This window comes from Trichomycterus rosablanca, chromosome 26 (assembly GCF_030014385.1).
Source record: "Trichomycterus rosablanca isolate fTriRos1 chromosome 26, fTriRos1.hap1, whole genome shotgun sequence".
NCBI lineage: Eukaryota > Metazoa > Chordata > Actinopteri > Siluriformes > Trichomycteridae > Trichomycterus > Trichomycterus rosablanca.
In genome coordinates, this window is record NC_086013.1 from 17,353,506 (window position 1) to 17,415,733 (window position 62,228).

Here is a 62,228-nt window from a genome sequence, read left to right on the forward strand (position 1 = left end):
ACAGCAACAGGATGCCCTCTAGGACCGGGAGCTCGGGTGGCGCATTGGTAAAACACTCTATCCCACCAGCGCTGAGTTCTCCAGCTCGCACGTCAAAATCTCAGCTCTGCTATTTTTGTTTAAATATCTGCGTGTAAAAACTGAGTTACCACCATGCCAGCTACTCGGTCCACTAGCATGTGATAGCCCACATTCCCGTGAAAACGAATGAGGAATAATTTCAATATAAAAGGAGCTAACAGACACCGCACAACTCCAGGGTGTCTCCATCTCCAAGACTCTGCTCAAAAAGGTGCTGAAGTGTGCCAAGGGGCACCGCAGCGATGGCTGAGTTCCTCAGAACGAAGATCAATGAACGAAATGGCCAACGAAGCCGGTATATAAAGGTTTCTACCAGCTGCAGTGAATTAATGCTAATGAGGTGCAGAGCCTGCCTGAATAAAGAGAACACCACTCTCTGCCATCTGCACCTTCATGCCCTCTGTAACCTACATGTATAACCCATAACACTGCCAATGCCAAGCTGCCACTGTTGGGCCCCTGAGCAGGGCGCTCAACCCTCAGTGGCTTGAATTATAGTCGGTCTCTACTGAGAAGCTGAATGCCGTAAATGTACCCAGCTCTCATCGTTTACCCTGCGCCATGCGGTCATGTCGATCCACCCGTGCCACCCTGAATAAAAACCTGCGTTAAGTGTGTGAGGGCACAAGAGCATGTTTACTGAAGAAGAAAAGCTGATGCCTTGAAGACCTCACCGGCGGGGTAAAGGTGGAAGCGCTCGTCGCATGAACGACTTCAAACTCGGCCTCTTTTAATGAAAGTTCAGAACCTCTGTCCTCATCAGGCTAATAAACTCCTGATTCAGTGCTGATAAGCGCTTTTTATTTTTCCCACCAGCATTTTGGCTGATTATTACTCGAGAACCTTCACGCTCTGTTCACGCTTTACACTCCGGTACTTCATGTCCTCAAAGTCACATCACAAACTGACGTTCTTTCTTTCTTTTTTCCATTAAATGGTTTGAAAAAATGTTAGATTTGTTTCAGTCATTAAGCACAGCATTAAAGTGCCAGCGATTAAATTTACTTTAGGAACTTGAACTCACAACCTTGTGAAATGACTTTGATTTGCGTGAGTGTTAAACTGGTTAGTTTTATCCGAGGGCCAGAAGACTCGTCACTCACTAGTTATCTTACACACCTTCACCTCACTGTACTTATAACCTCAGAAATAAGACTTATAAGATCCTGACTCACAACCTCGTGGAAGATGTGTCTCAGTCCCAGCGTTTTTGTACTTGCAACCTTAAACAAGGACTTAACATCTCCAGAATGTGAACTCACAACCTTGGACGACACTGTAACACATTTACATTTACGCCACTTAGCAGATGCTTTTTATCCAAAGCGACTTACAGTTATGACTGAATACAGTTTGAGCAGTTGAGGGTTAAGGGCCTTGCTCAGGGGCCCAACTGTGGGCAACTTTGTAGTGGTGAGTCTTGAACCTGCAACCTTCTAATGACTAGTTTAGTACCTTAACGACTGAGCTACCGCTGTCCCACAGCACCTACACACTGCAACACTGTCCTTAATAACAAAATACATGGAACAGTGGTCTTCTTTGCCAAGGTTAGACAGAAACCACAAACTGTCTCCTTACGCAGAGTGAAAATGTAACCAGACGGTCAGATTTAGCCTCCAGAACCAGCAACAACACGCCGGCCGTCACACACTCGCTCCTGGGTGGAACCACGCTGCACAGAGGATAAAACGTGTGCTTGGAATTGAACCAGAGACCCTGGAGCTGTGGGGCACATACACCCCCCGATCAATGATGCTGAAATGCCTGTGATGGAACCAAGTTTGGTTCAGGCAGCGTTCGAGCCTCTGAGATGTTTTGGAGACTCCGGATCATGTTGAGCACCTCACAAGACTTCTAACAGCTCGACGTGAAGTCCAGGCTCGTTTGAAACAGATTCCTGTGTGTGTGTGTGTGTCTGTGTGTGTGTTTTCATGTGTTTGTGTGTGTGTTCATGTGTGTTCATGTGTGTGTGTGTGTGTGTGTGTGTGTGTTTCTTCTTTCCAGAAATCACACCGATCTCCTAAATCTGACAAATCATCTCGAAACCGGCGGAGGAACATGTGATAGAACACACGTGCATTAAACCAGGAGGAGCCGTGCAACATGGACTGTGGACAACCCACACACACACACACACACACACACGTTCATCCACATCACCACACCTTCACACACACACACACACACACACACACACACACGTTCATCCACATCACCACACCTTCACACACACACACACACACTGCACTGCGACTGCTCTCAGGTAAGAGAATCTCAGGATCAGACTCAGTTTTGAGAAACTTTAATATCTTGTAAATATTTGTAGGTTTTTATTTGATGGATTTGGTGTAAAGCACACGAACACGGGCTGGGATTCATGTGAGCAGTAGGTACAGGATCATTGCTCTCTGATTGAGACTGAGATTAATTGACTCCACATAATTAACAGCAGACGGTTTGAGAGACTGCAGAGCCGAGTTTGTGGCCACAGGGAGGAAACGTCTCGTTCTCCATGATTGATTAATTTTGTTTTATTTATTATTTAATTCTGGAGTGACTGAGTGAGTGAGTGATTACTTTATTAAACAGGAATAAAGTAAAGGGAAATTTTAGAATTGCAGTTTATTCTAGTAATTAAGCTTCATAAGACATTCATAAGCACAAAGGTTAATATAAAACAAAGCTGGAGGATTTATTGCAGTTTTGTGTTAAAGTTATTAATTAATTTAATACCTGAAATTTGGTCTTAATGCTGTTTATTGAATTTAAATACAGCAAACATTAAACTTAACTCTAACCCTAAATTAATTCTAATCTTTACCTCTAACCCTAAACCCTCACTGTAACCCTGACACCTGATCCTAAACTCTAACATCTAACCTTAAACCTAAACCCTAAACCTAAACTCTAACCCTAAATTCTATCATCCTAAATTCTAACATCTAACCTTAAACCTAAACCCTAAACCTAAACTCTAACCCTAAATTCTATCATCCTAAACTCTAACATCTAACCTTAAACCTAAACTCTAACCCTAAATTCAAACCTAAACCCTTCAAACCTAACAAACTTCAGTTTTACATTATGGTTAGGGATAAATGAAAATGTAAAGTTTATGGTTAAGGGTGGCACGGTGGCTCTGTGCGTAGCAATGTTGGTTTGATTCTCAGATGAAGCGATCAGGGTTCTTTCTGTGTGAGTTTTGCATGTTCTCCATGTGTCTGTGTGGGTTTCCTCCAGGAGCTCCGGTTTCCTCCCACAAGTTCAAAGACGTGCATTGTGTGTGTGTGTGTGTGTGTGTGTGTGTGTGTGTGTATCTCCTCTGTGATGGACTGGTGACCTGTCCTGTCTATCACCCCTGACCAAGATGAACTGGAGTTTTGGGTTAGAATTAGGATTAGGGTTTAAGTTTAAAATTAGGATTACAGTTTAGGTTTAGGGTTTGAATTTATGGTTAGAATTACGGTTTGGACTATAGTTTAGGGTTAGAGTTTAGGATTAGGATTATTTATTATTGTACACTGCAGTTAGAACCTTTAGTACTTTAATTACTCTTAACTCTTTGATCTTTATAATTTAATGACTTATGTTTCTTGTGTTTGACCATAAAAGCTTATAAAATCCTTTAATCTGAGATGATCTGAAGGTTCAGGATTAAACCATAAATTAACTGTAAATGTATAACAAGTGGGTTTAGATCAAAATCAGAATCAGAATGAAGAAATCTTCTGATGTAAAAAGATCAGTTTGAGAAAGAATCAGTCACACTGAGTGGTTCCACGGCCACTGCAGCCCTGATCAGGATAAAGTGGGTGCTGATAAATTAAATTAAACATGAACACTGAATAATATTATTTATAATGTTTATTTGTTGAATGAATGAATGACTGATGGTGTTCTCCTCTCAGGATGCCGTGCTCCACCGTCCTCTCCTTCCTGAGGAGTCTGTCCCGGGTGAAGCCGCTGGAACCGGACGGCGAGACCTCGGATTTCCGCCGATGTTTGACCACGCTGGACCTGGTGGCGCTGGGCGTGGGGAGCACGCTGGGCGCCGGCGTGTACGTGCTGTCGGGCGAGGTGGCTCGCACCGTGTCCGGGCCCAGCATCATCGTCTCGTTCTTCATCGCCGCCATGGCGTCCGTGTTCGCCGGGCTGTGCTACGCCGAGTTCGGGGCCCGCGTGCCCAAGACGGGCTCGGCGTATCTGTACAGCTACGTGACGGTGGGCGAGGTGTGGGCCTTCATCACCGGGTGGAACCTGCTGCTGTCCTACGTCATAGGTAAGTACGATGGAAAGTGAAGCCGTGAGTGAATCAGGTTCCTGCTCGGTTCTTGCTCCCCTGACCAAAGCTCAGCCTGCAGGGTTCGAACCCTCCTGGTTGAATGATTAACGTTAGACAGCACTAATCACTTCCTAGTTCTGGTATCAGTGGACTAATTGACCCATCGAGCTGATATGAGGGTTATATGATGTTTTATGACCCGCTGTAAACGTGCAGGTACCTCCAGCGTGGGCCGAGCCTGGAGTGGCACGTTCGACGACCTCATCGGAAACGTCATCTCCAACTTCTTGCGTGAGAACGCGCCCATGGACCTACCTGGACTCGCCCCTTACCCAGACTTCTTTGCAGCTGCTCTTATTATGATCTTGGCAGGCAAGTAAAATCATAAATCACCATAAATCATTTTTAAATATTATATGTTGTATTTACTGCACGTGAAGCATCTACTGCGTGATCAAAAGTATGTGGTCGTCACTTTTTATGACATTCACGTCACATCTATTTTGGCCAGCAGCATACGACCACAGAAGAGCTCGGTGGCCTTCGATCCGCCGGTTCCAACAAGTCTGACAGATGATTCTTGTTACTGTAACTGTAAAACGTGAGAATCTAGGAGCAACAACAGCTCAGCCATGAAGCCAGACAAGCTTTATGATTGGGAGTTCCAAAATCTGGTTGCTGGTTCAAGCCCCATCACTGCTGTTGGGCCCCTGAGCAAAGCTCTTAACCCTAGTTGCTTAGACTTTATAGTGTAAGCCACTTTGAACCACTGTGCATGCCAAGCATCAGCTGCAGTGATGTAAAGCACAACATGGCTGGACTCCGGAGCAGTGAAAGCACGTTTTCAGTCCTTCTGTCTCACAGATGTATCAAGGTTTGGTGGGCACTGCTGACACGAATGCATCGTAGTATTCTGTGAGGTTAGCTGAAGGAGAAATGATCATCTCGAGTAGAGGAACATGGGTTGTAGAAAACCCATGTGCATCCAGATTTGCGGTAAACTTGGGTTTGAGAGCGACCTTTGCTCCATCCAGGAGTTGCCAGCTTGACCCATGCTCTGTTGGATCTCCAGAGTTTCCAGTGTTTCCAGAGTTGCCAGAGTTGCCAGAGTTGGATCTTTACAGAAGACTGGAGGCGTTTAGAACTGGGATTTACGAGTTGTGTTTGATTTGGACCGAGGGTAAAACTGACCCTCGTTATTTTCGGCTTTCTCAGGCGTCCTTGCGTTCGGGGTGAAGGAGTCGGCGTGGGTGAACAAGATCTTCACCGGCGTGAACATCCTCGTGCTGCTGTTTGTCATCATCTCTGGATTCATTAAAGGCGATATTAAGAACTGGCAGCTCACCGAGGAGGACATCGCCAACGCCACGGCGTCTGGGTAAGACTCGCCGAAAATAACCGAATTATTCTTTCTCTGATTCATTAACTTGAGCGGTGACCCTGCGATCGAGGGGTGAATGAAAACGGTGTTTTATAGTTTCTAAGAAGTGGCAGGAGGGCACAGAGAATTTGGCGAGGGTGCAGGAATGTGTTGGTTGTTGTCCTCAGGCACCATGTTACGTAACTGACACCCGAGCAGCAGTAATAAATATAACAATGATAAAATCATTCATAGTTTATTGTGTTTAAACCAAATTTACACCAAAATTATAGTTTTATTTTGAAAACATTTTCATTGTACTGTTTTCATTTTTTGTTTTGATTTGAACCCGAATATCTCCTGAACCTTCATTTAACTGACAAAAAAGATCCCATGTTCTTACTGATCAACTTTACTGTGTTTTATAAATATAAACAAAAAATTAATTTGATGACTGCATTCAACAGCTCAACAAACCCTAAACCCTAAACTCTAAACCTAAACCCTAACCCCTAAGCCAAAACCCTAAAACCCTATATCTATACCTAACCCTAAACCCTAAAACCCTATATCTATACCTAACCCTAAATCCTAACCCAAAAACCCTATATCTATATCCATAACCTAACCCTAAACCCAAAACCCTAAACGTTATACCCGATCTTAACCCTAACCCTAAATCTATACCTAACCCTAAACCCTAACCCAAAAACCCTATATCTACACCTAACCCTAACCCTAAACCCTAACCCAAAAACCCTATATCTATATCCATAACCTAACCCTAAACCCAAAACCCTAAACGTTATACCTGATCTTAACCCTAACCCTAAATCTATACCTAACCCTAACCCAAAAACCCTATATCTACACCTAACCCTAACCCTAAACCCTAACCCAAAAACCCTATATCTACACCTAATACTAACCCTAAACCCTAACCCAAAAACCCTATAGCTGTACCCAACCCTAAACCCTAACCCAAAAACCCTATATCTGTACCCAACCCTAAACCTCAACCCTAACCCCTAATCATAAGCTTTAACTCTAACCCTAAGCCTCAACCCCAAACCCTAAATCTTATACTTAACACTAACCCTAAACCTTATCCCTAAACACTAACTCCTAAACCTTAACCTTAACCCTAAACTTTTAACTCGAAACCCTAAACCTTTTACCCAACCATAACCCTAAAACCTTAACCCTAAAACTTTAACCCTAACCCTAAACTTTATACCCAACCCTAACCCTATCCTAAACCCCTAACCACTAACCTAAACTGAAGCACTGCTGAACTTTCTTTTCATAAACCCTTAACCACTAACTCTAAGCTCAAATCCTAACCCTAATTTCAAACCCTATTTTTACCCTCTGGTTTTAAAAGACTGAGAGAATTAATAAAGACGTGATGTCTGATTGTTTCTCACCTCAGAAACTCCACTGATGTGTTGAAGAACGGCGTGGGTGGGTTCTTCCCTTTCGGGTTTGAAGGAACTCTGGCTGGTGCAGCTACCTGCTTCTACGCCTTTGTGGGGTTTGACTGTATCGCCACGACAGGTCTGTTTCATTTTGAGTGTAAAAAATTAATTTAAATGTATTTTCTTACTAAACTGACGTATTTAGAACTAATTTTAGTAAAATGTTTACTGTTTTTAAGACTAGAGCTTCAGTTTATCTCATTCTGTGTCTCTTTACCTTCAAGGTGAGGAGGTGCAGAACCCTCAGAAGTCCATCCCCGTGGGTATCGTGGCATCACTTCTGATCTGTTTCCTGGCGTATTTCGGGGTGTCGGCCGCTCTGACCCTCATGATGCCATATTTTGCGCTGAGTGTTCAGAGCCCACTTCCTCTCGCCTTCTCCTACGTGGGCTGGGAACCGGCCAAGTACGTGGTGGCGGTCGGGTCCCTGTGCGCCCTCTCCACCAGGTAGGTGTCAGGCACTCCCTCCTTATTCAGTCAGATCATCACTCAGAATTAAGGCCCCTCAGTAGGAGCATTTTAAGGGATCTAAGTATTTAGACACGCCCTCTTCTCTGGAGTGTAGGATGGTGTAAAATGCGTTCATGTATATATAGAGAGCGCTAGGTTCTCACACAGACCCTGTATAGCCAGAAGTATGTGGACACCCCTCCTAATTATTAAGTTCAGGTGTTTCAGGCATGAATACAGTACTATCGTATAAAACCAGTGGTCAGGGTTACAGCAGGTCCAGATCCACCAGGAAACACTGGGCACAAGGCAGGAATACCCTAGACAGGGTGCCAATCCATCGCAGGGCTTTGGCCACCTTCTCCCCCCCAGACACAGCTACTCATGTCTGTGACACCCAGCCAGCTTCGTAATAGAACACTGCACCATATAAAAAAACTGACCTTGGCAACGGTTTGGGGAAGGCCTTTTTTTCCCTGTTACCGCTTGACCAGTTTGGTAGAGCCCTAATCTCAACCCCATTGACCTCATCACCTTCGGGATGAATTGGAATGTTGATTGTGAGCCAGGCCTATAGCTACAGTAGATGTACCCTCAAAAAGCAGATTCACACTATATAGCCAGAAGTATGTGGACGCCCCTCCTCGTGCAACATAGATGCTTGATCTCACGAATGCTCTTTCGACTGAATGAGCACAAACTCCCACAGTTACGCTCCAACATCCTGTACAGAGCATGATGCTGTTATGTAACGTTAATGGTTTTGGAATGGGAAGTCTAACAAGGTCATGTGAGGTGTCCACATACTTCTGACCTTTGTAAAAGCAACATTAGTTAACTAAAATAATTGATTGATGTTGTCAGTTTGCTGGGCGCGATGTTCCCGATGCCCCGTGTGCTGTTCGCCATGGCCAGGGACGGACTGCTCTTCAAACCCCTCAGCCGAATGAGCTCCAGACAGAGTCCCGTCATCGCCACGCTGTCGTCGGGCGCGGTGGCAGGTAACTCACACACCTGTAGCGCTTTACACCCGTCCTGTCGCGTTTAAGCTGTGATTAGTGTGTGTGTTGTTTTCAGCCATCATGGCGCTTGTGTTCGACCTGAAAGCTCTGGTGGACATGATGTCCATCGGCACGCTGTTCGCCTACACGCTGGTAGCCGTCTGCATCCTCATCCTCAGGTACCTCACGCTCACTGACTACACAAATAATCTACAACCTTTACTGGAAGGACTGGAAGACGTTCGTTTTGTAGTGGGGGGCTGGACGTGGCTCGGGACTAGAGAAGCTTTAACCTGCGGCTGCCTCCCGACTTTTTTAGAGTGTTTTTCTCCCTTCCCCCCAATTTAGTCATAGCCAGTTCCTCTTCCTCTGCTGGAGACCCCGATGGTGTACGAGGAGGGTATATTCTCTTGACACTCCTTTTCTTCTGACGCATGTGCGACCGCTTCTTATTCGCTCATACTTCAGTGGATCGGCACGCTGATCTCCACGTTCCTCCACTTCTATACAGACGCCTCGGGCTACTAACCAGGGTCCCTACACAGCATCGAAGACCCGCCCACTTTTTAGTCCCTTCTTTTCCCACCCAGCAGACTAGTGGCCAAATTTCGGCCAATTGTGCCCACTAGGGGCGCCCAGATGATCGGGAGCTGAGTTTCGCCCCAACGTTAAAAATCTCTGTTTTTTTTTATCCATTAAATATTAATTCGAAAGAATAAACACATCACAGGTTCTTCTTTTTACCTCATTTTACAAAACGTCCCATCTTTTTTGGAACAATTGGTTTGTAAAAATGTAATTCAGTTGTATATTAGGCTGGCATGCACTGAAATGAATAAATAAACACAGGAACACACCAGAACATCCATGATTTTTGGATTAACTGTATTCTTTGATTACTTTGTGTGTTTGCAGGTACCAGGCGGATTCGGACGGACTGGACAAGAAGGAGTGGAGTTTGATTCGGCCACCCACGTCCCCCACGGCCGCCAGCTCCAAAGTGGTCTCAGTGCTCACCATCGTCACCAGTGAGCTTCATCTATACACTGATAAAAAATACAACAATAAAAATAATACCGCTGTTAGGAGAATCATTCAGCTTCATATAGTTTGCAGAAAAAAACCCCAAAACAGTCCTGTTTATATGGGCACGGAGAAGTCTTCGGATCAAGTCAATCATGACTAATAAAGAATGACGAGATGATGAGACAGAGTTTAACGACTGACTTACTCACTATGCATTTCACAGCAAGAGGGCAGCGGTAGCTCATTAAAAAAAAAACTGGACTAGTGATCAGAAGGTCGCTGGTTCAAGCCCCACTACCACCAAGTTTCCACTGTTGGGGTTCTTTGGATGAAAAAGCGTCTACTGGGCACCCACCAGCGCTGGGATTCTAAACTCTCTCTGGAAAGCTGTAGCCTAGTGGTTAAGGTACTGGCCTAGTTATCAGAAGGTTGCTGGTTCAAGCCCCACCACTGCCAGGTTGCTGCTGTTGGGCCCTTGAGCAAGGCCCTTAACCCGTAATGTAAGTGGCTTTGGATAAAGGCGTCTGAAAATGTACATGAATCTCAGCTCTGCTAATGGTCAGCTGGGCGCCCCCTAGCGGACACAATCAGCGTAGACAGTTCAGCAGCCAAAATCAGCCACCAGTCTGCTGGGTGGGAAAGGACAGGACTAAACAGTGGGCGGGGTCTTCGAGGCTGTGTAAGGACCCTGGTTAGCAGCCTGAGGCGCCTGTACAAAAGTGGAGGAACGTGGAGATCAGATCCATCAAAGTACGGGTGAATAAGAAGGGGTCGGTGGAGTGCGCACGCGTCGTAGGGAGGGCGTGTCAGGAGAATATACCCTCCTCATACACCATCAGGGTCTCCAGCAGCGGAATAGGAACTGGCTACGACTAAACTGGGAGGAAAAGGGAGAAAATGCAGAAATAAAATAGTAAAGAAGGCAAAGCAAGACAAGGTAACAATAAAAATCATGAGTGTCGTATTCTGTGTGTTTGCTTTGTTAGTTTTGCTGACGGTGGGTCTGAGCGTGGTCCTGACGAAGGGCGTGGCCGCAGGTCTGGTGGGTGAATGGTGGATAATCCTTATAATCTGCGTGCTGGGGCTGGCTTTACTCATCACCATGATAATCATCTGGAGGCAACCGCAGAGCAGCACCAAAGCTGCCTTCATGGTGAGAGTCTGATCTGTTTAGTCGATGGTAATTCACCTCTACTGCTGCAGACCTGCACTCCTGACCGAGAAGGGTCATGACTAACATACACCCCTGCAGGCATGTGTGCAGTACCGCTTCTTTTCACCTGCCCCGGGGTTCATAAGGAGATCCGTATCATGCGCGGAGTCACACTGATCTCCATTATCAGCCAGCAGAGGGCGTAATTGCAGCAGGAATCCCTACAACCCTTCATCCTTCAGACGAGCCAAGTATCGTCTGTATGAGCACCCGGTTGGCCAGTAGCAGAGCTGCACCACCCAACCACCAACAACTAAAATTCCCAATCTCAGTGGGTCGTGTGGTGTGGTGGTTCAGTAAAGGCATTGAACTGCTTGATTGGCAAGCCTTGCCACCCTGCCACTGTTGGGCCTCTGAGCAAAGTCCTTGACCCTAAACTGCTTGGACTCCAAACTGCCATCCCTCAGACACTGGCAATCATATATGTACAGAGACACCCATCTGATCATTAGGACCACTGGGGTTTCAAACCCTGGATCCCAACGGTGGTGGGTTACTGTAATTTACCGCCATGCCACCTGAGCACCAGGGTCGCCATCATTCCCACAGAAAAGAACCGCTCACCATAATAAAAGTCTATAACGTGGCCCGGATACGAACCCAAAGTTCGGTCCTGTTAACTTTATGTTTATTTATTTGTTGGTTTTTAGGTTCCTCTGCTGCCGCTGCTTCCCATCCTGAGCACTTTCGTAAACGTTTATCTGATGGTTCAGCTGGGAGGAGATACGTGGATCAGATACGCCATCTGGATGGCCGTGGGTAAGATCAACACCTGAATGTTTACATCTCACTGTCTTTAAATGCATGATCTGATTCATTATAATTGTGAATACAAATGAAAAAACAGAAAAAACAGAAATTGGCATAATGGTGACGCTGGTACAGCAGCATGGCACGGCGACTTTACTTATGGATAATCCTGTAGGCTCCAGAGCCACTCCAACCTTGACCAGGATGACTAGTAATCAGGAATGATGAGTGATTCTGTGTTTGTGTTTCAGGTCTGCTGATTTATTTCGGTTATGGAGTTTGGCACAGTGTCCAGAGAAAACGAGAAAAATCTCAACCAAAAATCCTGCCCGTCCAAACCGAGGAGGTGAAGAGCGACGACGTGCTGTTCCCACAAACCAAATTATAAATGCATTTAAGAGAATGTTGCTTACTTTGTGCCGGGCAGCCGGACCCCCATCCCCTTTTTAAAAAATGTTATTTTATTTAAGAAAACAAGAAGGTGAAGAGCTGTGGAGGGGGTGCGAGGATCCATCAAGGAGGAATTATGGGTAATATTAAGGGCAGTTAATTAGGAGTTATTTATTCTATAGTATAAAAGTATAAATAACATCTTTACAGTCTGTCGAGTAAAATACCCTTAGTTACCAAAAGTATGTGGACACTTGATCATGAGCTTGTCGGCCATCCTAATCTAAAACCGTGAGAATAAATATTGAATCACTTTTAGCTTCCACCTTTGAGAATGAGAAGGCCTGGCTGGAATCAACATTCCAATTCATTCCAAAATTGTTTACCAGACTCAAGACACCACGTCTTTATTCTTTCTGCACAGAGGCATAGTCTTGCTGTAAGAGGAAAAGGCCTTCCCCAAACTGTTTCCACAGTCAAACATTTTTATAATCATGTTGGAAGATTAGTCCTGGCTCACGGTCATAAATCCCATAAAGAGGATGCTGTAGCCTAGCAGTTAAAGTTCTGGACTAGTAATCAGAAGGTCACTGGTTCAAGCCCCACCACTGCCAGGTTGCTGCTGTTGGGCCCTTGAGCAAGGCCCTTAACACTCTCTTGCTTAGATTGTATACTGTCACAATACTGTACGTCGCTTTGGATAAAGGTGTCTGCTAAATGCCGAAAATGTAAACCCAAAGGTGTTTAATAGGGTTGACCCTGTGCAGGTCACGGCGGTGCTACCGGCCTGGTCAGGCGCTCCACAGACACAATAAGCTGTGACTGGGGGAGAGAAGGCCGACTGGGTGAAGCCGTGACAGAAGCACATGCTGTCTGGTCTACACAACAACTACAAACATGACGGGTCGGAACGGGTGCTAGTCTGCGGTCCTCTTCGGCCAGTAGAGGTTGACCATACTGTGTAGGGGGAATTGGACATGTCTAAATGTATAACACATGAATTTGATCATTAGAAGAGGTGTTTACATACTTTTGACCATAAAGAGCATTTAATGTTACTCATATTATTTCATGCTGATTATTAAAGTAATATTGAATATAAGTATTACATTTATAATCTCATAATGTTCTTATTATTTTTTGTCGAAGTTTCTGTCTTAGTATTTTAAAAGTATTTTATTATTAGTTGTTAAAGGAAACATTTTTAATGTGAATCATCTATAAGAAAAGACGAGACGAGAGACTGTAAATATCATCAGTGATTTTAGCTCCTGTATCATTCCATGTAAAGTTTTTTTTTTTAAACTGAATAAAGAAAATAATGTAGAACATGTAGTGTAATAAATATATTATAATTTTATTGTAAATATTGTATTAAAATAATCTATGTATAATGTAATAGTGTTTCCTGTAATTTAGTATGTGTGATATACAGTATATTTTTATCTTCGACACGTGTGCAGTACTGACGGCTTCTTTTTACCTGCACCAGGCGGGTTTGTATGGAAATCTGTATCACGCACAGTCACGCACCAATCTCCATTATCCCCCGTCTCTGTGCAGCACCATTAATCAGCCAGCAGAGGGTGTAATTCCAGCAGCATGTTTTACCGCTGTGCCACCCTAGCGCCTGTGATATAATATTTTAGTTATATTAAATATTAAATGGATATTAAACATTTCATTCTGTTAACTAATGTCAAACTCTGCTCTAACAAAGAGCTTCCGTGTTCTTCTGCCGCTCATTTTAACGGCACAATCAAACGGTACGAGTCCAGACGTCCCACTTTCTGACACCACCGGTGGAGCTCAGTTGGTGCAGTGGTCTATTACGCTAGCCCAACACGGCTGAGATCCATTTTTGAATCAAATCCTTGTTATCGACCAGCCCTGATTGGTTATGTTTGGGGTGTACCTGTGCTAAATTCGGTCACCCTTCTTGGTTAGGGATCAAGTGTACCAAAAAGGAAACAGTGTCGCACTTGAGTAAGACAACACAAGCACAGTATTTATTATTATTATTTATTAGGATTCCAACATCATGTTTTACACACTTGGTTACATGGTTACACAAGATGGGGAGAACATGCAAAATCAGAACCCAGGACCTTCTTGCTGTGAGGCGACAGTGCTACAAAACGAGCCACCGTGCCGCCCAGCACTGTACTTCAAACCCCGACTGCACTCATTTTTTAGTAAGGAGGTGTCACGTTACATAAAGAGCTTAAACAGCATTATAGAAAATGAAAGACCACAATAGCAACAGTGGGACAAAATAAAAAATAAAAAAGTTGTTGCTTAAGTTACTGTGGCGTATTTTTCTGGTGGAAAACACGTCACAGCATCAACTACTGGAAACAGACAATAGCATAGTAGGTACAGGACAGTTAGGTTGGCATGTGATGTTAAACAAAAACAAAAAGCATTTATTAGTGACACGATGACTGTTCCGGAAAGAACAAGCTCCTCTTCTGGGCACAAATACTGTTTAATATTACCAATTCAGTCTATAGATTATATCAAGTATTAGTATTGGTTTCCTGTTAAAGTGGACAGTAAGTAAAAGTGACGATAAGTATCGTGATACCGGTGTGCAGTATTGCTCCACCCCTCCCCCTCAGAATCCTGCCCACTGTGAAAACAACATGGCGAATTGAGAATCTGCGCGCTTTACTGCATATCAACTCGCTTCATTCTGCATCGAACAGGAAGTTCTCACATATTTCGGTAACTGTGCTTAATTTTTGAATTCCCATTCTGACCCTTGTGTACAAATAATTATTTCGGAGCTCGGCTATAATATGCAGCTGTTGCATTAAGGGTTACTAGTTAGCCGTTTAGCTTAGCGTAGTCTGTCCTGCGTTAGCATAACGGCTAACAATAGATTATTGAATATTCCAGAATATTCTTTGATCACATAATTTTCCTAAATATATCATATCGGGTTAAATAAAACTCTCGGATGATATTTAGAATAGAAAACAGCGCATAATTTGATAAAGAGAAATGTTGCGTTGAAGTGTCAAGCATCAAAACTGCTCATGGCTGTGTCGCAAATGTGTTATTACTCTATGCACATGCGCCCTGCGTAGGTTTTCTGTAGCAGCTCTATGTATCCTACGTAGTGCACTACATTTCGTGTAGAGTGCGATTTGGAATCCTACACCTTGTACGCTTGTTTAGACTGGGCTGCGTTTCATATCGCATATTGGCTTACTATGAAGTGTATGAAGTTAGGGCACATTAAACGATGCTGTTACTGTTTACACACACACACTATGAAGTATGTTAGTATGAGATTTGGAACGTGGCTGTATTACAGGAGTGGGTGTTTGCGTTGGCCTTCAATAATCCCAAAACAATGTAAAATCATAGACCACAAAGAGTCTTGTTATAGTATATGAGGGTTTATAAAGATAATAAACGTATTTACATGATATATTTAGTCTTGTTATTAGCACCTAACACCCAACAGAAGAAACAATTCAGGTTAGATGTTAGTTCCACCTCAGAGTTGGAGAAGTGTGTTGAATATTGTGAATAATTCATCATAATTAATAACTCTTTGTTAGTGCGCATTTAAACACAACGTGTCCTGTATTGCTTATGTACAGTAAGCTCACAATGCTCTGTACAGTTACTTTATTGCCAAAAGTATGTAGACGCCATACCAAAAGCTTGTTGGACACCCCATTCCATAATTATGAGCACTGGTATGGATTTGCTCCCTTGTGTGGTTATAACGTCCACCTTTCTAACCGGTCAGGACCTTATGATGGACGTGAAGGCAGAATGCTCCTACAGACGCAGGCAGAAGCAAATATAAAGTGTTCACCTTTAATAAATCAAGAAACAAACGAATGAAAACTAGTCCAACAAGACTTCACTTCTAATTATTCTCTTTGTATTGTTTTGATTAGTAGGACTGCTCTGAGAGGATCCTCTTTCTAATCGAGCTTCTGACGTGAAGATGGCCTCTTCTGAAGCAGCTAAAGACACGGCCGAAGCGGCGCCCATGAGCGCACAGAGCCTGTACTCGGCTCTGGGTCTGAGCCCCGAGGACGTCGAGGCGCTGGCCAAAATCCCAGAGAACGAGATCACGGTGGAGACGCTGCCGTATCTCATCATGGATCTCAAAGCCAAACGAGCCGCCAAGGAGGTACCCAAAGACGACGAGGAGCCTCAGCTGACCGAACCGGACCCGGGACTCTCTGAAAAAAGCCAAGACAAATCAGACATCCCTCCAACGTCCAGTTCAACACAGCAGACCCCGAGCCCTAAGCAAGAGCAGGACGTAAAGGAAGACGACAACAGTAAGGCCAAGCAGCCGAGCGCCGGAGATAAAAAGGATGAAAGATCAAGAAAGTCGTCCAAGGAGAGACAGAGTGGAGAGAAAGCGGCTTCAGACGACGAACTCGATGATAAACCCACAGTTTTTCCTCACATCTGCTCCATCTGCAAGATCGAAAGCAACGGCATAAAGGTAGGAGACCAAAGTGACCAAATCATTTTCTGTACAAATCCAGACCGGCTTCATACCCACACCGACTGACCGGCTTCACACTAACACCGACTGACCGGCTTTACACTCACACTGACTGACTGACCGGCTTCATACCAACACCGACTGACCGGCTTTACACTCACACTGACTGACTGACCGGCTTCATACCCACACCGACTGACCGGCTTCACACTAACACCGACTGACCGCCTTCACACTAACACTGACTGACTGACCGGCTTCATACCCACACCGACTGACCGGCTTCACACTAACACCGACTGACCGCCTTCACACTAACACTGACTGACTGACCGGCTTCATACCAACACCGACTGACCGGCTTCACACTGACTGACTGACCGGCTTCATACCCACACCGACTGACCGGCTTCACACTAACACCGACTGACCGGCTTCACACTAACACCGACTGGCCGGCTTTACACTCACAATGACTGACTGACCAGCTTCATAACCACACCGACTGACTGGCTTCACACTCACACCGACTGACTGACCAGCTTCATACCCACACCGACTGACCGGCTTCACACACACACACCGACTGACCGGCTTTACACACACACACACCGGCTGACCTGCTTTACACTCACAGTGACCGACTGACCGGCTTTACACTGGCACTGACTGAGCGGCTTCATACCCACACCGACTGACCGGCTTTACACTGGCACTGACTAAGCGGCTTCATACCTACACCGACTGACCGGCCTTGCACTGGCACTGACTGACCGGCTTCACACTAACACTGACTGACCGGCTTCACACTAACACCGACTGACCGACCTCACACTGACCGACCGACCGGCTTTATACCCACACTGACTGAGCGGCTTTACACTCACACCGACTGACCGACCGGCTTCACACTAACACCGACTGACCGGCTGCATACTCACACTCAGCTTCAGTGCTTCTCATTATATTAATTGTTCTATATGGAATAGCTCAATCATTCATGATTTACATGATAAAATCCAGCTTAGACCAGCCATTTAAATCTAATATTTAGCAGTTTGTGTCTGTCTTTTCATATTTTGTTCAATTCCTAAGATGTTGATTTAATTTTAGGCTTGGCGCAGCCACCTTCAGGGTATGCGGCACACCAAAGCACGGAAAGAATACATGAACATGTAAGTTTACTCACTAAGCACTAACATCCAGCTCTGTATTGCACTTATGAATGCTGGGGGTGGATTTGCACACACCTGCTCTGACATCAGTACGCTGTGCTACACGATATGGACAAAAGTATTGGGACACCTTTAGAATTCATGTGTTTCAGCCACTAACAGGTGTCATAAATCAATCATAGAAAGGAAAATACTTTGCAGCTGCAGTTTAGGGGGGGGCATCTTTGTGCTTTGTAAATACCCCCCCCCTGCCATTTGTACAACCCCTGTGAGACTATTACACGCTCCCTGTGACACACGTCAAGTCACTGCCACATCTTTTCACCTGCCTGTGGTGGAGTCTCACGGAGAACCGTACAGCGTATGGAACTCACTACTCGTGCAGATGCCTCGACCAGACATCAGAGGTCACTATCGTACATCAGAAGCGCTGTCGGCCGCCAGGGATCCGAGCTCCATCCTCAGATCTCAGCATCCGTCAGGCTAGCGCATTAGACCGCCGTGCCACCCGAGCACCCCAAATTTTATTATTAATGATGTGTTGTTGTTTTTTTCCTCCAGGTCCAGCTCGCATTCAGAAGACGACTCTCACTCGTCTCGTCGAGGTTCACGTTCCTCCGCGCCCAGTAAACGCTCCTACAGTTCTGAAAAAGGCTCAGGTACGACGGCTCTCGGAGCCGCAGTCGAACAGCTTTTGTACAAGGAGAATTTGTGCTTGATATGATTATCGTCACCAAAAAAAATACCAAATTCCAGTTCTGGTGACCTCTGAACAGCAGCTCTGGTGCTTTAGAACCCAACATTTAGACCGGCAGCGATTTTTTTTTTCACCTCTTGTCGCTCGAATTGTTGATCGCTCACACCAGCAGCGTCGTCATCACATGTGGGTGTTTTGTTGCCATGGTTTAACTGACGCCAAGCAAAAAAAAAAAGCAGTACACTGTACTTTATTGACTAGTATCTACAGAGCCTGAAGAAAACAGTCTGATCACAATCGGATACAAATCAGATTTATTATCGACCAATTTTTACCACACATCAGACAAGTCAACTTTATTTATATAGCGCTTTTTACAATAGACATTGTCTCAAAGCAACTTTACAGAATCCAGGACCAACAGACCAAAACCCCTGTTGAGCAAGCAGAGGGTGACAGTGGCAGGAAAATCCCCCTTAAAATTACAGGAAGAAACCTTGAGAGGAACCAGACTCAGCAGGGACCCCCGTCCTCCTAGGGTGGCCTGGAGGATACCTTGAATAAATAGGATTTACACTATCATACACACACATCGCTCATCAGACGTGTTCCTGCGACAAATCCTGGAGGGAGATCGCTCGTCTGTAAATTTCGTCCCTGTGTAGTCCATCACTGACTGTACAATTAACATGACAGGAAAACTGTGTTTGGTTTTTGCGATCGCTGCTTCGATTTGTGCAAGTTTGACGCTGTGAGAACCAGCGTCCGTTTGCAAGATTTCCACCATCTCCCCTTAGTTGTAGCCGATGATGCCTGTGTAGACATCCGGCCAGCTGATAGCACCACCAAGTTCCACCAAGATTCGAAGCGGTGGTGGACTAGCGTAACAGACCAAAGGTTCAGTATCGTAAACAACAACCAAAAATGAATTAAGGAACTGTTCGGAAGGTTGCGTTTATCTAAGTCATCTATTGATTCAGCTAGCTAAATCTGGATTAACGTTGGGTGTAAAGGTTTAACCTGTCTTGCTGTTTGTCTCTGTTAAAAATGACAAATTAAAATGTTAAATGTAATTGAACTGATGCCTGTTTTATTTCCGGTTCCTTCTCCAGGCGACCCGTCCGTGTCCTCGTCCTCTGAACGCTTTCATCACTCACATGTGGTATTATTTAATATTACAGAAATATCCCGACAGAGTTTGACTCTCTCTTTAACCCTTTTTTTGATGTATGTTGATTTCAGCTTTCCACAAAGGTGGTTGTGGCCAAATTTCCGATGGGCAGCGTGACCGTGGGGGACATGATGGCGTTGAGCAAGCAGTTCGGAACCATCGTGAAGCATCTCATCTTTCCCTGCAAGGTAATCACGGATTTTCAGGTCTTGTGGAGCCGGGTTTGATTCTGCTCTTATCTAATGATGAGTTTGTTGATTTAATGATGAATGCTGTTCGGTGTTGCAGGGTTTTCTGGAGTTCGGCTCTCACGCAGAGGCGAAGGAGATGGTCACGCACTATCAGAATAAACCGGCTTACGTTAAGGGCAAACGCATCAGCCTGGGCTTGTCCCCCACCATCGAGGTCATTCATGTAAGCAGGTTTTCAGTTTGCTGGAAGAAAGAATGAAATCATGATCTGTTGTCGCTGATTGGTGTTGCTTAACCATCATGCTGTGCGTGTTATCACCAGCCCCCTGAGGTCTATGAGCCAGGGTCAAAGCGCCAGAAGACGGCACCGTCGGTGGTGTGTTTTTCCCGCCTGCCTCCGGGAAAGGAAACCGCGGAGACGGTGCTGGAGCGTGCTGCTTTATTTGGGGAGGTCCGATACTCCAAATTCACAGAAGACAAGGTACGAGGACACCTAGTACTTCCATCAGGGCTTAGACTCGTTAGCCAACTGGACGGTACCTAGACCAGTGCTTCTTTGCCACGGTTGAAAACAAGAGTCCAAAGGTGACACTGTCCACAATCAAGCAAGCTATACATAGCTTAATTTTGGTAATCTTAATGTTGTGATTCCGTCAAGCTTTTATAGTGGCGATTTTAATGCTGGGTACTGTTTCCTAAATCCCAGCTCTTAAGTATATGGCTATTTAAAGCTTGCTTGATCGTGCACTCCACCAATGTATCACGCTATATGAAACCTTTTGCATTTTGATGTTTTGATGATACCATTGCAAGTAGGGGTATAAAAACAGTGGCAATAGTGGCAATCCGGTCCCACTGTGAGGCCTCCACAAGGGGGCGTTCGTGTACAAGTTCATTTCGTGTTTGTGCCTGTTAAAACTTGTTTATTTATTAATATTATTTTTCTCTGCGACCCATTTTTTTGGCTCATGACCCTCCCACCCTGATGTAAAGGAATTCTGGTGACCTGCATAAAGCCCTGACTTCAAACCCATTTGGGATGAATTAGAATGTTGATTGCGAGTCCGGGCTTATTGTCAACCATCAGTGCACCTTTAACAGCACATTTACATTTTCGGCATTTAGCAGACGCCTTTATCCAAAGCGACTTACATTACAGTTAGAGTATATAGTCTGAGCAACTGAGGGTTAAGGGCCTTGCTCAAGGGCCCAACAGCAGCAACCTAGCAGTGGTGGGACTTGAACCAGCAACCTTCTGATTAGTAGTCCTGTGCCTTAACCACTAGGCTACGGCTTGCCCTTGCCCAGTTGAGGGCGACTCCATGTTAATTGGAACAGGATGTCTCATGGTCAGGTGTCCGCGTACTTTTGGCCACCCGGGTTACACAACACTTGGTACTTATTTGTGTAAGTAAGTAAGTAAGTAAACCTTTATTTATATAGTACTTTTTTTAAGGCAATGCTACAAAGTGCTTCACGATCAATAAGATCAATAAGATATGATATGAATAAAAGAAATAAAACACACATAAAATACATATAAAACCAGAAAAACAACCCAGATACATCCATGGGTGAAATAAAAACAGACATAAATTATCCAAACAGTGCAGCTTCATCTAACATCTGTGTGTGTGTGTGTGTGTGTGTGTGTGTTTCTGTGTTTCTATGCAGGCTCTGATTGAGATGGTGGATTGGCGGGATGCAGATATCATGGTGAAGTACTACCACAGCAACCCTCTGAGGATTCAGGACAAGAGCATTAAAGTCTACCTGTCATCCCAAACGAGCTTACGGTACGAGACACCGGCTTTGCATGAACTACAGTTCATAAAAATGTGGCGGCTCTACGTGTCTTGGAGGAAGCACTTGCTAACCCTGACCCTTCTGGATCACCAAGTGTCTTGTACAGGCATAATGGGTGGGAGCGGGTCAGCTGATGAGTTGGGTTACTGGTGTTTAATGGCATAGTTAGCATCTTTAATACCCCCCCAGGCCTACGTTAATTAAAACTGCCGTGTGTAATTACAGCGAGAGCAGCGCCGAGCGTCCCTCGTCCAAAAAATCCGACTCCAGCAAGAGCCGGAGCAGCAAACCGAGGCACGAATCCTCGTCCTCCAAAAGCAAGGACAAGAGCGGCAGCGAGAAGCGGAAGGAGGGCGAGGAAGGAGCCAAAAACAAGGAGGAGGCGGAGAAGAAGGAGGACCTAGAGAACGAGGAAGGGATTCAGGTGGAGGACGAGCAGAGCCTGGTGGACCTGGATGGAGCGCAGGGTGTCGCGCTGGGAAACGAACAGGAGGAGGAGAAGGAGGGAGCGGAGAAGATGGACGTTAAGGAGGGGAAAGAAAAAGAGGAGAATAAAGAAGAGAAGAACGCAGAGGAGCAGGTATGTTCAAAGCATGGCTGTTATTTAATGTGTTTACGTATGAGCGCAATTTTAAACTTTATTACTTGCTTGAAACACAAAGCTACACCTTTCAGGAAAGTACAGACTGGGACAGTGTAATAAATTTAACCTTTAATGGTCCAGAAATGAAAATGTCATGTGTGCAATAATATGTCTAACACACAACATCGTCACTGTGTAGGATGACCTGGAGGACATGGACTTCCCGGAGAACATGGACGACTTTGTCACTCTGGACGAGCTGGACAACAGTGCTGAAGAATCAGGTACACACACACTAATCTGTATCAGGCTCTCTGTGTGTAGATGCATGTAAATCTTCTGAACGTCTCTGTGGATGTTCTAATGCGTGTGTGTTTTCTTTTTCTCATCAGATTCCGCCGACACACAGGTCAGTATCAAACCCGCCACTGTTCTTCGTTATCGTGCATCGTTTAGGCAGTTGAATAATCACGCTTCAGTTTATTTCCTGAGATTTGATGCAGTTTATTGTTTGTAAAATAAAACAAGCAGTGGCTGAATGTGCTAGTGTGATTTTAAATGGTGTGTGTGTGTGGATGTGCAGGAGGGGAAGGTGGTTGTGGTCAGACCCATCAGGAACGAGTTCAGAGTGGGTCACAGGGCCGCGACCAAAGACGCTCTCTTCGGCATGGCCAAACCCTTTGGCAGACTGGTCAACTTTACCATCTCTTACTACAGACACGAGGTACGTGTGTGTGTGTGTGTGTGTGTGTGTGTGTGTGTGTGTGTGTGTGTGTGTGTGTGTGTGTGTGTGTGTGTGTGTGTGTGTGTGTGTGTGTGTGTGTGTGTGTGTGTGTGTGTGTGTGTGTGTGTGTGTGTGTGTGTGTGTGTGTGTATTGCAGTCACTAACAGGTGTATTGTATGTGTATTGTAGGTGTCTATTGTATGAAGGGAATTCTTTAACTGTGAATTAACTGTGCACCCTCAGTCATTATAATTATTATTATTAATAAACTGATCTGTATCTGTTTTTTTACCTTGTTTCCAGTTGATCTGAGTTTGAATTAAGTTTAAAGTGACGTTTTATTGTGTGTGTGTGTGTGTGTGTGTGTGTGTGTGTTATTCAGGCTCTGCTTGAACTGGAGACGCCGAAGAAGGCCCGCGAGATGGTGAAATATTACAAGGGCAGCAGGTTCAAGCTGTGCGGGAATTGCGTGTCCGTGTTCCTGTGTGAGACCTACAAAAAAATCGAGGTGCAAAGCCACGGAACTCACTTCACTTCTCATTGTGACCACATTTACCCCTCAAACCCACTTCCCCCACAGACTTGGAGTCCGATACGTCTCTTACATCACGGTTTTACAGTAATCAGTGACAACAAGCCATGATTTTATTATTTTCTCTGTCGTTTAGTTTACTCCGCCAAAACAAATAGTCCTGGACTGTCGCCGGGCAACAAAAGCACATTCTGATTTCCGCATACTTTCTATCACATAATTATTCGAACATTTTCATTTATTGTGCGACTGGACAAATATAAAGTCTGTTGACGTTCACTTGGACGTCCTGCGTGATTCACTTCACACGTCGTTTTTTTGCTCTCTGAAAGTGATCAGTAATTTTTTAGGCTTCTTTCCTCCCTTCCTTCACCGTATGATGAACATTTAAGGTTTATATAAAGAGTTATCCGTGGAAATTAGTTTATGTTATTGTTAATGTGTCTAGTTAAGGATTATTAGGGCTGTAAGGCGGAGTGATACGTGGAGTAAAAAGTCCCAGTCCTGTCATACTGTATACCTGCACACCTCAGACGCCTCTCGTCCAATCAGATTACTCGGTCTGAACTAATAGTTGTGTATTAGTTCATTTGTTTGTCTTTTTTATTTCTCATGTATACAGTGCTGTCGTTTTTAACTGTGTGTGTGTGTGTGTGTGTGTAGGATCCCAGTGGAAGAACATTGTTTATCAGTATGCTCCCGTCCTTCAAGTATTCAAAAGAGTCGCTTCTTAAACGTTTACGCTACTTTGGAAAGATCACCGGCTACTCCATCAACAAGATGTTCCGAACGGTGCGTAACACACACACACACACACACACACACACTCTATTTACATTAAATTTTCTTTACTATTTACCATTTCCTCCCGGCGAGTGTGTGATCCTTATGTTCCTCTCTTCTCTGTTTCAGTGTTACCTCCAGATGGATACGGTGGAAGCAGCCGAGAAGCTGTTCCGGACCCACATCTCCCGGCCTCTCAGATTCTACGGCAGTGTGCTGAAGATCACCAAGTGCAGAAAAGGAGACTCTCTGATTAGCTGGTAGGTTGAAAAAAAAAAAAACAGTAAGCGAGCTTGGGCTCGGTGCTTGTCACTGGAGTTCCTCCGAACCGACCTTATCAAACCAAACCTATACAGACAATGAATATTATATGAGGGTGGGACTGCTGTATGGATTCCTCGCCCTCTGCAGGCTGATCGATGGTGCTGCACAGAGACGGGGAATAAAGGAGATTAGTGTGCGATTCTCCATGCGCGATACGGATCTCCGTATGATCCTGTGAAAAGAAGCGGTCGGTACTGCACACGTGTCGGATGGGGTGTGTGTCTGTTACGGCCCTCCTCAGTCAGGTCTGCAGCAGTAGGAGTGTGCCTTACCTTTAAACGGCTGCCACAAAGTTGGTCTCATTTACACTATTTATTAGTTCACATGGTTGATTTTCACTCTAAACATCTGAATTCATTCATTAGACTGGCGTCCACATACTTTTAGGCCAAATAAAGTATGCAAGCAGTTCAGAATATCGATCGTAACTGTGAATACTGATCTAACTTGTATTGATGGTGGAGTACGAGACATAGCAGGTCCCTCAGGGCTTCACATAAAGCAGCATCGTCATCGTCGGTGTGGGATTCTGGAGTGTGTGCTCACTCATTAGTGTTTGTTAAAAAATTGGGGTGTGTTCTGATTCGCAGGACATCAGCCAGTGACTTCGAGCGCTGGTATGAAGCCAAACGTGTCAAAAACGCAGAGAGGAGAGCGAACGGCAAAATGTTTAAGGTAAACATCAACACGGCTGGAATCGTTTTCCTGTCCTGCATAAATTCACGTGAGTTTCGATAATAATGGTGCTGTGTGTGTGTGTGTGTGTGTGTGTGTGTGTGTGTGTGTGTGTGTGTGTGTGTGTGTGTGTGTGCGCACCAGAGTCCCGTTCACGGCTCTGAGGGCGTGGGTGGAGACCCGGTGGGTGAAGATTCAGAGGAGGAGGAGAAAGATCAGAGTCCACTCGGCCCGTACGAGCCCAACACCGCCGTGGGTAAGAAACCAGCACCCTGGTGTTCACGGGGTTTTATAATGATCGAACGACGCGACAGCGCCACCTGTGAGCTCTCCTCCTCACGCGCTCCGTCTCCTCCCGCAGGTCTGAATTACGTCGTCCCCAAGAGCGGCTTCTTCTGTAAGCTGTGTAACGTCTTTTACACGGACGAGAACCGAGCCAAGTCCGATCACTGCAGCAGCCTGGAGCACTACAACAACCTGAAGGTGAGCCAGACGCCAACGTTATCACAGAGGGAATAAAGAAATTCTAGACTGGCTCGGTGGATAGCACTGTGTCCTCACAGCATGAAGGTCCTGGGTTCGATTCCCAGATGGTGCGGTGCGGGTCCTATCTGTATCGAGTTGTGTACGTTCTCCCAGTATCTGTGTGGGTTTCCGTGTACGTGAAATTGATTGATCGGGTCTGTGTGAGAACCAAGCTCGGTCTCTCTACACAGATCTGTTTAAAGTCACCCCACACTCTCGAGAAGAGGGCGTGTCTAAATCCTTAGCTCCCTTAAAATGCTCCTACTGAGGCGCCTTAATTCTGAGTGATGATCTGACTGAATAACGAGGGAGCGTCCGACACCTCCTCAGCGCTGAAGCATTCAATCCCAGCATTCAGTGCGGCACGACTTTTCTCACAGAAAATGACAAACGTGTAGGACGAACGACAAGCAGAGCAACCAACAGAGTTCCTTTCAAATATAAATAAATTCTCATTGATGTTTAATCTGTATAAAGGTGTAATTATACGAGTGTGGTTTATTTGTAAATTGGGGCGTCAGGGGCGGTTTGAACGTTTGAAGTAGAGCGTCTGAATAATCTGATTATGAGCTGCAGGTCTTATAGAATCGTCTCTACTGAGGCAGCTGATCAGGTAGGTAGGAGGGAGCAGGGCGGGTCGATAGGTTTTCACACAGACTTATAGTGTGTAGCAGAATAATTCAGGCACATCGGCCAAATGTTTCCATACCCAAGACTTTTCCTGGAATCTTTGCCCGAGATGGAGATACAACACACACACACACCAGGTCTGACGATCACACACTCTTATTTTTGCAGAAAAAACGTGAAGAGAAGTCAGTGGTGGAGCAGGCGGGTGAGGAGGAGCGAGCTGGCGAGGAGGAGCGAGCGGGCGAGGAGGTGCATACAGGTGAGGAGGAGCAGATGCCGGAGGAAGAAGGAGAGGAGGAGGAGCACGCCGGGGAGGAGGAGCAGATGGAGGAGGAGGAGGATGTGGAGGAGCATCCGGGCGAGGAGCAGACGGACGGATAAACGCACGAGCCGCTCAGAGCTCTTCAATTTTACTTCATAAAAAACATTCCAGTCTGCATCTGTTAGTCGATCTGCCTTGTTTTTGTTGTGATTTTGTTTGTTTTACGAAGCACATGAGCGAGAGAGACGGAATTCCTTCATGTTCATGTCGTTCCAGATTCAGACCAGGTTTAGGTGATGATGTGTGAGCAGGATAGAGGTGCTCGGTCACTGTAGCTTCATGAGAAATAAAATACATCTGTTTGATTAAAAACTGCTTCTCTCACCTCGTCATGTACTTTTTATTTCTTAGTGTGTCTAAATGAAAAGTATTAAATCTCTACATGCCAGAAAATGTGTGTTTAGCAGCTCCCAGCTTTTCAATGGTACAAGGCACACAGTAACACCCTGGACGGGGCGCCAGTCCAGGGCAGACACACATACTCATTCACCTATAGGGCAATTCAGTGTCTCAAATTAACCTGACTGCATGTTTCTGGACTGTGGGAGGAAACCCACACATACACGGGGAGAACATGCAAACTCCACACAGATCTGCTCGTCTGAGAAAACGGCGTCCTCCAGATTTCTTTCTTACTCAAGAGAATTGATTATGTAAACATGTCCCTTTAATTTGGTGCATTTAACTGCTAGAGCAGTTTGTTTGTTTACATCCCTTCCAATTTAGTGTATAATTCTTGCATCTGATCGGTCTAGAGAATTGATCTACACATTGTTGGAAAGCTTAGACTCTCAGCAGATTGACTATTTTTGGTTATTTGGCTTAATATTAAGGGAGTAAATTAATGTCACACACTCAGTGAAATTTCAGTACTTTTATTCTTTTGCATTTAAATACATTCTCAAAAAAAGACAACGAGCATTCGAACCTGCATAATAATGTGAAGCAGTAATAAGTGCAGATTTTTTATGTATTGCTGTGCTACACTGTACATCCCATCTACAACAGGTAACTGGTTTTAACACGGGAATCACTAGTAAAATAAATAAATTTACCTCTGAGACAAACTAGAAGAATAATGACGATTTATCGGGATTGTCTGCTTTAATCAATTTCACCAACTACTGGGGTCAGAAGACGTTCTGCTTCAGGTACAACTAATACAGCAAAAACACAAACCAGGTCTGTCAACCCAGAAATATACTGATTTAATTCTGTTTACGCATGCATTAATGAATCTACAAAAATAAAATGAATTCATTAATCGCTGCTTATTTACAAGCTGAACCACAGTTCAGCTCACAATTCTCTAGTTTTAGTCTGACCACGCCTGATGTGCACAGGGCTCGTAAATATGAGAGCCGTCAATCAATACAACACGTCTAAGACAGAAGATACTAAAAATATAAATACTGATATAAATACACGTGTGGACGTTCATCAAAAGTGCAAAATTGTGTTTCTGTGGCTACTAGTAGTGAATAACTGACTGAATTTAACACACTGAAGCGGTTTATAAGATTTACAGACTCGGGTAAGTGTTTGGCAATTGTGTATTTTTCTTTTAGCTATAAGTTCTGTAATAAGGTCACGTCCCATCCTAGAATAATGAAACCCACAGACGTTTTTAGTTTGTCACCGACTCCCACCTTAAAATCCAACACTGTCAGCATAAAATACAGCCTGTAATTAGGAGTCAGACTGACCTCCGGAGATTAGACTAAGCTCGTTCTCAAACTAAATGCTTTATTGTAGCCTGTAGGCTAGAACATGTAAATTGTCGAATACGTCATATAAATTTTCTTTTATCTTTTTTGGAGAGACGTACAGTATATGACAATAAAGGTTCTTCTTCTTATTATTCATTCTTTTTAGCAACAACAGAGGGAGACAAATAGGCGTCTTTAATTTATGGCTTCACGTTCCAACACAGATTGAATAGGCGGGTGTGAAGGATTTGTTCACTTACATTTACGTTTGTTTGGTTGAATGTTGATTGTCAAATTATGATTCGATAAAATTAGAACTGCTCAAAAATAAAATCATTTTTAGATTTTCTCAGGCTCATTACGGGGGCGTAGAGGGTCATGACGCTGACCTTCCCCTCTGATGTTACAGCATGATAATATAAAAGTATTTTGTCTCAGATACGAGTAGTTTAGGAAGCCGACATTCTTTTTGAGTTGATTGTCAGTAACATGCAGCCTGGAAGCTTAAAGCTCTTCATACACACTCACATCGACTCAGCTCTGGAATTTTAGGAATGGAAAAGTGAATTTTGTGAGTATTTTGGAGTAAAGAAAAGATCTGTAGAAGATGTTAGTCTGGTGTAAATTGGGATCGTAGCATCGTGAGTGTGTTTTTAGGGCGAGCCCGGTTCTCCGTTGTGACGGGGCGAGTCGTAGCGCATTATCTGGCGTGGCATGCCGTAGCTGGTCATGCCCGCCTGAGACGCACCGCGGTTGCTGCCCATCTGCAGGCCTATCAGGGCGCGACCCTGGCGCAGTTGCTCCTCTGAGAACTCCCTCCGCTGTCCTTTAACTTTCCTGTAGATACAAACGTGGCAGCAATTTACAAACATTTATAAAATAAAGACGTCCATGTGGTGTTTCTTCTAAAGCTTTGAATTTAACAGATTAAAGAGAATTTATCAGTCAAACTGAGGACTGTGTGAGTATTTGTGTGGACTGGACCTCATCCAGCACAGGAAGGCTTAATACCTGTGGAACCAGTCCTTGTTGCCACGGTAATAACCATCATCCTTGGTGAGAGCTTCACTTCCGAGAGCCATGAGCGTCCTCTGGACCGCAGCCATGTCCTTCCCTACAACAAAACAACACAACTTTTTATAATAAACACTACGTTCAACCAGCTCTGCATGTGGAGAATTTTGAGGTCTGTCCAAAAATGCACTGATGTCCTGATGAGCCTGTAGATGGAGGGTTTTTTTCCCACCACAAACCATGAACCATGTATGAAACAGTATTTTTCCTCTCAGTACTGGGTGACAGTTTAGTTTTTTTTCCTGACTCTGGTGAGAGACCACTGTTCCATGTACTTTGTAATGAATGCGGTCAGACGAGCCTGTATTGATTCAGAGGTCAGTAGCTGTAGTCATATTCATACTTTGATTGATTAATATGCGATTAAGAGGCCGTTTATACACCACTGAATGATTCATGTTATTGCAAGTGTGGTTTTATGTGTGTGTTTGTGTGTGTGTGGTTTTGTATGTGTGTAATTGTTGGTGTGTGTATGGTTTCATGTGTGTAACTGTTGTGTGTGTTTATGTTGTGTGTGTGTGTGGGTGGGTTTTAGCGTGTGGTTGTGTGTTTACTTGTGTGTGTAATTGTGTAAGTGTGGTTTTGTGTGTGTGAGTGTAATTGTTGGCATATGTGTGGTTGTGTGTGTGTGAGGTTATGTGTTTATTTGTGTATATGTCTGTGTGTGTTTGTGTATTTGTGTGTAGTTATGTGTGTATTTGTGTATATGCATGTATGTGTGTTTGTGTATTTGTGTATATGCATGTGTGTGTTTGTGTATTTGTGTATATGCATGTGTGTGTGTTTGTGTATTTGTGTATATGCATGTGTGTGTGTTTGTGTATTTGTGTATATGCATGTGTGTGTGTTTGTGTATTTGTGTATATGCATGTGTGTGTGTTTGTGTATTTGTGTATATGCATGTGTGTGTGTTTGTGTATTTGTGTATATGCATGTGTGTGGGTTTGTGTATTTGTGTGTATGGTTACATACATATATGTGTCTGTGTGTGTGTGTGTGTGTAGTAATGTGTGTATTTGTGTAAATGCCTGTGTGTTTGTGTGTGTACGCATTTGTGTAATTGTGGTGGTTTTGTGTGTGTTTGTGTGTACATTTGTATATTTGTGTCTGTGTGTGTGTGTATGTGGGTGTATATGTCTGTGTGTGTATATGTCTGTGTGTGTGTCTGTGTGTGTGTGTTTTAACCTTCCCACAGGTCGACGGTTTGGAAGATGTCTCCTCTGGTGACTCCGTAAACTTCTGCAGCCTCGAGGAACTGAGAAATCTTCTCCATCTGCTTGAAGACCATCCTGGTTTCTGGAATCTTCTTGATGGGCTGCAGGTCGCTCGGGTACAAACTGTTAATCAGACGACACAGAATCTACAGAGGAACAAAAAAAAAGGAAATGAAAATGGTTCTAAATCACTCAGTCACCACTTTTAACTCAGCGTACAAATAAAAGCTGCTCCTGCGGATCGTTCTGAATCAGGGTCGAGTGCTGCCCTTAATTTTATCTTCACACAACAAAACCTTGTCCGTTCTCACCGTGCCGTCCATGAGCCACTTCTGGAAGTTTTGTCTGCCGGGGTCTGGGCGTGGCAGGTCGTCTCCACACTGCGCTATGATCCAGTCCACCAGTCTGGCCTCCAGTTCAGAGTTGTACTTCTGCTCGATCTTCTCCTGCACCTCCCGGCTCAGGCCGTAGCTCGGCCCTCGGTTCGCCATCGGCACTGAGTGGTACTGAGCTGCACGACGACCGCAACGAGGACTGCTGGGAACAAGGGAGCAGTCCAGTTACAGTTCATTTAGGAAACAGCGTCTATAGATCATAAGAAAAAAGCAAAAGTTTACAAAATTTGAATGCACTTTAAATCAGAATCGACGTAAATCCACCCCACTATTAAATATGCTGGTGGTAGCATCATGGTACAGCAGCACAGCTGCTGAAGATCTTAAGCCCTCGAGTTGAATCCCAGGCGGTGCTCTCGACCTGGCCTGGTGTCCAACAGGCACCATTAGCTTTGCCTGAGGAAGGGAGGATGGAAAGGACTCCCCCTTTACTGCTCCCTCTGCTGGCATACGCATCTCCATACGCCATACAGCTCTCTGTGCAACTCCACCACTTTTTTTTCATTTTGGGGTATTTACTAAGAAAAAGAGTGGCCCAGCAGCAGTACAGCAGCACGGGTTCGATCTTTGTCTCCGGTTACTATCCTTTCTGTGTCTGAGTGGGTTTTCCTTCCCGTCTCAAAAATGCAGAAGGTGGGTTGACTGTTGGCCTGCTCTAAATGCCCCACAGGTGCAGGTGTATGAATAATGAAATGAATGTATGATTTTGTTGCCCTGTAATGGATTGGCACTGTGTCCAGGGTGGATTACTGCCCTGCACCCAGTGTTTCGAAGTGACCAGGATACACACACACACACACACACACACACTGTGCCCTTCATGCCCACTTTTGATTACACGCCGACACCGCGTAATATCTTTGATCTTCAATGAAAAAGGCGCAAGATGGAATGCATGAATGCATGCAAATTTTAGTGCATGAAAATCAAAACACACACACACACACACACACACACACACACTGTGATGACGCACAAATCTCACATCACAAAACGCACATAAACAATAAACAGCATCTTTATAGCAACAGATCACGACGTGCACACGCATGCGCATCAAACCAACCACAAACCACAGACACGAATCTTTAAAATGTGATAAAATATAAAGAAAATAATGTATAAATAAATGAAATGTGCGGGAGGGCAGCAGCTCGGACTCACCCCGCCTGTGGTCCACTCCGTCTGTTACACTTGGCACTGGCAGAGCATCATCACGATTCAATTCACCGAATCGATTCTTCAACCGACACAGCTAAGTGAATCGAACAGTCAGAGTCGATTGAGTTTTTATTTACCGTGCTAACATTTTAGCAATGAGAGGCTTTATGCACCCAGTGGAACATCATTCCAGGTTAACCCCCCATTATTCTCAAAACAGCCTCAATTATTTGTGGCCAGGGCTCCACAAGGTGTCGGAAATATTCCTTAAGTTTCCTTAAGTTTAATTCATGTAGTAATTGTATTTATGTCTAATTGGTGCAGATTTGTTAGATGCACTCTTATGCCACCGGGAATCTTATGTTCTGTTAGATTTAGATCTGGTAACTGGGGAGGTCACTGGATTTAGATCTGCTGACTGGATTTAGATCTGCTCACTGGATTTAGATCTGCTCACTGGATTTAGATCTTGTAACTGGGGAGGCCACTGGATTTAGATCTGCTGACTAGATTCAGATCTGCTAACTGGGAGGTCACTGGATTTAGATCTGCTGACTGGATTTAGATCTGCTCACTGGATTTAGAATTGGTAACTGGATTTAGATCTGCTAACTGGATTTAGATCTGCTGACTGGATTTAGAATTGGTAACTGGATTTAGATCTGCTAACTAGATTTAGATCTGCTGACTGGATTTAGATCTGCTGACTGGATTTAGAACTGGTAACTGGATTTAGATCTGCTAACTGGAGAGGCCACTGGATTTAGATCTGCTGACTGGTTTAGATCTGGTAACTGGGTAGGTCACTGGATTTAGATCTTGTAACTGGATTTAGATCTGCTAACTGGGGAGGCCACTGGATTTAGATCTGCTGACTGGATTTAGATCTGGTAACTGGATTTAGATCTGGTAACTGGGGAGGCCACTGGATTTAGATCTTGTAACTGGATTTAGATCTGCTAACTGGGGAGGTCAGCCCTTCAAATAAACAAAATAAGCTGATAAATCTTATGTATCTGGCAGGTGCTGAAAACCACAAAAAGAAACAGGAAAATGAGAAACTGATATGAATAAACATTATTTTTGCATTTATTTGTAAATGGTTTGCTAGTGCTAACTTGCCTAGGTGCTAACGTTAAGGTTGCTAACTAGCTAATGTTTACATTCATGTTTGGAAGAAGGCCAGCTGTGTTAAAGAACTTAGAATTTTTTTTTACAGTTAATTAAACATTTTAGGGTAAATGCAGTAAATACAGTAGCATTCACAAACAGACAAGAAAATGCCTGTTAAATTTAGCTGATTTACGGGGGTGACTGGACACTGTAGCGTTTAAATCCCCTTCTTTATATTATTTATATTTTAATCAATAAACCTTAAAAATGTAATATAATCAATATGTAAATGTTTTGTGTTCCAGCAGATGGCGCTACTGCCCCAGTCTCAGCTCTGCAGGATCGGCGGTAATGTGACAGGTCAAAGCGGCTCTACAGGTAAGTCATTAATTATCTTCTTTATTAGATGTGAAATAATGGCATCGTTAATGAGGATGTTATAATATACATGTACATGGAATTCAGATCAGGTTGTGATTATGTTGTGTTGGCCTGAGATATTAAGTTGGGCTGTGCAGTGTAGGGCTGAGTTGGAGTGGTTGTTCTAGATGAAGTTGTTTTAAGTAATGTTGGGCTGAGTTATAGGTTGTGTTGAGCTGTGTGATGGGTTGAGTTTTGTTGGGCTTAGCTGTGTTAGGTGTAGGTTGTGTTGGACTATGTGCATTTCGTTGCCCATTAACTATGCTGAGGAATGGCAATATCTGAGCTGTATTAGGTTGTGATGGGCTGAGTTGTGTTGGATTGAGTTGTGTTGGACTGAGCTGTAGGTTTTTTGGGCACTGTTGTTTCGGGCATAGTTTTTTAGGTTGTGATGGGCTGTGTTTTGCTGGGCTGAATTGTAGTAGGTTGTGTTGGGCTGAGTTGTTGTAAGTCCACGCATGTGGTTACCAATAGGTGGCGCAATTCCTCTGAATATACAGTACAGTTATGCCAGATTAAATGTGTCTCTGTGTGTGCATATACAAATGTGTACGTGTACAAGTGACAATATTATTATTTATTCATTCATCTTAAGTAGCCACTTCATCCTGATCAGTGTCACAGTGGGTTTGAAGCCTGCGCCCACATTACCAGCTACGCCACCATGCCCATATACCATGTGGCATTGCCTAGTGATGCTACACTAAACCTGTATGGTGGTGCTGAATAAAGATATTATGTCACTTGCACATTTGCAAGTATAATGTAACTTACACAGCGATGAGGGTAATTCTGTAAGGTAAGTCTAAAAGCTCCAGGGGCCCGAATTGGCCCCCAAGTCTTTAGACCACCCTTAAATTAAACGTACTCATTCCCTATTATCCCAAATGTTGTCCATCAGCTAAAACATGTGGTGTGAAAAATTGCTTTCTTTGCTAATATAAGTGGGGAATTAAGAGGTGCCAGTCCACCTTCCGCATGTGGTAGGTTGGAGGAAACTGGAGTACCTGGAGGAAATCCATGCACATGTGAGGAGAACATGCAAAAACTGCTTACAAACTGCGACACCCACTCTTCCAGCTGCACTGCGATTGATTGATTGATTTTATTAAAACTATTCGGGTGTATTAGTGGCTAAAGATCCTCTGAATGACGTCCTTACACCGAGCGGTTCCTGGTTATGACACGCCGTTAAAAGGGCTGCGGTTTGGCCCTAACACCTCAGACTAAACTCAGAATAATGAATTCGGCGGGCTGAATGGTGAAAAGAGGCCAGCGGTTTAGGCATCTCGGCAGTGATCTCATGACTAATTCCCATATTGAAATGTGATGGCGGCCTATTTAACATCAGCCAAGCGCGCGTGATCACTTCAGAAAGACTTCAATGGCGCCGAGGGTTCAGAGGTGATACGAATTGTTTAAGTGTGTTAAAAGTATCAGTCAGAAAAAGGGGGATTCAGGACGGGCACGGCTCAGGCATTGGGTACTGACCCAAACCTTCACTGTCAGGATTCATCTCAGGGATGAAGTTAACACTCGCAGGTTCATTCACACTCTCTCTCTCTCTCTCTCTCTCTCTCTCTCTCTCTCTCTCTCTCGCTGCTCGGTGCTCTTCCACGTGGCCATCAGACCTGACATTGAGCTAAAAGACAGGACGCATCGATTCTGCCCTCATTTTATTCCTAAAATCATTTTATCCCATGATTATTGCTGTGATTTACTCCCAGAGTGCTTTGCGTTAGATAATTACGCCACCTGCATGTTTGTGGAACTGGGTGTTGATGCCAGGATAAATCTGCATATTTGATTCATCATAATTACACAAAGTTAAACTTTAATGCTGGCAAACTGTACGTGTGATTTATAGCGGCACATAAAAGCACTTATAGATAATATTACTGTAATTGTACCTGCCACTGGATCATCATCATTATACACATTATTATACAGGTTATTTAAATCACAGTGAGTTTGGCGTTATATCATTACATTATTACACCATGTTTTTATATCATTGGATTAACATACTAAATATACAAAATACTAACAAGTCCCAAAGACGTGGTGTAGAGAAACCTCAGTGGCCCCCACAGAACCCCGAGCTCAACCAAACCGAACCTCTTTGGGAGGAATTGGAATGTCGATCTTATATTAGACATCAGCGTCTGACCTTACAAATGCTCATTTGACTTAAAAGCTCCCAGAGGCATGCTCCAAGTGACGGCGTCTGTAGACAGCTCCAAATAAATCACGGGGGTTTGGGAATGAGATGTCCAACAAGCTTATGGTCAGGTGTCCACATACCTTTGGCCATTTTATTTAATCAGATAATTGAACAAAACATATTACACAAAGGTAACTAAACACTTTTTATTTTGTTTCCTCCAGTATTTAAGCATTGCCACAGCGTATGTTCACATACCAGACTTTACCAGATCTATATATACTCATCCTGCATGATTAGTCGAGATTAATATAGTACAGTGCAGTAAAGTACAGACTAGAACACATGACATGTACTATACTACATTTGTGGCACTTAGCAGATGCTTTTATCCAAAGCAACTAACAATTGTCACTAAATACAATTTGAGGATTGAGCAATTGAGGATTAAGGGCCTTGCTCAGTTGCAACTTGGTGATGGTGGGGCTTGAGCCAGCAACCTTATGGTTACTAGTCTAGTGCTTTAACCGTTTAGCTACCACTGCCCAACATACAGTACTTTACTACACTATACTATATACTACACTGTACTGTACTGTACTGTACTGTACTATACAGTACTTTACTACACTATACTATATACTACACTGTACTGTACTGTACTGTACTATACTATACAGTACTTTACTACACTATACTATATACTACACTGTACTGTACTGTACTGTACTATACTATACAGTACTTTACTACACTATACTATATACTACACTGTACTGTACTGTACTGTACTATACTATACAGTACTTTACTACACTATACTATATACTACACTGTACTGTACTGTACTGTACTATACTATACAGTACTTTACTACACTATACTATATACTACACTGTACTGTACTGTACTGTACTATACTATACAGTACTTTACTACACTATACTATATACTACACTGTACTGTACTGTACTATACTATACAGTACTTTACTACACTATACTATATACTACACTGTACTGTACTGTACTATACTATACAGTACTTTACTACACTATACTATATACTACACTGTACTGTACTGTACTGTACTATACTATACAGTACTTTACTACACTATACTGCATCGCACTATACTGTATTATACTATCCTGGAATTTTCTATACTTTACTGTACTGTACTACATATACTATACTACACTGTACTTTACTATACTGTACTGTGCTGTATTATACTGTACTATTATGAATTATACCCTACTTTATATTGCCCCTGTTGGACTAAATATATTTAGGACAGGTTAACTGTACAATTATATAATACCATAATCATGCCAGGCTTCACTATATAATGTTCTATTTTATATTAATTATTACTATAATGTGTTATACTGTATTACCTGTACAGTACTGTATAGTACAGTGTTTTACAGAATTCAGACTAGTTACATTCCACTCATTTTACAATCTACACAGTTATGACCTATAACCCTTATAGTTTAATGATGTTATGCACTATAGGCCTGTGGATCCATATTACTATTCCAGGCTAAATCTGCTTATTTGGAGCACTTAATAACTGGCAGGTCGTTTACACACTGCAGTCACAATGCACCTGATAATCATGGATGTAAAACGATGTAGATTTAAGTCGTTAAATAATGATACCAGATTATTTTTATTTCTACAATTATGCAAATAAGTGCAGATTTTATAAATAATAGATTTTGTCCTTGTGTTATTACAGTGATTTATTCTCAGCACTCTGGATAATAACGCCTAATTGGTTGTATTTTGTCTGTGTGGTTGAATTATGCAGGTACCCTAAAACATTCAATAAAAAAGCATTAATTCTGTTTGGTTGGATTATGGATTTAGAGTTATGTAGAGTATTATAATATTAGAACTACTGTATATCAGGCTGTACCTGGGGTACTGATTCTGCTACAGGATGTTTATTCCAGGGTAAACTTGCATATTTAGGGCACTGAATATGTCTAAATGTCTCAGCTCACTTGCAGTCACACTGCATTAGATAATTATATCTGTTTTAGCATTAAATAATTCCATGAGATGAACCTCCTGATCTTCAGAGCTCCAGAGCTCCAGTGCTGCTGCTGGGTGTGCTGGTGGTTTGCTGGTGGTTTGCTGGTTGTGCAGTAGCTGGGGGTGGAAATGCACTTTTTTCTTGCACACAAGGTCATGATCGATGGCCGCACCCTGTCGGGATGGATTTCCTGACTGGTTGCGTCTCCACAATCGGCGCTGAAAGGAGGTTCCTCTGTTCCTCTGTTCCTCTCCTGACTTACTGAGATGGAAAGTGGATGTGATTGAGCGGCGGTGGAGCTGCGCTCTCGAACTGGTTTCCCACCGCTAAAAAACGGGCTTAGAAAGCGATTGTGCCAATCCGTGACCAAATCCTGTTTATTAGTACAAAACCCACCTCGTACCCGAGCTCTCCTTTAACACTTTCATCCACTTAGTGCGCGGTGCTAGTGGTTTTTTAAATGTGGACACTTGTATGAGGAACGCGTCACGGTGGCTCATTAGGAATTAAAAACCTTCTCCACGTTCTGAACTTGAGGCTTTTTGCACAAGTTTAGATTTTAAATCAAAGAGATTCCAATTTAGAGAAGGTTTTCTTTAGGAAAGTGGGCTGTCACAGCTTCATGCTTTTTGTTTTGGTGTTGCAAAATATGAATGCACTTGTAGTGTACTTAATAGATGTTTATTTAATTTTAAAATTAAATTAAATTAGACTTAAGGAGCTGATATTTGCGTTCTGTATTTGTGTAGGGTTTATATTTAGATAGTTTTCATATTTGTGTATATTTATGTAGGTTCATAAACGAGAGGAGTGAGCGCGCAGGTCCATATCAGCAACCAACATTTCTCTCATTCTTATTTATTAATTATATTCACTTTATTTAATAATAATGAAATAGCAAATAATGCATTTTATTTAAACACAGATCAACCTTTAGTTGTTAGTTTAGTTTTCATATCAGGAGAATCTAAAGTTTAAATCATGCGCAAACTTCTCCACTTCACTCAAACGCGAGTTTAAAAGTTTAGATTTATTAAATACAGAACAAACCTTCAGTGTTTAATATGCTGTTTTATTTGTAAATGTAAAATAAAATCAAGTTTAAACAGGTCGAGACTCTGCATAATTCGAGCTGCCACGCGAGTTGCAGGCGGCTCTCATTGAGAGGCCACGTGTGCGTCTCCAAAAAAGCCTCTCCAACTTCAACCGGCTCCATTGTGCGCCCGACCCACACGGACAGCGTCCCTCCACATAAAGGGATTTGCAATTTCAAGATATTCCAGCTTAAATGTTTTTGACAGTTCCCTCGCTATTGCCTCGGCCCGCTTATTTTCACTGTGCCAAATGGGTCACCTTGGGTAGCTGCTCCGCGCGTAAAGGGGCCTTTTTGCGCGCATTCAGCCTGAATTATTTTTTTCTCTTTCTCCCCCAACTTACTTTCCTTGACAGGGAAACCAGCTGCTGGTCGTGAAAAGACGGCTTATTAATTGTCCTTTGTCATGCAGAATTGCTTGATTTCTAAAGGAACCCACAAAGGCTCCTTTTTTCTACCAGGATTCAAGTATTTTGTTTCGTGCGCCATTTTCAAAACCCCATCGCATCAGCTGCACCGTCTACCAGACTCAGGTACTGACGGGCCCTGCCTCTTTTCTTTTCTTTCCTTTTAATGCTCTTGTAAATCGGGCAGACTGATTTGTTACAAGCTGCTCTTTTAAATCCGATAGATAAGAGACGAGTCTTAGAAAAGCCGTAAATGGAAAAATGTAGTTGGAAAGAAAAGGCGAGGACCGAGTCTGCTGGATGGGAGCCCTGTTGACTCGAGGGTCACGTCAACAATTCGCCTTTCTTCTCATAGAAACTACACTGTAGCCCCTTCTTTTGGCTTCAATGAATTGATCTGGGGCGAAATTAAGAATAAATAAATTGAGCATTTTGTGCAGCAGGCTTATATTAAGCTTCCCCCCGGTGCTCCCTCCCTCCAACCTTGGCTTTGCAGGGCGCAGAGCCGGGGGCTGTTGAGCGCATAAAAGGGCGCACGGAGCAAAACGGGACTCTATAGAGCAATTAACAAAATGGTCTTATCCCATATCTTAACAAATGCAAATATTGGAAGTTTGGTTAAAATGTTTAAGTGAAGAAATAAAGCAGTTTACAAGGAGCGGCCCCAGCAGCATGCCCAGCGGCACAATAACTGGAATAATTTAGCTCCTAAACGTCCTCAGTGGGCTCATTGTTGTCACCGAGGGCCGATGATAAATTGCCAGACGAGTAAATACCGTTTAAATCCCATTTCAATAAATTAAATAAAGTTTTAAAGCTATATAATGAACGAGGCTTCGCTCCACGGGGCGCGTTTCAACAAGCGCTCCAAAATGCGCGCACAATTCTTCTTCCTTTATTAATTAATTAAGCACTTTTAAATGCTGGATTATTCCTGAAAAATAAAACCTACTGTTTTGGATAATTCTGTGTTCTTCAGTTCATTTAGTCTGTGTGTTTTGCTTTAGTCGCGCTGGAGTCAAATTTAATTCCTCGCAAACAAAACCGTCACCGAAAAGACAAAATTAATTCCGATTTTAAACTTTAATTCTATTCATTTTTTATCATATCATTTCATGACATTATGGAATTTTACATCATATGAGATAAAACAAACCACATATCACTGTGACACTCAGAAATAAATATTGAATAAGATAATAAAAAGATAAATAAAAATAAAAAGCGCGCATGAGTCTCACCAGTTGCGCACTCGGGCGCTTGAGCTTCGCTCCTTATTCTTACAAAAAACACATTTAAATATCACAGTTGATTAATCTAGGCATTCACTGGCTGCTATATATTATTCATTTGCGCATTATGATCGTCCTCATGCATTTATGAAGCGCGCTGGTGCTTTTACAGCCCGGATAATCCCGCGTCCCTGGGGGAAATAAAGGCAGCGGCGCGGCGCTCCTGCTCCGGACCGCCGGACCCTGATTGTTATCGGTGCTTGTTGTGAGGAGACAGAGAGGATATAGAGATCATTTAAGAGTCTTAATGCAGTTAAAGATGCTTAAGACTCTGGCGAGCTCTATTTTTCTCCTGGTAAACACTTGACTCTTATATAAATTGGGTCTAAACCGCTGAGGACGCACCAAAATCCCTCCATTGTTCCCCGTGTTTCAGTTAGATGCAGGTGGAAGAAGATAATATCCTGCACACAGTGCTTTATGTTTCTTATTTATGAATAAACACCACCTATAAAATCAATACATTCTATATATTAAGTTTATTATGGATGGATTTTGGAAATGGAAAGCTTGGGTAATGCAGGTCAGAAATCCACACGCACGTTATTTAGACACTAAAATACCTAAAATATAATAAAATCACTTTTTATTTACACTCATAAAGCTTTTTCTCTTTTTATCCACATCCTTTTGAAAAAGTTTGCACACCCCTGATTAGGATTTATGTGTTGTTGATTTAACAGGGAACAAACCTCAAGTGCTCAAGTGATTAAACATCAGGAATGAACCTGAAGTTTCATGCAACATCTGTAACATCAGTGCCAAGCAAAAGACAGAAAAACACCTCGTTTTATTTTGATTTATTTATTAAATGTGTTTTTCACTTAGAAAACAATATGGGATCTGTTCTGGGTGCACAAACTTTTGCACAGGACTAAATAAATATAACAAGTAAAATGTAGCTCTGCACAAAAACAAAGCAAATTAGGAGCAACATAAAGTATTTGGACACCACAAATTAATAACATTTCAGAAAAGTGATTTGTAAATTCTGTAGAATCTTTATTTACCTGATAGGAATAGATTCACTTCATTGTGTTTCATAAATATAAATAATCGGGCACTTGGGTGGCACTGCGGTAAACTGTGCTGCCCATTACAGCTTGGATCCAGGGTTCAAATCCCCACCAATGCTATCGGCCGGTTGGGCGTCTACATACAGACATGATTTGCTGTGTGTGTGAGGGGAGGGTGACCGAGGTCCCCGAATGGATTGGTGTCTGGTCCGGTGCATGCATGTTACTGCCTTGCGCCCAGTGATTCTGGAAAAATTGACCCACAGTGACCATGACCAGGCTAAAGCCTTGGTAGAAGCATGAACATGACATATACGAATGAGAATATGAGAATTTGATGCCTCCAACACAACTCAAAAAAGTTGGAGTCAAAAGTTGATAGAATATTTGGAAGGTTCCGGTTTGTAACAGGTGAGGGAATCATGATCGGGTATAAAAGAGGATCACCTCAAGTAAAAATGGGTCGTGGCTCACCACTGGGTTCCAAACTTTTTGAGAGAATCGTCAATCAGTACAAATAATGGAGGTGTTTTGCCATCTACTGTACATAATGATATGAAAAGATAACGTGAAACTGGAATGTTGGGGCAAAGCCGGAAACCTGTTGAGTGAGTGTGACCTTTGAACCTTCAGACATCATCTTTTGGTGATGTGTAATGTCACCATATCATGACGCTCCCACCACCGTACTTCACTGTGGGTTTGGCGTCCTCTGGATCTTCTTTCTGTAAACAAGACGAGCAAAATCATCACCAGAGTTTCTGTTTTTGCTTCATCTGACCAGATGATTGTGGTGCAGTTCGTTGCTGATTGTTTACTGTTGTTCCTGCTACTTTCAGGTCGTTCTGCAGCTCTTTTCTGTGACTGCTGGTTTCTTCCTTCTATCATCTTCATTATTATCAGTCTGAGAGTTTGTGAATCCTGATGTTCCTGTCAAAGGACGATTTGTGACTCTATGAACTTTCCACTTGTGGATGATGGAACCAGTTGTACTGACTAGGGTTCTGCAAACCTTAGAAAAGCTCCTTCACCTTCAGTACGATCACTACACGTTTTAAGAGATCTTTGAGTTATATTAGAATGGAACCAGGTACCAATTGCACTAAACACTTAATGTTCTTTATTTGCATAAATAATATTTAGAATTTGATTTATTTGTTGTTACGTTTACATGGAAGATTGATGCGCTGCACCAGTATTGTGTAATTTTACAGTAACATTTTCCCAGTGTTGTCTGGGTTTTACCTGGGCACCTTGTGATCCTGAGATTTAAAATAAAGGTGCCAGCGAGGTTTTTGATGGTGTAGAAGAACCATGCTGGTTCCTCAGGGCTCCATAAACAAATGGTTAAAGAACCGACCATCAGGTAAAGGTTCCTCTGTGGTTCTAATCCAAAACGTTCAGCTTTTATAATTTTATAAAGTGTAAAAACACAAAAACTGAAATACTACATTTGTACCTTTGATGTTGGGTGGTGCTACTGTGGGAGTCGGTGCTTGATTTTACTTCTAATAAGTTTATAGTGTAATAAATGACTTTTCATTAATAATTATACACACTAAAAGTACAAAAGTTGAGTAAGAAAGTACATTGAGGGGACCAACATTGAGCAAAAGTACCTCTGAGTACTGTTATTTATTATTTACATATATATTATTTATGTGTGTGTGTGTGTGTGTGTGGGGGGGGGGGTTATTTTAGTTAGTAATTTATGTATTTTATGAAGATAAACGGCGTATAAAATATTCTGCTGCATGATACCAAATATTCATCAGATTTCACCTGTATAGAAATAATGTTAAGAATGTCTCCAGCAGCAGGAAAATAATTTTATTTCTGTTCAAAACTTCTACAAAAATAGTTAAAGAAACATTAAACAGAATTTTAAATCAGACTCTGAATCTCTTCAGTACTTTAGATTTTTATTAAATGTTTTAAAAGTCGCCTGTAAAACAGCACAAATTAAAAAGATTGTGAGTAAATGTTCTGTTCACTGATTCACAAACGTCTCTTACAGGTGAATAGAAAATTATTCATATTATTTACTTCTGCGTGTTTCACCCTTTATTAACACAAACACACAAAATAATAATAATAGTAATGTAATAATTGTTATAATAAAAACACTATAATATTAATAACCTCAATATTTTTTCAGATTATAATAATAATATAATGATTGTAATAATATAGTAATAATAACATTACAAGATAATAATAATAATTATAGTAATAATACATTTTCAGAATTAATGATGCAGAAATACTAAACCTGATGCACAATAACTTTATTATTATTATCAGTGATTTATGATAAACATACAAATGGATAAACGGAGCTAAATTAGATTCCACTTAACAATCTTAATATTAATATTAATAGCAAAATTAATGAACTAATGAATCTTATAATTAAATAATAAATAATTGTACCTGTGATTGTTTCTCTTTAAATAAAGTCAGTAAAATAAGTGAATAAAATCCTCTGTGTGTTTCTGCAGCTCAGACAGAAGCAGAACATTAAAAGATCATAGTTACCCAACAGAATAAAGATTATTACTAAACTGTAAAAAATAAGATACCAACCAGCAATCAAAAAGACTTAATCAGTAATCACTGATAATAACAATAAAGTTATTCTGCATCAGGGTTTTTTTTATTTTGAAAGGGTATTTTTATTAAAATCATTATTATAATATTGTATTATTATTATTATCTTATAATGTTATTATTACTATATTATTACGATTATTATTGCCACTATTATAATATTTTATTATTATTATTATGTTATTATTACTACATTTACATTTACATTTTCAGCATTTGGCAGACGCTTTTATCCAAAGTGACTTACACAATGAGCAATTGAGGGTTAAGGGCCTTGCTCAGGGACCCAACAGTGGCAACTTGGTGGTGGCGGGGCTTGAACCGGCAACCTTCTGTTTACTAGTCCAGGACCTTAACCACTGAGCTATCACTGGCCCCATTACTAAACTAAAATAAGATACCAACCAGCAATCAGAAGGATTTAAATCACTAAAAATAATAATAAAGTTATTGTGCATCAGGGTTTTTTTTATTTTTGAAAGGATATTATTATTATAATATTTTATTATTATTTTCTTTACATTTACATTTTACATTTTTGGCATTTAGCAGACGCTTTTATCCAAAGCGACTTACAGTTATGACTGAACACAATTTTGAGCAATTGAGGGTTAAGGGCCTTGCTCAGGGGCCCAACAGTGGCAACTTGGCGGTGGTGGGGCTTGAACCGGCTATCTTTTGATTACTAGTCCAGTACCTTAACCACTGAGCTATCACTGCCCTTATTATTATTACTATATTATTACTATATTATTGTCGTTATTATAATATTTTATTATTATTATCTTATAATGTTTTTTTCTGTATCATGCACAGATGAACATGATGCACTCTGTGTGAATCCTGAATTCATTTTGATATCTGTAATTCAGGTGAGATTCAGTCTGTCTCACATAAACACTAAATAATAATAATAATAATAATAATAATAATAATAATAATAATAATGATGATGATGATGATGATGATGATGAAGATCAGTATCGTTACTGAAACGACAGTGTTTGGTGTTTCTGTGATGAATGTTCTCATGATGTTTGTGCTTTTAAATGGGGTTAAACACCGACGTAACTTGTAAACAACAGAGCTGAAAAACACTCACTTAAAAACAGTTACCACATTTATTAGGAATTGATTAGAAATGTAAATGCAAATTAATATTTGATCATTGTGGTGTTCCATCTCGGTTTGAAGCAGGACGGGTTTCATTATAATGCATAACTTTATTATAACAGATCATTCAGAAAGCTTCATTAAAAAAAACTAATTGTGTATTGAGATAAAATCAATAATAAAATAATAAAATTGATTTTATTCAAAGTCATTTCTGAACTGTGAGACTTTGCAGTATTTTGTAAATGAACCACACTAATTATATTTATGTGCTGGATGAAATCAACAGATTATTTTATTATTTATGAAATTCTGAATATGTGACAGGCGTATAAATCAGTTTATACATTTATTTTATTTATTTATATCAGTGTATTTTATTTCTGTCCTTTTTATAAATGATTCACAGCCGTAGATTGAAGTTGGCAGTTTGATGATCATGCAAATGATGCAGAATTATAATAAGAATCTTGTGGATCCTGTAGATCAACCTGAATGAGGTTTGAGATTTTACTTGTTGTTTTATGAATATATTTATTGAATCAGACGGATCGTGGCTGAATCATAAATGTGTAGAAATTCATACCAGTTCTGCAGAAGATCCCAAAACCTTCCAGCAAGTTTCCTGTTCTGATCTGTTTTTTTATTATTAATTAATTCTTGAGAAATCCTATAAACTTCTTAGTTTTTCTTTTTCTGTGTGTTTGTGTGTGTAAGATTTAGTTTAGTGAAGCACTGAGACAAACACTTGTTGACTAGTAAGAAATATTTTTTATTTATAACATTTTAAATAAATAAATATTCTCATTACACTGAACATATACGACGGGTCGTGACAGAAACGAAGTCCGTTCTCATTTTGCATCAAACTATTAGGTGTAAATTTACAAAAAAAATAGAGCACAGACTAGTTTCATTATCTGCTTATAGTACAAATATCAAAATCTTTTGGTGATACAGAAGATGCTTTAAGAAAAAAACTACATTTATACATCATGTACACATTTATACAGCGGTACAGCGGGTCACGCTCACGCACCCCTGATTATTCCATATAAACCTCTTTCTCTTTCTGTGTCGTATTTACAGATGATGTACACACAGGTACAGTCCAGCGTTCACCTGTTTCAGGTGTGGAATCTCTCACCAACACTTCTCCTGACATCTAAAACAGATTCTCAGCCAGTGTCCATTCCTTCAGTCTCAGCTCGATGATTCTGCTCGTTATAGTTAAAATGTAGGTGACCGATGGGAGTGAATCCTAAAAATGATGACATCATGATGTCTGGTACTGTCTGGACTTGTTAGGGAGGAAGATTTGGAAAGCTAAGCTAAACAGATTTCTATAACAAAACCAAACAACATTGAAGCGTAAATGTTTCCAACATGCTGGATGTCTCTGTCTAGCAGAACAGAATTCAGCTCAGTGCAGCAGGAATTTGGCCCATCAGAATCTGGTTCGTGGTTTCATGAAGGCCCATCGAACCCCTCGCACTCCATGATCGAGTGGGACCTGAAGCGTTCAGGAGGGGTGCCGAGAGATCCCCGGTCTCCGTAAGAGTTCAGGGGCTGACGGAGAGATCTGCGTCCTCCTTCCCCGATGACGAGGGCGACATGGGCGCGTCGTCCTCCTCCTCGGAGCACCTCGCCGACGAGCACTTGCAGTGCAGCGAGCCCGAGCGGTGCGAGCCCCCTTTGCCCTCTTTCTTGTGCTTGACCCGGCGGTTCTGGAACCAGATCTTGACCTGTTTCTCAGACAGGTTGAGGTAGGTGGCGATCTCTATCCGCCGCAGCCTGGACAGGTACATGTTGGAGGTGAACTCGCGCTCCAGCTCCAGGAGCTGCATGCTGGTGAACGCCGTGCGCATCCGCTTGCTGCTCTGAAGCTGGCTGTTGCTGTTCTCTGTGGAGGTGAAGAAGAACATTCGGGGGTCAATAAACGGGATCTTATCGACAATATCTAGAGTTTTTAGTCTGTAGAATGAAGCAGGAATGTGCACGGTGAATAAAAATGATGCAGAACAAACTGAAGAACTTGTTTGGATGTTATTAGACCAGAAACCATCCAAAGAATCTCTAGAGAACTGTTCAGTCTGAAACTGTAGAGGGACTCGGTTGGTTGCAATAATTATTTAGGCAGTTTTTTTTCCCTCACCAATCATGCTAAACTATTTAAAAGTTGTTTTTTACAGGAGGAAATGATTTTCACTTCTCTGCCACATCAACATCAACAATACTTTAGAAAAACCCAAGTGGGTTCCACAGTTGTACAAAATAATTACGTAACGATGATTGTAATTACTACAATTGGTTGAATTTTGAATTGTCCTATTTTTCTTTTCTATTTTTTCCCAAATCTTATTCATTTCTAGTCCCCACGCTGGACTCTAGAACAAGGCCCTAAACCTATTTTGCTCATATCATATCAGATGTAAGTCACTGTCGAAATGTCACCAAGTGCTCATGCAAAGTTAAATGAATGTAATCAAGCTGCAGTAAAATATTTTGCAGTTTAAAATAAAATGATTTGGGATTATTAGGATTAGCAGAAATATTTTGGACCTAAATCATTCCAAACTAACAGCAAAAAACATGTAAAAATTAAATGTTTTTATCTCATCACAAGTTACAGAACTTTAAATAAGTTTGTCTAACTCTGCAGAAATAAATAAACATATGAATTATGCTGCTGTTTTCAGTATTTAGATCCAGAAACAGACTCGGACTCACCGATGGACATGCAGTGGAAGTGGCGCGGGTCGCTGACCTGGTAGGCGCTCTGGTAGAGCGCGGCTCCGGCCCCGTGGCTCAGGTTCAGGCCGCCGGGGGGCGAGTGTTGGCGCGGGAGGGACGGGCAGCACTGCGAGCCGAAGGCCGGGAACGAGGCGGCTACGGCGGCCGCTTTGAGCAGCGGGAGCGCCGGTGGAGGCGGGTGGAGATGCTGGGACGCCGCGGCCGCCATGCACAGCGGGCAGAAGCACAGCAGACCCGCCTTGCGCGCGTGACAGGACGCCGCGGTGAGTCCGTGCAGCGCGTGTTGCGGGTGCACGGCGTACGGGAGCAACGGAGGTGGGGTGTTCTCACCACCCTTCTCGTTCGATTCCCGCAAAATCAAAGAGTCCACCAGAAACGAGCGGGGCATGGTTGGTTCGGGAGGGTCGGCTGGAGCGGGACAGTAAAAACAGGGAAGTTTTTGGGTGCAGAAGTTGCGCTGTTGGGTTCCGTGCGCGCTGTGCGCAAAAGCCGTGGAGCGGAGTGGTGGTGCAGAACAAGGCTGAGCTCTTAAATAAGTTCGAGCTCGTGCATCTCTCTCTCTCTCTCTCTCTCTCTCTCTCTCTCTCTCTCAATAGGGTTTTGTGGCTTTTCTCAGAGCATTCACACTGCACGCTTCCCCTTTATTTCACTTGTTAACTAAATGAACTGCATAATGTAGTCCTTTCTTGTCGGCCCCACCCACACCTCGAGACGCGGCTCTGCCCCCCTTTTTTGTTTGGTTTTGTTTTATTTTATTTTTCTCTCTACAGCCCCAGTGTTTCTCTTCAGGCTCGTTTTAAACTTTACTTTTCTTTTCTTGTGCTATTGATTGCGCGGACTCTGCTGCTCTTTTATTCCTCGCCTCTTTAACCTTTCCATGAGCTTATAGCGCATCATGCACAAAGTGCGCACATGCACCTGCGCCTCTGCGCTTTTAGATAAACATCATGAAAACATCGAGGGTGTGCAGTGATTATACAGCAAACATCACTCATTAATACCGAGCTATAATGCTAAATGTCATTTAATAATAATAATGTTATATTTACCCACACGAAAATGTAATATATGACATATCTGCCCCTGTATCAGTAATTGTTTTCCCATATATGTTACCTGCAGGTGATATATTATTATAACATACATGTATCCTCAGGATATATGTAATATATGTAGTTATACGTTTATAACATGAAATACCATAATAAAATGTGTGTATGTACATATATTAAACATATCTATAGGAAAACAAGAAAACAAGGTTTGTTATCCTGGGATCATGAGATAAAAAATAAATGACACACATGGACTTTCTGGACTGAATGAACATTTTATATGTAGTTATTATAACATGCTTATTAATAACAGATTATCAGGCTGTAATATAATAATAATAATAATACTCTAAAGGGTCAGATCAAATTTAGCTCTGATCGTTTATCACCGGCTCATTCAGTCGAATTCATTCTTTAGCAGAGCTACATAAACACCATGCTTAAAGCCACAGTGTTAAATGGATGCAGTATTGAATGAACACATGACCGTGTTTAATAAACTTCTGCCCTGCTGAATGATCACCTGTTAGCAACAGGATGGTTGCATCAGGGCCAGCACTGCTTAATTAGCATAGCCTACACATCTGGTTTTGCATCTGTTTATGCAGGGTTAACAACGGCTACAGGGTGAAAATCCCATCAGTGCTGGATCTATACCCAGTACCGAGTTCCTGACTTTAATGGTGTAGACCTGTGTGTAGATCCTTGTGTAGAATTGTGTAGTGTTGGATTTGAGGCCGGTGTTGGATGAATTTATGCAGTGATGCATTTATTAGAAACTATTGTGTTGTATTCTGTGCTAAATGAGTGTGTTTGGAACTGTAGAATTATAAGAAATACACTCATTTATATTGCAGCACTGCAAGGCAACAGCACTCAAACGTACGATTAATTCTGTTTGATTCAATTCTTACATTTCTTTAAAATTAGAAACTGAAATAATAAAACAGAGCTTTGCTTGTGGTACCTTCAGAGCTACATAATTTGTGTACGTGTGTATTTTTTACAGTCCCCAAAAAGTTGGAATGGTAGGAAGAAAAAAATGTAAACAAATCCTTATTTGTATTTACTGTGGTAGCTCAGTGGTGAAGTTACAGGCCTAGTAATCAGAAGGTTGCTGGTTTAAGCCCCTTTACTGTCAGGTTGCTGCTGTTGGGCCCCTGAGCTTGCAGTCGTCTTTTTGTACAAAGACAAAATATATCATTTTAAACCAAACAACTTAAATATGATTTTTTTTTTTTGTATTTATACAAATTCTAAATTTTATGCCTGGACATTTTTTAAAGTTGGGACAGGGCCATGTTACCACTGTGTTTCATCACATTTATTTTTAACAGGGTTCGTAATGGTGTGAGAATTTGGGGCACCAGTTGTTATTATAAAAGTGATTCTCAGCAGTCCGGGTCATTTTTAATGAGACAGGTCTGGACTGCAGGTTGGTCAGTTAAATCCTAGTTTTTTTATTGAGTTTGTTCATTAATAAACTTTAAATTAGTTTAGGGTTTGTAATACTGGACACCGTTGTATTTTAAACAACTTATTGGTGCTTTACTGTGTAAAACACACTTTTATTCTGATTCGACTGCTCCTGTATTTAGGTGTCACCACAGCAAATCGTCCTGGTCCTCGTACCAAACTCGGCACAGTTTTTACATCGTATACCCTTCCTGATGCAACCCTCCTATCTCTATCTGGGCTCGGGACCGGCACTGAGAGCACACTGACCAGTGCACCTACCAATGGTTTGGCTGTTTCGGCCACCCCTTTGCCTAATTGGTCGACAGCACCGCTGAGATTCAAACCCTGGATCCCCAGATCTCAGCAGTAGTGGGTTGGTGTACCTTACTGTGCTTTACTAAAGGTACAAAGTAGGTACATTTGTTGGTAGCACCCCAGTGACAAGGGGGTAAAAAACGTGTCTAACTTAATTCAAATGAGTAAATCTGAATATTTGCAGCTCTAAACATCTGGGTTTTAATAGCTAGTACTTATAAGTTTAGTCCATGTTAATTATCAGTGTTCAGATGATTTATTATAGTAGATAATAATGCAATAATGCCGAATCCTCCAGGACTGGAACTTTTACTTTCTGTCTAAACTTCACTCTGAACGAAGACAGAAATGGAGTTCAGTAGAATTAAACACAAGCTTAATTCAGTATAAATCTTTTACTCCTGCTGTGGTGCCGATTATTCAGTGGTGTGGTCAGTAATTGCATTTAAACAGCGCTGATTGCATTAAGCCAGTTCATCATTTCGGGGCAGGGTCCGGAGTGGGGCCGCGTGGTTAAACCACAGTGTTTAATTCGTTCATGCGGGCCCCCGCCGACCCCGGGAAAGAATATATAAAAATAACCAGGTTTTCACTGCCTCCAGCCCTTATTGAATGTCATTGTAGGGAGTTGTGAATGCCAGAGAAAAGAGGGTCGCATTAAAGTGTGTGACAGCACAGGACGGACACACACAAAGGGGCCGAAATCCCCCCATCACACACACACACACACACACACACACACACACTGACATAAACCACCCCAAACTCGACTCGCTTGGATTCAATTAAGTAAAAGAAAAAACAAGCTCTTTTTGTAGTTTAACACCAGGATGTGATGAGTGATGAACTTTTTTAGCAGTTCAGAAGTTTTTCTAGAGCTGAGATTTTAAGATTTGACTTTTTACTGCCTAAATTCAAGTCTGTTTCAAAAGAAAAGCATTTAAAGTTAAAACAAACTCACACATGATAAGATTTTAAATTAAATCCTGGATGAAAGTGTTTTTTTGTTAGTTTTACTCACAGTTTAAGTGTAAATTTGGATGTTTGTTAACTGAAAGTAAAAAAAAAACGGAAAATTCAAACAAATGACCAGTTCAGCCGAGTCCTTTACGCCTATCGGCTCGGTGGTCATGCTTCAGAGCTGATTTAAGCCCTGACACTTTAAAGGAACGCTCCGACACGTTCGGCGTCTGAAGTTCTGCTTTTGGTTTTGAGCTGAAGCTTCGAGGCTGGAGGAGTGTGAGAAGTCACAGAGACACCAGTTACAGACACCAGTTACAGACACCAGTTTAGCATGGTGCACCCTGTACTGGTGAACACTGGTGAATGAGAACTGATCTCAGTCAGACCTGTTTATGTAGTTTCCGACTATGATCGTGTAGGCTAACACCATATGGTCGAAAGTATTCGGACATTTGTATATTGATATAATCCTCCAACCCCCCCCACCCCCCAACCATTGTGGCTATCTGTAATAAAATTTTGGACTGTGCCTGTAGAAACTTGTACACAGACTCTTTATGAGTTTGCTTTGTGCACTGTGGAACAGTCATGCTGGAACCGGAAGGGGCCTTCCCTAAACTGTTGCTGCACATTTGGGAGCATAATGTTCATCAGAATTAGGAGCAATATTAGTAGTATAAAATGAATGAATGAATGTGGAAATATTGATGCCCAGTCCAACTCCTCCAGATTCTGACTGTGTTGTGAAAGTTTGGACGTTCATTTTTACCTTTTCCTCCCACCTTTAAAAACATGCCAGTAGGTGTACTGGATACTCAGAATGACCCTAGATGCGACTGAGTGAGTAATTAAATGTATTACATTGGCGTGGTGGTTCAGATAGTAAAACAGGTGCTGCAGAGCAATGAGAGCCTTGAGAATCTAGGTTCAGTCCTTGTTTTTGGTTAGTCTATGAAAAGTTTTGCATATTCTCCCTTCATGTAGTCTGGATTCTTCCTACCTACCACAAACATGCAGAAGATGGATTGGCTGCTCTCAATCACCCCCCAGGTTTTAAGTGAATGTGTGAGTGAATGTGTGAGTGTGTGATGCCTCGACACCCTGTGCAGGGTAGCACCATACCCACCACGACCCTGACCAGCACTATTGGTAAAAATAAATACACAAATAATAAATATTACTTTATTTACTTACTGCACCTATGAATGCCACATCGTCCTGATATTAACCCATTAATCCATGCTTAATATGGTCTGCTTTGTATTTTCTCCTAAGAAAAAAAGGTTTAGACCCCCCCCCCCCCCCATCCCCAAGACAAATAATAACATTAAATTATTTAAGGAAAACGACCAGGGATGAAAAAATGATCCAATTTTATCCTCATGAATGATTGTAAATCAGATAGATTAGGCTAATTAGAGCCAGTAAAACACCAGACTGTGCAATACAGGGGGAATAACAGCAGGACTTTTGGAAAACAGTGTCCTGTAAACACATGTGGACCGCCTTATCTGATAACTCTGATAATTTCGGGTGTACATGTTCACCCGACTTTCACATGCCGTTTTTTCAGAGCATATCGAGCTACGGTGCGCTAATGACTGATGCAGTCAGAACCGAGCCTCGAGCAGGTAATGGCCTGGTGGATACGCCTCAGCCATTTAGTTTATTTGCTCAAAATGACCACAGACCCCCCCACATGCGTTCCGTATCCAAATGTCCATCCATCCTATTGCCCATCCATCCCTCCATCCATGCATACTTCCATTCATCCATCCATCAGTGCAGGGGGGAATCACCACTCGAGTCTGATAAAAGGGTGTAATTTGGTCGCAACTTTGCTGCGTCACATAATGGCGGGTCTTTAGCGGAGAAATTAGGAGCAATTAAGCCCTTAAACGCACCAGCAGGCACTGAGGAAAGAGGACGGATGGAGTCGGGTGGACAAGAGGTCTTTCTATCCAGCGGGAAAAGGACTAACGGCCAAAAATATATGAACGCTGCTAACCCGTCAGTACAGCTCTTTCAGCCACACCCACCGCTAGCAGGTGGACAGCATTAAGTAAACAGGGCAAAGCTGGGCCTTTTAACGTGGCACTGTCACAGGATGCCACCTATCCAGCAAGCCAGCCAGTCGAACTTTAGCCCTGGAAGAGCCGCCCTGGTCACTCTGTGTTACTATAAAGTAGAAACTTCTAGTTGATCTATAGCATCACATGAGCACGAGAACTTGGCAAAAAGATGCCAACCTTTGCCTGGTGCAACGCCAATGCTGGCAACCCACTTTCCTGCTTCATTTCAATGAAAGTTAAAAATTCTGCAGGGCAGCGAGAGAAACTGTAGTGTAAAGCACGTTACCAACAGACTGTGGAGCAGGGAACTAATGATCTTTGAGAGATGAACCATGCAATCTGGCAGATAAATCTGGTTTTGGTGGGTGACTTATGTACACTAGTTGGCAAGCATAGTGCCAGCTTTACAGATTGATGAGAAAGGAATGATGGTCCAGAAAAGAAATATACAATTGTTTGTCATTATTAATTGTTGATTAATTTCCTGTACTTTTGTGTAACATGCAAACTTCAAAACTTTTACTTTCTCAAAATGGTCTCCTCTCGCTCTTCAGTAACCTGCCAGTAGATAGATTGGCTTCTGTCAATTACTGTAATATGCTTACTAATTAAAAGTGTCAGTTAGGTTAAGGTGGAAGAACTAGATAATATTTGGCTATATTGTTCCATATTCAGTCGTGCCAACACAGTGTTCCAGAGCAGCATATTGATTGGCACAGCTGGTAGTCTGGCATTGGGTAATTTGGCATTTTCTCCCCTAGTGTATGTGGAATTCTTTTGGGTACCACAGCTTCTTCACACCTATAAACCTGTGATGCAGGTGGATTCAGTTGCCTTTATGTATGAGCAAATGGGTTGGCATGTGTTGTTGTTCTCTCCATCTTTAAAAGGGTACCTTTTTTGGCTGTACAGGTTGCCTGGTGACCTAAATCATATTCAGATTATCTTGTGCTCACTATTTAGCTAGATGTGCCATGTTTTCATTTAGTGGTTCAATCTAATTGTTTAATTAATTTTGTTTCACTGTATTCACCAGATATTTTAGACCTTATTTTTAATAGTAAAAACAATCAAACGTTGCCTCTTGCACCTTTTAAATGAACATTATTGACCCAAATGTGAGTTCATGCCGACCTGTAATGTGAACACGATGCCTTTCTGCTGAGAGCACAAACGCCAACAGAAATCCTGCAGTATGTGGGTCATTTTAAAATATACAAATTAATTCCTAATCACGACAGTGGCAACAAAGCCAACAAAACAGACACAACAAAGTGAAAGTACACACTGGGATTTTTAACCCATTAGTTTCTGACCATGGATCATCAGAGGCTGCAGGGGGGATTTTATTTTCTTTATCTACCATTAAATGACTTTTTTTATAGAACCAATAGAAAACAAATGACATCATAACATCACGAAACGAAGGAAGTTAAAACTTCTTTACAAAAAGAAAGGTTTTGTATTGGATTGTTTTTGGTCACAGGATGAGCCACATGTTTTAGCTGTGGAATTCAATGTTTTGACAGATAATATAAAATATCATTTAAAAATGCAAATTTGGGAGTGATTTACACTTTTGCACTCAGCTGTATCTCTGTAAGATGAAATATTACACCAGAGAGAGATCAAACTTAAAAATATAGAAAAGAGAATCAACAATAAATAAATCTAAAATTGAAATTACGTCAATAATTTTTACACCCACTAAAAACTCCACAGACCGTGGACACTGTGCCCTCTAGAGGGGTAACGGGGTACTGACCGGCCATGTAATAAGGGGTCAAACTTAATTTGGGGTAAATATTTCCACTTTCACGTTAATATTAAGCACTATTTTAGGTTAAATAGTTGTTTTATTGTTGCTATGCTAACGTCCAGATAGCCAGTATACCGCAGTTTTATTCGTTTCCACAGATACTGTCTGCTCTCAGCTTATTAAAATATATCTATATATATAAAATATAAAATATATTAAATAACGTTCATTTTATTTTACAATATTTGGTAAATTATAAATATTTTGTGGGGTAAAAGACCAAATGTGGCAGCCAGATTAGTAAATATTTCGGAAAATACTACTGAAAAATTCACCTCAGGTTAGCCTTACTTGCTAAAGCTAACTCTGTAGCTAACACTGCTGATGACAAAGCTTTGTCTAATATCTTACATAAACTGAGTTAATTTTATTATAATATTATAATAAAATGTATAATTAACAACTAAATAAAATATATCATTCTATTATAGGTAATATTATGTACATTTTTTGTTCTGTCAGTTATTGCTTTGTAATTATTACCTTTACAGGCAAGCACTTAAAAATGCAGATGTTTGTAATTATATTTTAAATCGTTATGCATTAAAATGTACGAAAAAAAATATTGGGAGTAATTCATTTGCTTTACATTTTTTCTAGGGCATTTTACCCCCTGGTATTCAGGTGACATCCCCATCATGGCATCCCCATCCTTTTTAAAAATATGTTTAGGTAAATGCAACTGTAAATATCAAAATTATTTAATATGATTAACCAATAATTAAATGATTTTAGACACATTATTATTAACAGTAATACATCTGAAACCTGGGGAAGCATGGTGGCGCAGTAGGTAGTGGGTGACGCATGGCAGCATGTGGACCTGGGGATCTGGATTTGATCCTTGTCCCTGGGTCACTGTCTGTAAGGAGTTTTACTGGCTTCCCCAGTGTCCTGTGTTTTCCTTTTTTAGCTATGATGGTTTCGTTACACCTCCTAAAGCATGCAGTAAGTGGATTGACTAATTTTGCCTCTAGGTATATTTGGATGGATGTTTTAGTGTGTCAGTATTTTTACCCTATTAATGCATTATGAACATAGTGTGGCATAGTAGTGCTGGTCCTAAACAGCTCCATGGACCTAGGTTTGTTCCTAGACTCTGGCTACCATAATTGTGTGTTTTCTACAGTTTCTTACTTTCTCTTAACAACATGACTGTAAATGAATGGGCCGTCAGGTAAACACGTATGATGAGTGAGCATTTAATATTAATTACAGTGGTGTCCTATTCAGGGTGTATTTCAGGACAGACATCAGGATGACTGTAAGGTTCAGGAATATGCATGTGTTTACAAATCGAAATTTTATTTTTTTAAATGAGTATAATATGTATAATGCTTTCTAAATGAAGTGTTAGAGCAGTTGTTAAAACATAGTAAATGGTAAATGTGAAACTAATTTGTGTGTGTGTGTTATGATGGTGCAGGTAGCTTTGGTGCTGCACAGGTCTGATGAGGGTAATTAAATCCCTACCTCCATTACTGGTTAAATAGTGTACAACATCCGTAGCTCTATAAAGCTGTACTGTATTTAGTTAAGTGTTTTGTTAATTAAAGAAGCACTACTCGGTTTTGTCAGGTTACCTGTAATTAGTCATTTATTGCCCACGATTCCTTACTGGCTGCAGTCGGAGCATCCAAAGACCAAATGCAAAAGAAAATGTAAATGCACACACTTTACATTCTATTTACATTCTATTACTAAGCAGAATGTAAATTCCAGAATGTTAAACCAAATTGAGTAAAGAGGCTGATGTTAGGTCAGGTCTGAGCCACATGACTCAGAGCTTTTAGTTTACATGTGGTGCATGTTTAGGGTAATAACTTTAGTCCTTTATTTCCCTCTGGGATTAATAAAGTGATCTATCTATCTATCTATCTATCTATCTATCTATCTATCTATCTATCTATCTATCTATCTATCTATCTATCTATCTATCTATCTATCTATCTATCTATCTATCTATCTATCTATCTAGTACTGTTCATAGGTTTATATTAGATCTCTAGTACTGTTCATAGGCTTATATTAGAGCTCTAGTACTGTTCATAGGTTTATATTAGATCCCTAATACTGTTCATAGTTTTATATTAGAGCCTAATGCTGTTCATAGGTTTATATTAGATCTCTAGTACTGTTCATAGGTTTATATTAGATCCCTAATACTGTTCATAGTTTTATATTAGAGCCCTAATACTGTTCATAGGTTTATATTAGATCTCTAGTACTGTTCATAGGTTTATATTAGAACTCTAGTACTGTTCATAGGCTTATATAAGAGCTCTAGTACTGTTCATAGGCTTATATTAGACCCGTAATACTGTTCATAGGTTTATATAAGAGCTCTAGTACTGTTCATAGGTTTATATTAGATCCCTAATACTGTTCATAGGTTTATATTAGATCTCTAGTACTGTTCATAGGCTTATATTAGAGCTCTAGTACTGTTCATAGGTTTATATTAGATCCCTAATACTGTTCATAGTTTTATATTAGAGCCTAATGCTGTTCATAGGTTTATATTAGATCTCTAGTACTGTTCATAGGTTTATATTAGATCCCTAATACTGTTCATAGTTTTATATTAGAGCCCTAATACTGTTCATAGGTTTATATTAGATCTCTAGTACTGTTCATAGGTTTATATTAGAACTCTAGTACTGTTCAAAGGCTTATATAAGAGCTCTAGTACTGTTCATAGGCTTATATTAGACCCGTAATACTGTTCATAGGTTTATATAAGAGCTCTAGTACTGTTCATAGGTTTATATTAGATCCCTAATACTGTTCATAGGTTTATATTAGAGCTCTAGTACTGTTCATAGGTTTATATTAGAGCCCTAATACTGTTCATAGGTTTATATTAGATCTCTAGTACTGTTCATAGGTTTATATTAGATCTCTAGTACTGTTCATAGGTTTATATTAGATCTCTAGTACTGTTCATAGTTTTATATTAGAACTCTAGTACTGTTCATAGGCTTATATAAGAGCTCTAGTACTGTTCATAGGCTTATATTAGACCCGTAATACTGTTCATAGGTTTATATTAGAGCCCTAATACTGTTCATAGGTTTATATTAGAGCCCTAATACTGTTCATAGGTTTATATTAGAGCTCTAGTTCTGTTCATAGGTTTATATTAGATCCCTAATACTGTTCATAGGTTTATATAAGGGCTCTAATACTGTTCATAGGTTTATATTAGAGCTCTAGTTCTGTTCATAGGTTTATATTAGATCCCTAATACTGTTCATAGGTTTATATAAGGGCTCTAATACTGTTCATAGGTTTATATTAGAACTCTAATACTGTTCATAGGAAATCAATTAAAGAAAGATAGAAAGAATTGAAAAACAATGAAGAACTTAAGGAAGGAAGGAATTAAAAGAGAAAGAAAAAAGGTATGTAAAGAAAGAAAAAAGAAAGAAAAATAAAGTAAAGAAAAGAACAAAGAAATTAAAGAAAGAAAGAGTTCAGAGTTTAGATCATCTATAGTAATGCCACTCTGATGCCCGGCTTGTGTGTGGCCCTTTCTCTCTCCTATCACATTTATTTGTGACCCGGTTGCAGCTGCACCTCTTCTTTCTTTCGTTTTTTCTTTCTTCTTTTCTTGTTTAGCCACCGTGTGTTCTGCTGGTCTCCAACACGCTTAATAAAAGTGTATTAAGTGTTGCTGTGTTCATCGGGCTCGGGAGTCAATGGCTTGCATATGGTGTAAATTATTCATGGCTTGGCGAGTCTATGGCAGGCCGACAGGTTGAAGTGGGCGCTCTATGGAGAGCTCTGTCGTGTAACGGGATTTAAGGTCCCACAGGGGCCGGACACGTCGGTTTGACCGGGCCCGCGCGGCTTCGGCCCCGCGGCCCCCCTCCTAATCCTCGCCTGGGGGCGACGGCACAGATTGCAGGTTCCTGCTCTGTTAGAAGAATGAAGTGCTGAATGGTGCTGATTATCTTTCATACGCTGAGCAGCCACCAGGCTCGGCAGATGACACTGTTACGGCCATTACGGGTGCTGATGTATTAACCGTTACGTGGGTGGGGCGTTTGTTTTTTTTTGGGAGGGGGTTTTAAGGGTTTAAGTGCTATACCGATTCAATCTAAGTGGATTAAAGATCAGAAAATGGGCAGTTAGGGCTGTGAAATACGCTTTGAGCTCATATTACACATTATACGCTTTATATACGGCCTGCAGCTCCAGGATAGAACTGATTAAAATTCTTATTGTTAAGGATCTGATCCTTTTTAAAAGCCATAAATGTATAATCATGCAACAGGAGGCTGTTCACACAAATCTTACAACATTTAGTCGTTATTTAACTGATCATAATATTTTATATTTATATATAGAGATGCATGAGTACCGATCGGGTATTTGCCCGATACCGCGCTCATTAACTTATACTCGTACTCGCAAACGAGGCTCCGATACTAAACATCCGATACCGTGTGCCTAGTGCACGTTGCTGCGTTATGCCTGGTTCACACTACATGATTTTTGCCCTGATTTTCGCTCGGCGGCTGGTCGGCGCTAGATTTCGGGAGCAACTCGGCGTTCGCTCGGCGATCAAAACTCGGCTCTCGATCGCCAAGTGTGAACTATCCAACAACTCGATCCGACCGCCTCACCGAGCGCTCGGCAACCGGATCGAGTTTTCTAGCATGTCAAATATCTGATCCAATAGGTATTGGTATCGGTATCGGCAAGTACAAAAATACATGTACTTGTACTCGGTTGGGAAAAAATGGTATTGATGCATCCCTATTTATATATAATATTTTTTATTTATTTTCTTTGCGATGCCTTTTCTGACGCAACCTTTCTTTTTCCATGTGGGCTTGGAACCTGTTCAACATTAGTATGGCCAATATCATCTATGCAGATGCCTGACTGGCCGATAGCACAGATGAGTTTCGAACCCAGGATCCCCAGATCTCAGCAGTGTGGGTTAATGTACTTCACCGCTGTGACACCGAGTGCCTTTGGACTTTACTTTTTTGTTTACTCTACTTGGAGTCAGGTCATGATGCAAACTGCTGTGACAGGTGGGCGTGTACAGGTGAGTGTATACAGGTGGGCGTGTACAGGTGGATGTGTACAGGTGGGAGTTTACAGGTGGATGTGTACAGGTGGGTGTACAGGTGGGTGTGTACAGGTGGGTGTGTACAGGTGGATGTGTACAGGTGGTTGTGTACAGGTGGATGTGTACAGGTGGGTGTGTACAGGTGGGTGTGGTGGGTGTGAACAGGTGGGTGTGAACAGGTGGGTATGTACAGGTGTTTACAGGTGGATGTTCGAGATCTCACTTTCCTCCCCGGACGGCGCAGTACAGATCAAATCAGCCGCAGTTTGAGCTTTATAAATGTAAACATGTCAAAAATCACACGTAGATGCAGAATGTACGTCAGGACTCTTCATCCTCTTCTAAACTCTCTAAAACTGAGTATTCTATCACTGCTGCGTCTCTCCCGGTGCACTTCAGGTCCCATTTAGCTTTTATATTTCAATTACTGAATGTTCTTGTGTATTTGCAGCTCGGTCTATAAATATGAGGATAGAATATGAAGTCGGTCTGCCCCAATACAAAACCAGCAGTCCTGGTGCAGTCCCTGTTTAGTCCCAGCTCAGCCTCAGCTCAGTCCCGGTGAGTTCTGAAACTCTACAGACTGCAGGTTTAAACCCGCCAGAAACACACACAGACACAGGGAGAACATGCAAACTCACAGAAAGGACCTGGACCGCTCCATCTGAAAATCAAACCCAGGACCAAGCCACCGTGCCACCCTAATGTGGTGTTATAATAACAAAAATACTAACACAGTACTGGACATTCATTTCGCCTTTTCATTATGCCTACACTATACAAGCAGTGCTGTAGATGGAGAGCCATGCTTGAGAACTGGAGAAGATCACATTATTTTGTGTGGAAAGGAACGTTGAGCTATTTTAACCAGTCAGAAGATGATTTCTAACCTCATTAGCTGCTATTAAGTCATGAATATGAGCGTCTGATAGATGAGACGCCGAGCGCTGCGCAGGGTGAATTGGCTTTTGATGTGAATCCATTGGTTCTGGTACAGAAGTGATTGAGAAGTGGCCCTTCTTCTGCCCATTTTCTCGCCGTAAAAGCTTTGACGTTCGCCTCAAAAGGGGTTTGTCCTTCCTCTATGGAAGTTAGTTTCCAATTCAGTGGACTTTTTGCTCTTTGAAAAACGTCGGGTCAAACTAATGAATTTAATGAACTCTCGCCGGCACAAAAGGCGGCGTTTTGGCATTTGAACTTTCACCAAAAAAAAAAAAAAA

The 62,228-nt window shown here is 41.8% G+C and overlaps 4 protein-coding genes across 7 annotated transcripts; 2 read left to right on the top strand and 2 right to left on the bottom strand.

Moving 5' to 3' along the window:
* Positions 1-3,993: 3,993 nt before the first annotated feature.
* zgc:175280 (cationic amino acid transporter 2 family protein) lies at positions 3,994-12,032 on the top strand. Its single transcript, XM_062989218.1, has 11 exons — positions 3,994-4,363; positions 4,583-4,738; positions 5,582-5,744; positions 7,159-7,283; positions 7,429-7,651; positions 8,519-8,655; positions 8,732-8,834; positions 9,571-9,683; positions 10,668-10,834; positions 11,545-11,653; positions 11,896-12,032. Exons 1-11 carry the CDS (start codon positions 3,994-3,996, stop codon positions 12,030-12,032), a joined length of 1,803 nt encoding a protein of 600 aa, XP_062845288.1.
* Positions 12,033-14,652: 2,620 nt separating this feature from the next.
* Positions 14,653-26,982, top strand: zgc:152816 (uncharacterized protein LOC777712 homolog). Of its 3 annotated transcripts, none has more exons than XM_062988530.1 (20): positions 14,653-14,761; positions 15,955-16,517; positions 17,634-17,695; positions 18,257-18,354; positions 19,505-19,554; positions 19,635-19,751; positions 19,852-19,977; positions 20,077-20,235; positions 21,429-21,550; positions 21,786-22,140; positions 22,343-22,427; positions 22,536-22,552; positions 22,727-22,867; positions 23,250-23,375; positions 24,063-24,191; positions 24,312-24,442; positions 25,097-25,181; positions 25,326-25,437; positions 25,543-25,664; positions 26,505-26,982. In XM_062988530.1, exons 2-20 carry the CDS (start codon positions 16,005-16,007, stop codon positions 26,715-26,717), a joined length of 2,763 nt encoding a protein of 920 aa, XP_062844600.1. In that variant the 5' UTR covers positions 14,653-14,761; positions 15,955-16,004; the 3' UTR covers positions 26,718-26,982. The 3 variants fall into 3 exon arrangements, with proteins under 3 accessions (XP_062844600.1, XP_062844602.1, XP_062844601.1); XM_062988532.1 differs by having other exon boundaries at positions 19,505-19,551; XM_062988531.1 differs by having other exon boundaries at positions 14,659-14,761; positions 15,958-16,517.
* A 535-nt stretch (positions 26,983-27,517) lies between these two features.
* Positions 27,518-32,226, bottom strand: tagln3a (transgelin 3a). Of its 2 annotated transcripts, none has more exons than XM_062988577.1 (5): positions 32,215-32,226; positions 30,967-31,189; positions 30,627-30,801; positions 29,379-29,481; positions 27,518-29,204 (listed from the first exon to the last, which is right to left on the bottom strand). In XM_062988577.1, exons 2-5 carry the CDS (start codon positions 31,144-31,146, stop codon positions 29,021-29,023), a joined length of 642 nt encoding a protein of 213 aa, XP_062844647.1. In that variant the 5' UTR covers positions 31,147-31,189; positions 32,215-32,226; the 3' UTR covers positions 27,518-29,020. The 2 variants fall into 2 exon arrangements, with proteins under 2 accessions (XP_062844647.1, XP_062844646.1); XM_062988576.1 differs by having other exon boundaries at positions 30,967-31,192; positions 32,215-32,220.
* Positions 32,227-47,048: 14,822 nt separating this feature from the next.
* gsx1 (GS homeobox 1) lies at positions 47,049-48,628 on the bottom strand. Its single transcript, XM_062989053.1, has 2 exons — positions 48,217-48,628; positions 47,049-47,389 (listed from the first exon to the last, which is right to left on the bottom strand). The coding sequence occupies exons 1-2, from the start codon at positions 48,626-48,628 to the stop codon at positions 47,049-47,051; spliced, it is 753 nt and encodes a 250-aa protein (XP_062845123.1).
* Positions 48,629-62,228: the final 13,600 nt, after the last annotated feature.

Bases quoted from the DNA above. Each gene is read 5' to 3' on its own strand.
- zgc:175280 (XM_062989218.1), top strand. From the start codon at position 3,994: ATGCCGTGCTCCACCGTCCTCTCCTTCCTGAGGAGTCTGTCCCGGGTG. The intron at 8,835-9,570 runs GTACCTCACGCT...GTGTGTTTGCAG, and splicing joins GTCTGCATCCTCATCCTCAG to GTACCAGGCGGATTCGGACG. The intron at 10,835-11,544 runs GTGAGAGTCTGA...GTTGGTTTTTAG, and splicing joins GCACCAAAGCTGCCTTCATG to GTTCCTCTGCTGCCGCTGCT.
- zgc:152816 (XM_062988530.1), top strand. From the start codon at position 16,005: ATGGCCTCTTCTGAAGCAGCTAAAGACACGGCCGAAGCGGCGCCCATG. The intron at 25,438-25,542 runs GTAAGAAACCAG...CTCCTCCCGCAG, and splicing joins CGAGCCCAACACCGCCGTGG to GTCTGAATTACGTCGTCCCC. The intron at 25,665-26,504 runs GTGAGCCAGACG...TTATTTTTGCAG, and splicing joins AGCACTACAACAACCTGAAG to AAAAAACGTGAAGAGAAGTC.
- tagln3a (XM_062988577.1), bottom strand. From the start codon at position 31,146: ATGGCGAACCGAGGGCCGAGCTACGGCCTGAGCCGGGAGGTGCAGGAG. The intron at 30,802-30,966 runs GTGAGAACGGAC...GTTCCTCTGTAG, and splicing joins AGTGGCTCATGGACGGCACG to ATTCTGTGTCGTCTGATTAA. The intron at 29,482-30,626 runs GTTAAAACACAC...GTTTTGTTGTAG, and splicing joins AACCGTCGACCTGTGGGAAG to GGAAGGACATGGCTGCGGTC.
- gsx1 (XM_062989053.1), bottom strand. From the start codon at position 48,628: ATGCCCCGCTCGTTTCTGGTGGACTCTTTGATTTTGCGGGAATCGAAC. The intron at 47,390-48,216 runs GTGAGTCCGAGT...TCACCTCCACAG, and splicing joins CTTCCACTGCATGTCCATCG to AGAACAGCAACAGCCAGCTT.